Below are 72,089 nucleotides of genomic sequence, written 5' to 3' on the forward strand. Positions count from 1 at the left end.
ATTGATTTTTTAAAAAAAATTATTTTAGAAATATATTATAGTAAAATATTTTTTATTTTTGACATTAACATATTAAAATAATTTAATAATAAAAAATATAAAAAATATATTTTTTATTCAAAACTGCTTTTGAAACGGTAAAACAACCGGGCTCCTGGGATGAAAAGGAATCAAGATTTATTTCTCTTTTAAGCTAAATTGCTTACCCTAGTTATGAAAGGCTAAAAGAAGTGACAGTTAGACCTTCCTTTCGCAAACCCTGCTTTGAAGTCGATCTCTCTAATACATCTCAAGGAAACGCATACGCTGATACAAGCCCATCGTGGATCCATTTGATATGTAACTTGAATCTATGCTAAGCTAAGAAAATGATATAGATTAATACACAGTAAATTAATTTTGTAGGGACATTGAACATATACATATTATATATATCAAGAACCAGACTAGCAAGATTTGATGTCGATTTCAAAGGTGGGGGGCTGTCTTTTCAAACCGAGTAAAAAGTCTCAGACAGAGTAAACGGAAAGATCTTAACGCTGTTTCCTTCAGCTTTCTGTCAGTTTCTTCTAGATATAGTGGACACAACTATGCTGAACATTGCCTCCCTGCAGAATCGATGACTTTAATTGCATATGATAGAATGAACCATGGATGGTGAAAGAAAAAAAAAGAGAGAATACCATGGTTTCCATTTTTTCTTCTGGTATAGACTGCCAAAAATCTAAAAGAATCAAGTCCAACGAGAAAAGGATACCTTCCCTAGCTGACAAATTTTCCAGCCGAAATTTATTACTCTCAAAGTTTAGAAGAAAACAGGCCCGAGAAAGAAGTTCAGAAATATGTGTAGAATGCGATTGGTTGTAGTTGTCCGCATTGTCACGGGAATGGACAACGTAAATGTGCTGCCTATATATCCTCGAGGGAGTTGTTTACTACGATTGTTATGGTCCTGTTTTTAGTCATAGAGAATGACATATTATCAGTGCTGAAAATAGGAAGTCGAGAAATGAAAGCAATTCTTACAATTATATGGTTATAATTTAATGATTTAATTAGACAGATACGATGCAGCATGGTAGATTTTTAGTGCTTAAAAGTCCAAAAGTCCTCGGCACAACAGCAAATCACGATACTAATTCGTAGAATTCTCTCTTCACTATCAAATTTCCAAGTCATTGTAGTCAACAAATCAATCCAACTAGCGTTTACCTCAACAGTAGGACATTGCTCTCCAGTCAAACCAATTGCGATCTTAAATATGCAGCTTGTTGCAACTAGGCCAGCCACTTTAAGATTAGGAAGTGAGCTGCAGAAAAATAATGAGAGTACCAATGTATTACATTCCCATACTTCTCTTTTGCTCCTCTTTATTGCTGATTATACAAACAGCCACAGCTATTGACACCATAAACACAACTCAGTCCATTAGAGATGGCGATACCATAACTTCATCTGGTGGAAACTATGTGTTAGGGTTTTTCAGCCCGGGAAATTCCAAAAACCGGTTCTTGGGGATATGGTATGGCAAAATATCTGTCCTGACAGCTGTTTGGGTTGCCAACACAGAGGCTCCACTTAACGATTCATCGGGTGTTTTACGGCTCACAGACGAAGGAATTCTTGTCCTTCTCAATCGTAGAGGGAGTGTAATTTGGTCTTCAAAAACGTCAACACCAGCAAGGAACGCAGTTGCACAGCTTTTGGATTCAGGAAACCTTGTTGTGAAAGAGAAGGGTGATCATAACCCAGAAAATCTCTCATGGCAGAGTTTTGAACATCTCAGTGATACATTGTTGCCAGAAATGAAGCTAGGACGGAATAGAATAACGGGCATGGACTGGTACATTACTTCATGGAAGTCAACGGATGATCCTTCGAGAGGTAACGTCTCAGAAATCCTTGTTCCTTATGGATATCCGGAGATACTTGTGATGGAGAATTCAATTGTGAGGCATCGGTCAGGACCGTGGAACGGCCTGCGATTCAGTGGTACGCCTCAATTGAAACCAAATCCCATGTACACATTTGAATTTGTTTATAATGAGAAGGAGATATTCTACCGATATCATGTTCTTAATAGCTCAATGCTTACAAGGCTCGTGGTAACTCAAAATGGCGATATCCAGCGCTTTGCCTAGATTTCTCGGACACAAAGCTGGATAATTTATCTTACAGTGAATACTGATAATTGTGAACGTTATGCCCTATGTGGTGCAAATGGTATCTGTAGTATTGACAGCTCACCAGTGTGCACTTGTTTGAACGGATTTGTACCGAATGCTCAAAGCGAATGGGAGATGATGGACTGGTCAAGCGGTTGCCTTAGAAGGACTCCACTAAATTGTTCTGGAGATGGGTTTCGACAGCTCTCAGGTGTGAAGTTGCCTGAGACTAAAACATCATGGTTTAACAAGAGTATGAACCTCGAGGAATGCAGGAACACATGCTTGAAGAACTGCAGTTGTACAGCATTTTCAAATTTAGACATCAGGAATGGAGGAAGTGGGTGTTTGCTCTGGTTTGGTGACCTGATTGATATCAGAATTTTCGTTGACAATAAGCCAGACATTTATGTAAGGATGGCAGCTTCAGAACTAGGTATGTAAATCTAACAAAGATAGGAGATAAAATGCTAGAGAACGAGAATTTAAACTTCATTTTCAGCGTCACCATAAGCTGGTGAAAGTTTGCTGCCTGTAATAATGGCATTTCCTATTTTTTCTTTTAACTTACTTTTACTCTGCCTTGGTATAGATAATGGTGGCGCTGTGAAGATTAATGCTAAATCCAATGTGAAGAAGAGGATCATAGTAAGCACTGCGTTGTCTACAGGGATTCTATTCCTTTTCCTAGCCTTGTTCTGGTATATTTGGAAAAAGAAGCAGCAGAAAAAGGGTAAGTCCTTAAGATCATGAAATTTTCAGCACGTCGGATAGGTAGTTTAGTGTATTCCAATTTGACTTTAGTAATGTAAGGTACAGCCACGAATTGTTAAAGATCTCATTTAATTTGGTGTCTCAGAAATTTGTGTTACAAGAAAATAAAGATTCACTGTTTCCTATTTAATCATAGCAGTTCTGCTTGCAGGACAAGTCACAGGTATTGTTAAGAGAAGTTCAATTAACAATCCAGGAGAAGATCTTGATTTACCGTTGTTCTATTTGGATACCTTGACTCTTGCTACCAATAACTTTTCAGTTGACAACAAGCTTGGAGAAGGGGGTTTCGGACCAGTTTATAAGGTACTAATCATTAAACATTCAAGCAATTTCATGATACAACTCCTGGAACCATGTAGCTAAAACAATGACCATTACAAAGTGTTCTTTCACTGGGCAATGATCTATTTGCTTTTGGTATTGAGTGGTTATTTACAGGGGACTTTGAAAGATGGACAAGAAATAGCTGTGAAGAGGCTCTCTAAGAATTCAAGACAAGGACTTGATGAGTTCAAAAATGAAGTCAAATACATTGTGAAACTTCAGCACCGGAATCTGGTGAAGCTTCTAGGTTGCTGCATTGAAGGCGATGAGTATATGTTGATCTACGAGTTCCTGCCTAACAAAAGCTTGAATTTCTTTATTTTCGGTTAGGATCTCTCTAAAAAAACGCAGAAATTTACAAAACGTTAATTATCATTACCTTTATTCTTGTTCTTTCATAAACTTCATGTATCTGATGAGAACCAGAAAGAGCTGACTTGGGCAAAAAATTGGGCAGATGAAACACACAGCTTGAAACTAGATTGGCCTGAGCGCTACAACATCATCAACGGGATTGCTCGTGGACTCCTTTATCTTCACCAAGATTCAAGACTAAGAGTAATTCATAGAGATCTAAAAGCAAGCAATGTTTTATTGGATTACGAAATGAACCCAAAAATCTCAGACTTTGGCCTGGCTAGAAGTCTTGGAGGAAATGAAACCGAAGCCAATACAAATAAAGTGGTTGGAACATAGTAAGTGTTTCCAGATACTTATTTTGTTCACTCCAACTGACAGCAACATCGACCTAACATCTTAATTATGGATACTTCCAGTGGCTATATATCCCCTGAATATGCAATTGATGGACTCTACTCGCCAAAATCCGACGTCTTCAGCTTTGGAGTGCTGGTGCTAGAGATATTGAGTGGGAACAGGAATCGAGGATTCTGTCATCCTGACCACAACCTCAACCTTCTGGGGCACGTAAGTGAAAAAACTGCATCATTTCATAATCTTAAATACCGATCTCATTCTAACAACATGGTTTCATTGTATCAGGCTTGGAAGCTGTTTACTGAAGGCAGGCCTTTGGAACTGGTTTTGGAATCAATAGTTGAAACTTGCAATTTATCTGAAGCGCTCCGTTTGATTCACGTGGGTTTATTATGCGTGCAAGAAAATCCAGAAGACAGGCCAACCATGTCATATGTGGTTTTGATGTTGGGTAATGAAGATGCCTTGCCTCGGCCTAAACAACCTGGTTTTTACACTGAAAGGGATTTGATTGAAGCAGCTTATACATCAAATTCAAGCCAGAGCAAACCATATTCGTCTAATGAATGCTCGATTTCGATGATAGAGGCAAGATAAATTGCTTTTGGTGCTGCTGTTTTGTGTGGTCATGAAGGTCTTGATCCGTTATTTCTAGAAGCTATAGCGACTTCCAAGTCCTCAGTATGTTTGTCGTAGTACCGTTATAAATCTATTTCAGGGAATGACAGTCTGATAATCTTGTCATGGTAAGCGTACTCAGTTGCGCATTTCCAGGAATGTCTTCCACTACACTAAGCTTTGTGTAGTTTAAGGAGACGAGGTAAGAAACACTACTACTAGGTATAGGCATGATAGTAGAAGTAAGTTGACAAAAGGCTTCTGTATTTTAGTATGTTTTTCCCAATAATAAAAGGAACACATGGTATGTGAAGAAGCGAAGGGCACCATGTTGGGCATATATAGTAGCCATGCCTTTTGTTGCCTGCCTTGTTCCCATGAGGAGAGAAGCATAATGATCTCCTGGTATTCACTTGTTGAGGACCTTTGTCGCACAGTTGCAGACAGAATAGGGATGTGTGTGTGTGTGTGTGTGTCTGTGTGGCGAAGAAAATGGCCCAAGTGAAACAACCATTTAACAACTGGAGCCCGAGTGCTTGGTGAACTGGATCTCGTAATTTTCTCCGAAAGATTCCCAAATGAACCGAGCCTACTACGGCCACTGCAATTGGGACAGTGCTAAATGGCTCCCAACAGCATAAACATAGTTCCAATCGTCGTGTATAGACTGAAAAATGGAGAAAAAGCCTGCTTAAGCATGGTGACCGTCCCGCGCACAGGTTCCTTGTTCAACGAAGACAAACCGACCAGCTATTTGCACTGAATAAATCTTTGGGCAAGTCTCAATTTGCATTAATTAGGTTTAGGTATTTTCTCCCTTCCAAATCTTTCTATTTCAGTAAACTTGATTTCATAATTAAAAAAAAAAAACTAAGGCTCAGTGCTTTACTCTAAGCCAAGACTCTGGATTTCTATAATGTAATTACTTTTTTTTTCCTCCATGTAAAAAAAGTGTAAATTTATGGGTTTTTTTAGTTCATTCATCATTTTTAAATTAATCAAGGTTAAATAATTTTTTTCACTTTTTAGTAAAGTAAAAAAATCAATGACTCTTAAAAAGTTAAAAAAAATATATATATAATTAGCCCAGTATATAAGAACTTCTTGGTCTTTTCATATTTTCCAAAATAATTAAACAACTAAATTAATTTTAAAAATAAAAATTATTAAACTTACTTTCAAGTGCCTTTTTTATCTTTTCACTATAATTATTTTGTTATAAATATTATTAAAATAAATAGTTGATGCTTGCGTTAGCATATAAGTTGTTATTGTCCCTTTTAGATAGCACAGACAACATCACCAAGTAGCTAAACACTGGCTTTCAGGATGATGTTGAAATCTTCTTAATATCCTCTACATGATTAGGTGGTGCATGTAGTCGATATACCATTAATTTTGTATTGGTAGCCTTTTTTTCCTTTTCTTTTTTCTTTTTGATTTTCATCTCAAACCCTTTAATTTTTCAAAGTAATCTCTCAAATTATTTTTTTTCAGATTTAATTCATTTTTTTATTATTTATTTTATTTGAAAATATTTATAAAATTAAAATTATTTTTCAATTTTATCCTTTAATTTTTTTCATTTACAATATCTGGTCTTTATTCTTTTGATCGTTATTTCTTATATTATTTTCTTGATTTATTTTATTTTTCAATTATATATCTTTTATTTTATTTCAATGAATTTTTATAATAGAATTGATCCTTATTCCATTGATTGCTATTTTTTTAATCATTTTATTGATTTATTTTGTTTTTCAATTTCATCACTTATTGTTTTATATCATTTAATTTTTATACTAAATTTGGTTTTTTTTTTATTGTTATTTATTTTGTTTTTAAATTTTGGATGATTGAGAACTTTTTTTTGGTTTTTTTTAGATTTTTCTTTTATAGTGTTACTCAATTTCATAGTCTTGATAACAAATTCTGAAGATTAACCTAGTTTTACTTTTTTCTTTTTTTTTTCTTTTTCAAATTGATTTTTTTTAGTCAAATTCATCATTTGACATTAGATTATTAGGCCTTCAACTCAGTGAGTTTTGTCACTTTTATTTATATATGGTTATCCTAATCTCATATCCCAAGTCATGGGTTAGTCGAGTTGATTTTTTTTTTACTTTTTTTATTGATTTTTTTCAAATTTTCCTTTTATTATTTTATTTGGTTGAGAGTTGACTTCTATTTTTTTATTCAATATATTTTGTATCAGGTTATCATGTCCTCACAAGCGAGCCATGAATTGCATGCTAATTAGAGTTAGGTTTTTTTTGTCTGTTTTTAATTTTTTTCAATTCATCATTCAACATTTGATCTACTATCTTATAATTGAGCTTTATTTTTTTTTTTATCTGATTATCACATTCTTATTAAATATTTACTTTATTATCAAATAAGATCATTGATACTTTTTAAGAATATTTAAAAAATATTTTTTTTGTAAAATTGATAAGCATTATACAATTTCTAATCGAATTATCATAGAAATATAACATTTTTTTATATAATGTGAACAATGAAATTAATTTTTCAAATTTGTATTTGTAAATTAAAGCAATATATGAAAATAAAAAACAACTCATTGAATCATCATACATGTGTTCATATTATATTACCTCAATTTTTCTTTTCATTGTATTATAATATAAAACTAGAGGCTAAAATGTTGAACTATATTTACAATATAGTAAAATGGATGATGTCATTCTATGCCACTTATTAAGTATTATTCTAAAAGATGGGGATTTTTTATTATGCAAGGCACTACACTTTATATTCCTTTTATATATTATTGAATGAGTTGTGTAAAATTTTATATTTTTTCAATTTGATTCTTAAATATTTTTGGGTGATTTAATCCTGATTAAAGACCTATTGATTTAGATTTTTTATGAAAAAGATGAAATTAAAAAAAGAATAATCAAAATAAAAAAAGGTGTCAAACATACATGGCATTCCATAAATGGCTCAAAAGACATACTTTGGTTATTGAACTTTAAAAATCACACAAAGTATACAATTTCAGTACCTTAACATTCTTCTAGTTCAATTTTAATATAAAAGTTTATTTTTATTATTTTTAGTTCATAGTTGAGAGAGGAAATACAGAGGTCATCAGATTCCTACAATAGAGAAAAAAACATATCATTAACATCATTTTAGGCCACTGAAACGAATGATATTTATGTCATATTATTCCATTTGATAAAGGGAGTTCATATTAGATAATTTTTTTTACCTTTAAAGTTAATGAAAAAACAAATCTAAACTTAGGTTGATTTTTGAATTCTAATTGATTTTAGTTTTTAAGGTGGTTTTTTTAGGCCATGAATAGATTTATCAATGTTATACAATGTTTGATAGGTGTTATGAGTAAACAAGAGGTTCAAAAATAGATTTTTGAGTAACAAAACATAAACCCTAATTTTTTGGGCACCACAGTGCCCAAAATCATGGTAAATCAGACAACACGTCATCTTAATTGTTTTCTTCAAAACAAATTGGGTGGATGACTCATTAGCTTCAGCTAAAAAAAAAACTCACTCACGTGGGCCTGCCCGTGCACGGGCCTTGACAAAAAAAGGCGGGCAGACAAGCTCGCCTGGATTGACAGGCCTATCTACGCCTAATCTACGCTTCTTTAAAAAAAAAATTATTTTTTTATTTTTTATTTATATTTAAATTAGTACCCCTTCTCTTTTTTATTTTGTTTGGAAAGTCTCTTTTAAATTATGATTATTTTTTAAAGTTATACAATTAAATTTGAAGAGTTTTAATGATTCATATATAATTTATTTTTATCTTTTATATGGATGAAGTTTATTTTTTATAATAAAAAAATTATTTTCAGATAATACTTCTAATATATGTAGCCTAGTATGATGTTTTTTTTTTCCTTTTATTTGTTCAATTAATTTAATTTGTATCTCTATTTCTATTATTATTTTCTTAAATAAAAATTATTTTAATAAAAAATTTAACACACAAAACCAAGTAAATATCTCGTATTTCAAGATTATTTATTGATTTATATTTGTCTCTTAATTTTTCAAATTTTATTTTAAGTATCATTAATGACTTTTATTTATTCGCATGTATAGTTTTTTATTTACTTGATTATATGTTTACATAAAATTTTTTATTTGAAATTAAATTTTTTAAACTATAAAAATACATTGAAAAAACTTGCATATGTAATAGTTTTATAAAAAGTAAAAATATTTAAGTTATAATAGAGTACAATGCAAGTCACATTTTTTTTTTGATTTACGTGGGATATCCGGGCCAGCTTGCGCGTACCACGACTAATCCCCACGATCTATTGAATACCTTGCAAACCCAGTAGACATGTAAGACACTGCGAGGATAACAGACGTACATGTCATGACTTGAATCTAAATGCAGTGGGAGTGCATGACAAGTCTTTTTCACCGTTAGGCATGAAGTTGAAATATATATATATAGTTGAAGTTCTCAAATCATTACATTCATCGGCAAGGTTATCAAAGTTTGAATGACGATAGCATTGCATGGCTGGCCAATAACAAAGAACAAGATTCTAATCGTAGTTAACTCCCAGTCTAATAGAGTTAATTAAAATGAAAATGATAAAATATCATTTAATCTGTACCAATGGATGTAGAGAAGAAACTACAAAAAGTAAACAGTGGGACGTAACAAGTTCTTAGTTTTTAGGCAGTATGGAATTCTGAAGATGATTAGACTTCTTGCCCGGAATCCAGGCAAATCTAACCTTTTCTTTTCTTTTCTTTTCATTTTATAAAAAAACTAAGGGTTCAACCCGTCGTGCTTGCTAAGGTAGCCCGTGCATGGACCCGGACAAAACACGTTAAACCAGTAGCATTTCGTTTTTTTTTTAATTATTATTATTGTTATTATTTTAAATTAATGATTTTTTTATTATTTGTTCTCTAAATTTTTTAAATTTATATTTAAATTAGTATCTTTTATTTTATTTTTTTACCAGAATCTGAGCAAATTTTATTTTTTAAACAATTTCACAGAGTATGGAATTCTGAAGATGATTAGACTTCTTGCCCGGAATCCAGGCAAATCTAACCTTTTCTTTTCTTTTCTTTTTTTTTTTTTTTAAAAAAAACTAAGAGTTCAACCCGTCGTGCATGGACCCGGACAAAACACGTTAAACCAGTAGCATTTCGTTTTTTTTTAATTATTATTATTGTTATTATTTTTAATTAATGATTTTTTTATGATTTTTTCTTTAAACTTTTTTAATTTATATTTAAATTAGTATCCTTTATTTTATTTTTTAACCAGAATCTGAGCAAATTTTGTTTTTTAAACAATTTCGAATGGATAACACAGTTACAAACAAAAAAATAAAAATATAGATCCTGGACAAAATAAATCAGGCCCGCATAAATTATGACAAAATATTTTTTGAATTTTATTTTTAAATATAATTTTTATTTATTTTTTTATTTACAGACATAGTTTTTAATTTATTTAATTGTAATATACATAATTTTTTTTATTTAAACTTAGATTTTCTAAATTATAGAAATACATTGAAAAACATAATATATATAATTTTTTTTATAAAAAATTGAAATATATATCCTGCTAGAACGCAAATTACATAACTAGTTATAATTAAAAGTTGTATTGAAATGAACATATATATATATATATATAAGATTGTGTGTTATATAATTAATATAATAAAATCTTACTAAATTATCATTAGATAGTTTTGAAATGTCATTTAAAAAAAATAGTTTTTCATATTTAAAGAAAGATGTATAATTTTCTGCAGTGAAAGAAAACAAATACATGAACCACTCACATAACAGCTGAAAATGACTAGTTATTATTAAAAGTTAAAAGTGTTTTTTTTTTTTTACAATTAAAAGTTAAAAGTTGATATAACATACTTGAAGACAAAGATTTTTTAAAACAATTATTTAACAGTTTACTTGCTACGGGTCATGCAAGTCGTAGAATTTTCCTGGCTGAGAATGGAAAGAGAGGTTGTGAGATTCTGGTGGAGTGGAAAGAAAAATTGTTGAAATTAATTTATATTATTGAAATAAATAATATTTATTTTAAATGATTTTATTCAGAGTTTATATTAAAAGTTTTTTATTTTTAAATTTCATTTGAATACGACACTAAGTTTGGATTGATTTTAATTTTGGAGTCGGGTCTTTAAATTTTTTAAAATTATATATAGATTTATCATAATTTTTATTATGTTTTATAGGTATTTTGAATTAAAATAGATTAAGAAACAATTATTTAGTTAACCATATATGAACCTCAATTTTTTAATCACTATAATAAGTGGGATTTAAGTAAATTTAATTTTTTTTAAAAAAAACTAAGAGCCCAATTAAATGTGCCTACAAGGATATGCATAGATATGCATTAGCCATGAAAAAATGAGCAAGGCAAGCTAGTCTAACTTGTTAAGTTAAACAATTCTTGATTGTTTTTTAAATAATTATTATTTTATGGTTTTTTTTTTATTTTTTAAATTTAAATTTAAATTAATTTTTCTTCTTTCTTTTTTCTTTTATTTTTATACCAAAATATAGACAAATTTGTTTTTTAAAATATGAGGCGGAGGATAATATTATCCATCTTAATTGCAAATAAAAAAAATTTAAAGGCTCAATTTGGAGACCAACGCATAGACCATGACAAAATGAGCCAGGCTCGTTTTGATAAAATATTTTTTTATTTTTTAAATTTTATTTTAAATTATCATTTATTTATTTATTTACATAGTTTTTTAAATTTAATTATATATATGTATAAATTTTTTTATTTAAAATTAGATTTTCTAAACTATAGAAATACATTGAAAAACCCTATATATACAATCTTTTTTATAAAAAATAAAAATATATGTCACATGTCTAGTTATATATATATATATATATTTAAAAGATTGTGTGATATACAATTAATATAATAAAATCTTACTAAATTATCATTACAATAGTTTTGAAATATAATTTAATTTGACTTCCTTCGTTCTTTACCAATAGAAGCAGAGAAGAAACTACGAAAAGTAAACAGAGGGACGAGGCAAGTTCTTAGTTTTTAGGCAGCGTGGAATGGTGAAGATGGTTAGACTATTCAACGGTGCACGGCAATGTGTTTCCATATTGGTTCTTGACAACAATAAAGCTGTGGTCAGGATTCGAGTCCACTACTGGACTGTAGCATTAAACCAGTTGTGCTAAGAAAATTGAGAATGAGAAGCCGCTGCCCACTAACGATAGAATACGTTAATTATTATTTTTTAACATCAAAACAATATAAAAATATAAAAATATTTTTTAAATATTTTAAAAATACTAAAATATTCCTCTCAATCACCTGTCAAATTGAAAATTCATGTGAAATTTTTTTAATTTTTTAAAAGTTTAATTCAACTAATTAAATTTTAAATTTACAAATTACCAGTTTAAATTTTATAAATTTCAGAGTAACTAAAAACTTATATATTTATTAATTTTAAAATTTATAAAATTAATTAAGATGTATGTAAATTCATCTAAACGTACAATAATGAAAAAAATAAAATTTCGGTGGAAGTTTACATAAATGTTATTTCAATACTTTTAAAATGTTGTTTCAAAACTTTTGACTTTGAAACTATCACCCTCATTTTTTTCAAGCTTATGATTTAGGGTCTCTTTGGTATTGGAATATTTATGGTAGTTTAAAATGTATTTTTATTTAAAAATATATTAAAATAATATTTTTTTTATTTTTAAAAAATTATTTTTAATATCTATATTTAAAAAAATTAAAAATATCTTTTAAAATTTAAAATTATAAAAAAAACACATGTCAACCATATTTCTAACACCATGCCACATTTCCAAATAATCACTTAATATTTCAACTCTGTTATTCATCATTCAATGGATGGAGGTCAGTTTTGATGACAGTGAGAGAAAAGTGATGAAAATTCACAAGAGAAAAGTGAAATTCACAGTAATTTCTATTTATTAAAGGTGAAATAATTATTTATTATTAAAAATTAAAGTAATTATTTTTTTATATGTTGTCAACTGTACAGAAATAGAATAAAATAAATATATTACTGCCCCTCTTGCAGGCTGATTGTGTTGTGTTAAATACCGAATACTTTCACATCTAAGCAAGCTGTTAAGAGAGCTACAGAAAAATCACGAGTTCAGCTATTTAAAAATATCTTTTAAAATTTAAAATTATAAAAAAAACACATGTCAACCATATTTCTAACACCATGCCACATTTCCAAATAATCACTTAATATTTCAACTCTGTTATTCATCATTCAATGGATGGAGGTCAGTTTTGATGACAGTGAGAGAAAAGTGATGAAAATTCACAAGAGAAAAGTGAAATTCACAGTAATTTCTATTTATTAAAGGTGAAATAATTATTTATTATTAAAAATTAAAGTAATTATTTTTTTATATGTTGTCAACTGTACAGAAATAGAATAAAATAAATATATTACTGCCCCTCTTGCAGGCTGATTGTGTTGCCGAATACTTTCACATCTAAGGAAGCTGTTAAGTGAGCTACAGAAAAATCACGAGTTCAGCTATGGCTTACATACCTATACTTCTTTTTGGCTCCTCAATATTGCTTGTTCTAGAAACAGCCACAGGTATTGACACCATAAACACCGCTCAGTACATTAGAGATGGAGATACCATAACTTCTGCTGAAGGAACCTATGTATTAGGATTTTTCAGCCCAGGAAAATCAAGAAACCGATACTTGGGGATATGGTACGGAAAAATATCTGTGCAGACAGTAGTTTGGGTTGCCAACACAGAGATTCCACTCAATGATTTATCAGGAGTTCTACGGCTTACGGACGAAGGAATTCTTGTCCTTCTCAATCGGAGCGGGAGTGTAGTCTGGTCTTCCAGTACATCAACACCTGTCAGGAATCCTGTTGCACGGCTTTTGGACTCGGGAAACCTTGTTCTCAAAGAGAAAGGCGATAACAACCTGGAGAACACGTTGTGGCAAAGTTTTCAACATCCAGGTAATACACTATTGCCAGAAATGAAGCTAGGTCGGAATAAAGTAACAGGCATGGACTGGTACCTGACAGCATGGAAGTCACCTGATGATCCTTCTAAAGGTAATGTTACATGTAAACTTGTTCCTTATGGATACACAGAGATACTAGTGATGGAAAAGTCTAAAGTGCTGTACCGGTCTGGGCCGTGGAATGGTCTGCGGTTCAGTGGCATGCCTTCTTTAAAACCGAATCCCATATACAAATTTGAATTTGTTTCCAATGAGGAGGAGGTATATTATAGAGAGCATCTAACTAATAATTCAACACATTGGAGGGTCGTGCAAAGTCAAAATGGTGATATCCACAACTTCAAGTGGATTGAGAAGAAACAAAGTTGGTTATTATACGGGGCACCAAAGACAGATTATTGTGATCGTTATGCACTGTGTGGTTTAAATGGTATCTGTAATATTAACAACTCTCCAATCTGTGATTGCTTGAATGGATTTATACCTAATGTTTCAAGAGACTGGAACATGATGGATTGGTCAAAAGGTTGTGTTAGAAAGACACCACTAAATTGTTCAGGTGATGGGTTTAGAAAGCTCTCCGCAGTGAGGTTGCCCGAGACAAAAACATCATGGTTTAACACGAGCATGAACCTGGAGGACTGCAAAAACACTTGCTTAACGAACTGCAGCTGTTCAGCATATTCAAATTTGGACATCAGGGATGGAGGAAGTGGGTGCTTGCTTTGGTTCGGTGACCTGATTGATATCAGAATACTTCATGAAAACGATATAGATGTTTATATACGGATGGCTGAATCAGAACTAGGTATGAATTTATCCTCAGTCTATAAAAGTTGATAGCAATTGCACTCTAGCAAGATCTAAGATGGGAAATCAAATGAATTAAAAGCAAATCTTCATCATATACATCATAGTTTTACAGAACATCTTGTCAGATGATGCTATGAAACTTCCTTTGTATGCATTTAAGCATGTGCTAATCTATGTATATAGCATGATAACTTGGCAAGCACAGATCAAAATATCATTTGGATCAAAATATCATTTGGCTTAGAAGAGCTTTCAGCATAATAAAATCATTGAGATGATACATCATAGATTGATTTGCTCTGCTTAGAGTAGAATTATCCTGGTATGTAATGAAACATTTCCAGTCATACTAAAATAGTAAGTACATACGATAGGCATTGTCCTCTAACTCCTTTTTTTTTTTGTTTTTCTCTTCCATGGTGTAGATTATGGTGATGGTGCGAAGATGAATACTAAATCCAAAGTGAAGAGAAGGATCATAGTAAGCACAGTGTTGTCCGCAACAATTCTGTTCCTCGGCCTAGCCTTGATCTTGTATGTTTGGAAGAAAAAAAACAGTACGTTATTCACCATGAGCTTCTAATTAATCATGGCTCAATCTGCTAATTTTAGGATGGGAAGTTTAGTTTATTTCCGATTTTAGGACCTCCTTGTATAGATGTCTAAAAGAAATTTTAGGATAACAGAGAATAGATCAGATCCCCTGCTTCTTGTTATTCACAAGATTTTTGCTTGCCTGACAAATGGCAGGTGCTTTGGAAAGAAGTTCACGTAAGAAGCACATGAAAGAGGATCTGGACTTACCGTTGTTTGATTTGGATATAGTGGCTTGTGCAACAAATAACTTTTCTGCTGACAATAAACTCGGAGAAGGGGGTTTCGGACCTGTTTACAAGGTAATAGCTGACCTATAAACAATAAGCAATTTGTTGGCTTCCAATGGACAGATACTTTCTAAGCATACATAATGACTGTTTGGAAAGTGTTCCGACATTAGATTTTCCGACAGATGCAAGTAGTATGCGGCATTGTACGCACCGTGTATTACAGGTTTCACAAGACAAACTTTTGCTTATGATTATGAGAGAATATTTGCAGGGAGCATTGAAAGATGGGCGAGAAATAGCTGTGAAGAGACTCTCCAAGAATTCAAGACAAGGACTTGACGAGTTCAAAAATGAAGTCAAGCATATCGTGAAACTTCAGCATCGGAATCTAGTGAAGCTTCTAGGATGCAGCATTGAAGAAGATGAGATGATTTTGATCTACGAGTTTTGTCCTAACAAAAGCTTGGACTTCTTCATTTTTGGTATGAATATCTCAAAACCCTATGCCAGTTCTGTAAATAACATGAAAATTTTAGCAGAGAAGGGAAGTGAAAAGGCTAGTTTGATATGCATTTTCCTTCAACCTCACAGAACTCATTTTGCAAGATATGTATAGGCAGAAAATGTTGATAATAGGTATATAAAAAACTGAAAGTTGATGATAATCTAAAGAAAAAAAAAACAGAGAACTTGCAGCATAGAACAAAGAGTAGAATATTTTTTATAGGTTACCACCAACCCTTAGCTTTTACTTATAGATGAAATCAAACACAATAAAATTAAGAAACATAACTAATATAAACTCTTTTGAGCTATATAATTTATCCTAAATAAAGTTTAAATCTAAAAAAGTAAAAACTAACTAAACTTCAAGAAGATAATGATGTTAGTAATAAATAGATATTAATAAAAGATAATCTATCTAGCTGATACATTAATTTCAGCTTTGGTGCCATAACTTCAATATAAAAAATATTATTTGTAGAGCATTCTTGAAAGAAAATACCTATATATATTTAATACAAGCAGATTCTTTGCTTATTTATTCTTTCTTTTATTGGGATATACTAACAGTTGCTTAACTGTTTCTAAAAGCTAAAGATTAGCCTATATTACTTATTATTTTCTGTTATATTTTTTCCTTTTTCTTAGCTTGTAAAGTTTACTTATATAATAGGTAATTCTCAATGAAAAATACATACAATTGTATTCACGAGACTCTAAACCCTAAACTGTCAATTCTATCTAGAAAGCTTTCACCTAAAAAGCTTAAAGCTTGTAACACATCCCTTAACTTGAGGGACGTCACTGACATTTCTGCTGATATGACCTCTGCAGATTTGCTTCTGCAATAATTCTGCCGAAAATCAGTAGACTTCTATAGTTATTAGATATAACCAGTCATAAACTACAGATTATGGAACACCCTAGAAATTCTTTCCAATTGTTGCACTTTTGTGCTGTCAGTGTACAAGCACTGAAACCAACTCCTAGTAAATGATGCTATGAGCTCTATGGCTAAAAATAAGTTCTGTAGATCAATCACAAGTAACCCGAAGTAACAGGAAACCATAGGCGCACCGAATATAACAACCATTTGCTGTGCTTCCTTCACAACCATTGGGAAACCAGCCTGGAGGGAAGTGTTTCTCCACTTCCATAGTCACGCATGCTGGCTTTTCTATCAGTAATTTTAATTGAAACTTCATCAAGTATTAAGTTTGCATTACCATTTCTTCAAGTTTTTCATATGCATTTAGGAATCTGATAAGAGCTACAATAAATAGATTTGGGCGAAATTTTGGCAGATGAAAAACACAGATTGCTTCTAGATTGGCCTATGCGCTACAACATTATCAACGGGATTGCTCGAGGACTCCTTTATCTTCACCAAGATTCAAGACTAAGAGTAATTCATAGAGATCTTAAAGCCGACAATATTTTATTGGATTATGAACTGAACCCGAAAATTTCAGACTTTGGCCTGGCTAGAAGTTTGGGAGGAAATGAAATTGAAGCCAATACAAATAAAGTGGTCGGAACTTAGTAAGTTTGTCATCCATCATATGATTTTATCTTCCGTTCTCACAAATACAACTTAACATTCTACAACCGAATATGAGCAGTGGCTACATTTCCCCTGAGTATGCAAATTTTGGGCTCTACTCACTAAAATCAGATGTCTTTGGCTTTGGTGTATTGATGCTTGAGATAGTGAGTGGGAACAGGAACAGAGGATTCCGTCATCCAGACCACCACATGAACCTTCTTGGGCATGTAAGTGTTAAAATCATGGTACTTAGACTCTTCATTTCACTTAACTTTTGTGTGCCAACGTTAGGTTCACTTAGACACTTGCAATGCATGAAAAAATTGTAGATAGTTTGAAAATTCATCCAGCCTGACAACGGCACGCAATATCATTTGGATCCTCGAGTTTCTAGAGACCAAATTTTTAAATATTTTTTAATGAAATTGTATTGAATATCTCGGTTTGTTTACCAGGCTTGGAGACTGTTTATGGAAGGCAGGCCTTTGGAACTGGCAGCAGAATCTATAGCTATAACATGCTATTCATATGAAGTGCTGCGTTCGATTCACGTAGCTCTACTTTGCGTGCAAGACAAACCAGAAGATAGGCCAAACATGTCATGTGCAGTTTTGATGTTAGGTAATAATGATGCACTGCCTCAGCCTAAACATCCAGGTTTTTTCACGGAACGGGATCTTTTTGAAGCAAGTTATTCTTCCAGCATGAGCAAACCGTCTTCAGCTAACGAATGTTCAATTTCAGTCTTAGAGGCAAGATAGATTACCCATTGTGAGGTCCTGACATGCTGCTGGGTGATCGTGTTTTAGAAAGCTATATATACTTCTCAGTCCTTTTTATGTTTGTTAACAAGCATGTATGCTCTTTATTGCCTAGCTAAAATAGCTAAAAACCATTTTAACTAGCTATCTAAAAAATATTACCACATTCATACTCTCTAAAATAAAGAGTCAATAATATTTTTTGAATTAACTAAAAACCAAAATCTTCCAAACTAGTTATCAGTTTTTCATACATGTAAGAACCCAAGAAAGCATGGCCACCAATTTTGTAGCCAAAGTTGCATCCAATACAGGTTACGATTTTTTACGATTGCTACATTGCCATTGCCAATGCTCTCAATGCCCTTATTAAGGAGAAAAACAACACCATCTTCCTCTTCTTGAAGAACAAGGAATTATTCATTCACCCTTGATGAGACAGGCAAAGGAATGTTGTACCTAAAATGCCTTCCACAGTCCTAATGTTATCTGCTGAAGTGATAATAACAATTGTTTAGATGAGCCAGCATAGTTACTGTAATGTTTTGAAAAATTAAAAAAAAAATAGGAAAAGGCAACAAAGCCCTTGAAGGCTTAAAAGTGAGTAAAATGAATAAGAGGTATTGTGGTAATTGAATAATAGTTGATAAATATAAATAGGAAGAAAAAAAAACAAAAGAACAAAAAGAGGGAGCTGTGTTTTTGAGAGAAAACCGTAAAAGAGAAGGAAGAAGGAAGAAGAAGAAGAGAAAAGAGGGGGAAAGAAAGGAAAGGGAAGAGATTGAGAAGAAATAACTTTAAAGATAAGATTTAGACTGTTAAATGTATAAATGTGTTGTTTGAAATTTAAATTTATGTTTTGATAAATATTAGGGTTTTGAAAATTTGTTATTTGGGTTAATTGATGAATTAATTTGAATGTTATAAAGTTGATTGTTGTGGGTAATTGATTAATTAGTTGATTTTGAGAGATTGTTAGTAAAGATGATGATGTTGAGTTATGATTTGTGTAAATTATGAATTTTGAGTTGGAAGTCTGGAAAGAACAATGGGTAATCTGTGAACAATTCTGGGTTTGAGGTTGAAGATGATGAAAATTCAATTTGGTCCCTCAATTTGTGAAAATTACAGTTTAGTCCCTAAACTTTGGGAAAATTATAATTTGACCCCTAATGGTATTTTGAGATTCTGGACAGTGTTATTATGAGGTTAAGGATGATAAATCTCAGTTTGATAATTGATTTGGAATATTTTCAGTTTGGTCCCTAAATTTAGGAATTTACATTTTAGTCCCTAATCTTTATAAAAATTACTGTTAGGTCCCTGGTTCATTCTGGACAGAATTAAGGATGGTTTATGGATGAAATTTCAGTATGGTTATATATTTACAGTTTGGTCCAATTTTGGTAAAATTATATTTTGGTCCCTATTTGGATAATTGTCATTTTAGTCCCTAAACCTAGGAGAGTAAACTTAGTTTTATTTTATGCATTGGGATATTTTGTTTGAGTTGTTTTTTAGTATATTTCATATATTGTTGTAGGTTCTCCTAACGATCCTCAATAGAATTTTCGAGTTTTTCGTCTGACGTTTCTTTAGTTCTATATTTTCTGGGTGAGTGAGATAATTTTTAATATGCATATAATATAAATAAATATGTATGTTTATTATATGATGAGTACGATTAGTTAATCTTTTGAATATTTATATATTTTGCATTATTTTCCGAGTACTCATCTATTCTTGAAATTTGCACTCGCATTTTGTCGAGCTAAATTCTATCTGATATGATATATGTTTAATTGATGATTCTGTGAATATCTATTATGCCTTGATATAGGACTTGTTAGTAACTCCATGCTAACGAAGAGTAGTTAGCCTATGTGCACATAGTATTCTGTATACCTAGCTGGTGAGAGAGGCATCAGCCTGTGGTGACTGATCATCCCACAGTGGTCACTTTCGGGTGTCATCTGGTCACTTTTGTGTGTTATCTGGTCACTTTCGGGTGTCATCAGATCTCTGATATGTATTCCACTATGTTATGATAATATGTTTAGTATGTATATGTATATGTATATGTATATCAAGATAAATCATCTGATAAACTATTAATATGAAAAAATATCTAAAATATATATTAAATATTATTCCCTCACTGAGTTGGTTAAACTCATCCCTCATTCTTAATATTATTTCAGGTTCTTAGTTTCTGATAGCAGTTGGACTTTGTTGAGTGTTCCTGCTTCTTCAGTTTTGGGTCGGTATGCCTTGCTTATTGTTTAAGGTTGTTTTGATTCGATGTCTTAGACGCTCCACTATTACTTTGTTTTAATTAAGTTTGGATTTTGACAATGTAATGAGTATTATGAATTATTATTTTTGTTTTAATTACTGATGAAGAGTTTTGAACTATCCTTTGATTTCATCAGCTTTGAGTAATATAATATTTCTAAAGATTATGAAATGCTGCGTATTTTTGAATATCTTGTTCTTTTGATATGTCTGTTTTGAGGCTTAGCGTAGTTGGGGTGTCCTTTCGACACTACTCCTGCGTTGCCGATTATGGACCTGGGATTCAGGTCGTGACAGTTACAGCCTGGAAGAGGGCATGCACAGGGTGAAAAGACAGTGTTCCATTACACCCATATTCTTTGTTTTGGCATATTGTTGTAACAAATTCTATGTTCCCGCACACTACATTATTGCTCATCACAAGGTTCGGGATATTTGGCTGCTGAAACAAATCAACAAAGTTAAATCATCATAAAAGGTATAAAATATACTCAGAACCAAATCAAAAACCATCGAGCTTAATCATTTTGTAATGAGGACAATTCCCTTTAAACCATCAAGCCAAGCAAAAGAGAGAGTTCAAAGGAAAAAGAGAGAGAGATACTTGTGCTCTTCACAAGCTATATCAGAGTAAATTATTTCTTGGCCATTAGAAAATTTCCTCTATTTTAGCTGAGATCACAAATTATAGGCAATTTAGAAAATCTTTTTCTATCATTTGATCTCTATAACAATGTTACAAATACTGTCAAAATATAAGTTCTCCAATGAGCAAACAGTATTCACAGGTCAAATATCATGGTTCCCACATAAATGGATTTTTAAATCCATTGAGAATGGGCACGTAAAGAATCAGTTAAAATCAGAATGCAAAACAAAGAAACCTAGAAATGGTTATCCAAATTGTTTGGATATGACTTCGTGATCGAGTTTCGAGTATGAAAGGAAAACCTAGTAATTGACACACTCTCTAGCCAGGAGGACACCACAAAAAAAGATACGCTATGGACTATCTCTATTCCAATTATTAACTGGATTGATATGAAATTCAAGCTATCATACAACAACTAAACTAGAAAACCATAGGCTCCTTGAAATACCATTTTGAGGGATACTATACTACAAACAGAGAATCTATATAAATCAATTCAGCCCTATAAAAACAACCATCCTAAACTATATACATGATTGTCCATCATCGGGACACATGAGCTTTGAGAGAACACTAAAAAGGACAAAGACAGATTTCTTTTGGGTAAGAATGAAATCAGATATACAAACCTATATCAAACATTATGAGGTCTGCTAGAGAGCAAAAGGAGAAAACACAAAACCCTCAGAACTCTTATAGCCTTTACTTATACCCACTAGACCATGGTCATCCATATCTATGGATTTTATAGAAGGGCTACCAAAATCTAATCAATACTCAGTAATTATGGTAGTTGTGGATAAGTTTACCAAATATGCCTATTTTATCCCTGTGTCCCACCCTTATAACACGACAAAAATTGCCATTTTGTTCTCACAAAATGTAATGAGACTGCATGGACTACCAGACAACATAGTATCAGACAGGGATCTTACCATTACTAGCAATTTTTGGGGAGAGTTATTCCAAATTCAAGGGGTTAAGTTGTTGATGTCAACAACCTACCACCCCCAAACCAACGGTCAGACAGACGCAACTTACAAAATATTGGAAGGGTATTTGAGATTCTATATAGGAGATAACCCAAAGGGTTGGTCTAATTGGTTGACCATGGCCGAATATTGTTACTATACTAGCTACCACACATCCCTCAAATTTACCCTATTTAAAGCAATTTATAGTTACCCACCTCCAAGCCTCATAGATTATATTCCTGGTTCAACAAAAAATCATACAGCAGAGGAACAATTACAACACAGGACAACAAATTGCAGAAATTAAATACAACTTAGCTTGAGCTCAAGAGAGACAAAAGAAACAAGCAGATAAAGGTATAAAAGAGACCCAGTTCAAAGAAAAGGAATGGGTTTACCTCCAGCTCCAGCCATTTAGACAGTCTAGCGTGCCAAAAAATAAAAATAGAAAGTTAGCATATAAATACTTCGGGCCATTCAAAATCTTAAAAAAAGTGGGAGAAGTGACTTACCAGTTAGATCTTCTCAAGGAGGCCCGAATCCACAACACATTCTATGTCTTGCTGCTAAAGAAATGGGTGGGAAAGGAACCATTCCTGAACTGAAGCTACCAATTCTCAAACCTAAGAGGAATTCTTAACTAGAACCAGCAGAGATACTTGACCGAAGAAGCCAAGTCTCAAGGAGGAAGACAAAGGAAGAAGTATTGTTAAAATGGGAAATACAACCTAAAAAAGATGTTGTTTGGATTGATGAAGAGTGGTTAAAAGGTTCCTACCCTCACCTTGAGGGTAAGGTTTTTTAAGGGGGAGAGAGTTGTAACAGTCCGGCAACATCTAAAGGAGCAAGATCAAGCTAAGGTCGGGGGAAAAAATGAAGGAGGCGTATTGGAAAAGATTTACCTATAGTAAAGAGATAAAGTAAGCACATGTATGGTCAAGATGGGACAAGAAGCAATTATATGGAGGGCTGAGATGAAGAAGCTCCTGCGGCTAATAGCTGGCTAGGGAGTAAGTTCAAAGGCAAACAATACTGTTTAGGAGAAGAAGTAAAAAGAATCCAAATACAACACTGATAAATAAAACAACTGTATATTCTATCTATTATCCTTAATTCTCAACTAATCAAGAGTTACAATAAAAAGAGAAGAATAAAAAGAGAAGGGAAGGGCAGCAAATAGGCAAGAAAATTGCTTTGAAGCAAATTTCATTCATCCAGGAGGCTCGGGCTACCTTCAAGCTGTCCAGAAATCTAGATTATAGTTTATCAATTTTACATTGTTCTTTCTATTCAGTTTCTTTAAGATATTTATCTTTGAACTTGTTATTTCAATATTTCCACTTAATTGTAAGCTCAGTTAAAGAAAAGCTATAATAAAAATTCCAGTAAATTTTCTATAGAAATTACCAATACAATTACAAGGTGTTTTTGTCAACATTCTCATGGATACATCTTAAACATTTTGAACGTAAAAACCCATTCAGGATTAGTTCGGTATGCTTCGTTGGTTTTGCAAATTGTAAGTAATGCATGGGTTTTCTTATCAGGATTGGAGATTGTTTGTATATTCTTGATCTGTCCTTGAAAATTAATCATGTATTTTAACTAATTATATACTAACCAAAGTTATTTTCCTTGATTTGGAAATGATACAATCTATATGCTAAATTAGTCTGCATCAAGTTTTGCCAAGCATGGGACTTAGGCTGTGAAAGATGTTCTAAGCCAGTGTTTTAAGCCAACGACATTACCCCACTGCAGGAAGGCATTGAACAATACATTTTTCTCTCATACCACCTCTCCAAGTTAAAGGACACATAGTACAGATTTGTTTTCTTGTCTTTAAAGATAGTTATGTCTATTTTCATTGCGAGTTGACTAATATTTATAAGGAATTTAAGAGTGATAGTAATATGTTAAAAAAATATGTTAAAATAATTTTTAATATTAATACATTAAAAAAATTTTAAAATATAAAAAATTTAAAGTTTTAAAGAACACAATTTTAACGAATTCCCAGGATTAACCAAATCACTAGTATGCTGCATGTTTCTATATTTGTGCCTCTAGGTTCTAAAACTTGAGATAGTTTCGTGAGATTTAACATTCTTCTCCTTATCAAAGATCTTAGGATTGAAAATTCTTCTCCTTATCCTAAGATTCAATGCCATGCAGATCATATGGTAAAAACATTAACCTACCTTGTATAGCTCATCACTTTTCTTTTTGAGTTAATTTCAATCTATTCTCTTAATTTCTCTTTCTGATATTTTAATTGTTTCAATGTCACACTTGACATTTTAATATTTCCCTTCTTTATTCAAAGTAAGAGGAAAAAAAAAAGTTTTGTAAGTCACTAAACTGATTTAATGAGATCAAATATTTTATTCAAATTATAAGATTAGAATGATACCACATAAATCGTTTTTATTTAAAAGTATAGAATACAAAAAATTATTTTATTTAAATATAGTTTATATTGAAAACAAAAAAAAATTAAAATAATTGAATTAGAAAAACCACAAAAAAAATAGAACCTTAAAATTAGAACCGATTAATCTATAAAATTCAAACATTATATACGCTTGACTTATAAAAAAATTGTTTGTTTATTTATTTTATAATGAGCTCCGTAATTTATACTATCTTTTTACTGTGAATGTTTAATTTTATGATTAATATATTTATACTTTTAAATATAAATAATGTAAGTGACATCACTTAAAATTAAAAGTAGAATTTATCAAATTATTTTTTAAAAGTTATATTCAACTAAATTTGAAAATATTTAGGAATTGAAAAATTAATAATTCTTATCCATCGATTTGATATTAAAATTTCAATGAGTACATGGAACTTCTAACAAAAAAATAAAAAGTCTTCCAACCTTAATTATAAATTGAAATTCACTTCTTCTTTTTTACAACATATAATCTGTTTTCTTTTTTTAGAAGTAATTTAATTTTTTTGCTTGTTAATATTAAAAGTAAACTTATAAAAATAAAACATATTATTTTAATATATTTTATATAAAAATACTTTATAAAAAATAGCTGATACGATGCTAAAAGTTCTCGTAGCCTATCACTACCTTAAATTAATAGTCAAACGAGCCACGTTAAAAAAAAAAAAAGTCAAACGAACCACGTTAAACGTCCCCACAAATCATAGATGACGATGTTGTGTCTGAAAGCCGCAAGCCTACTCTCTACGAAACCATTTTACCTCCACTTTCCCGTCGCCAAACACCAGCTCAACCCCTTCTTCTCGTCCTTCAAGCCCAAGAAGCCTTACTCTGCTGCAGCATCCCGATCCCAAATCAGAATGTCGTCCTCATCCACTCCGCCCCAAACAATTGAACACATAGTCCTCTTCAAAGTCAAAGAAAACACCGACCCCACTCAAATCAACACCATGATTCATTCCCTCAACCGTCTTATATCACTCGACTCCGTACTCCACTTAACCGCCGGTGCTCTCTACCGCACCAAGTCCTCACCTATTCCCTTCACTCACATGCTCCACAGCCGTTACTCCTCTAAAGAAAACCTCTCCGCTTATGCCCTTCACCCGACCCACGTTCAAGTCGTTAAAGAATCGGTTCTACCAATCTGCGATGACATCATGGCTGTCGATTGGGTCACTGGTGATCTTAACTGCGGTGATTCATTGGTCCCACCTTCTGGGTCCGCGATTAGATTAACATTCTTGAAGTTAAAAGAGGGATTAGGGGATGAAGTGAAAGATGAGATACTGGGAGTAATTCAGGGGATTAAAGATACATTTGGAGGAATTGATCACATCAGTTGCGGAGAGAACTTCTCCCCTGCTAGAGCCAAGGGTTATTCGATTGCGTCACTAGCTGTTTTTCGTGGATTGAGTGAATTGGAGGCGGTGGATTCGGAGAAAGAGTTGGCGAATTTGGAGAAAGCTAAGGTTAGAGATTATCTGGAAAGTGTTATGGTTCTTGATTATGTTGTGTCCTCTTCCAGTGTATGATTGATGTTGTCTTTTAGGCTTTGAGATCTTCTGTTGTTCTTGGATGGATTGAGGTTCCATAAAAATTAATAATTTAATGCCAACGAATTTGGAATTTTTCTTTTGTTTGTGCTTTGCTGCTGGTTGTGTGGCATCAAGGTCAGTGTTCGTCTCTTGGTTCCGGCTCGTCTCGTGTCCTCTATTCCAGTTAGCTTCTTTTCTTTTGTCTGAAACAGCGTTACCTTACTTCATTCATCTAGTTTACTGTTAATTTCATTGACGTTGCGGATGTAACAAAGCTCAATCGTTGTAGTATTTATCTGCAAAACTTGATTAATCGGGCAAGGCTAACAAAATGCCAACCTGTTTCCGTTAATGAGAAGAAAAGAACGTAAATCTATTCGGCCATTTTGGACTTCCTTTACCAAATAAAACTAAAAAGCCGAATGAATGATCGACTCTCTGAATTAAAAATTAAAATTAAAATTAAAGAAGGCCTGGCTCGCTTCTATCTGCCGTCAAGTACCGTGATTGTTACTTCATTGGTGGAACTCAGGTCTTTCTTGTTTTCTTCGATCACTTTTCTTTCTGTGAAAAAACCTGGCTCGTTAGGTTGAGGCAATAACCCATTTCCCTCCAACATAAGAACCACTGTAGACATGCTTGGCCTGTGTTCTGGAGAGTGTTGCACACATAATAGCCCCACATGGATTGACCTTAACACTTCAGGCACATAGCAGGATTCTACATTTAATTCATCAATCAACTCCAAAGATCTGCCTTCCTTGTATAGCTTCCATACCTGAAATTTGAAATCATTGTTTTCAATGAAAATGATTCTTAAACCATTGTGCCAATGCTATTTTGAAAAAACAAGAAGGAAAAAAATTCCTTACATGCCCAAGAAGGTTGAGTTCGTGTTCTGGATGTGTAAATCCCCAGTTTCTTTTCCCACTGACAGTCTCTAACACCAAAACACCAAAGCTAAACACATCGGATTTTATCGAGAAGAAACCATCAATGGCATACTCTGGTGACATATAACCACTTCATGATATAATTAAACAAGTTAGTGAGATTCTTCTACTAAGATGGTAGGCATTTCTAATACATTTTTCTTTGCTAACTGAGAGAAGGGGAATGAAGAAGTACTCTTACTATGTCCCAACTACTCTTCTTGTATTCGCTTCTGTTTCATTCCCTCCGAAACTTCTAGCCATACCAAAGTCTGAGATTTTTGGATTCATATCATTATCTAGTAAAATGTTGCTCAGCTTAAGATCTCTATGAATAATTCGTAGTCTAGAGTCATGATGGAGATAAAGCAGTCCCCTTGATACCCCATTGATGATGTGGAACCTTTTAGGCCAATCCAGCAACTTGCTTCGAATTTGATCTGCCCATTATATAAAAAATCTGCAGGTTAATTCATATGGCTGCTGATTTTACTTATAAGTGCGATTTTAACTAACAGTGAATATTATTTAGTAACAGGATAGTAAAAAAGAAAATCCTTGTAAACCAAGTTCTCATGGGAGTACTCAAATATGTTAGAGGTAGTAAATTCTTGAATCTGTGTGAACTGATAAATGTTTTGCAGCTAGTCTTTGATCAGTAGGATTAGAGATGAAACAGAAGTTGTAATACCTACTTTCTCTCACATATGTAAGAAGCAACTCAAATGAAATTATCTTGAAAAAACATTTGATGAATATCAAGATTCAGCGATCCTAACCAAATATGTAGATGTCTAGACTTTTGTTGGGCAGGTATTCATAGATCAAAATCTTCTCTTCATGTTCTATGCAATATCCCAGAAGCTTTACAAGGTTTCGATGTTGAAGTTTTGCAATGCATTTTACTTCATTCATGAATTGATCAAGCCCTTGTCTGGATTCCTTCGAAAGCCTCTTCACAGCTATGTCTTGTCCACCTTTAAACGCACCCTGTAAAAACAAGACAAGTACCAGATTTTTGTCAGCAGGCAAGTCTTAAGGGGGATATCCAACAATCTGGTTTTTCCTTTTTCCTTTTTTTTTTTTTTATTAATTGTCTACCCCTTTGTTTTTATTTTCTTGTTCACATTCTTCCTGTGCCACTGAATTTTAGAACGTAGTTTTTCTATCTTGACACAATAAAAGGCATGTGGTTAGGTATCATCACCTACTGTCAAAAAAGCTGAGCATAGTATCATCGCATTGTGTTTTACCTTGTAGACAGGTCCAAAGCCACCTTGTCCTAGCAAATTGTTGAATGAGAAATTGCTGGTAGCATTAGCTATTGCAGTAAGGTCAAAATGTGGTAAATCTAGACTCTCATCCTGGCTCGTCATAGACCATTGTTCCTTTGTATTGTTTTCCTTATTCTCTGTGACACAGCAAGTAAAGAAGGAATGGCAACAAAAATTTCTTATAGTGATGGAAAAAAGTTAATGAACATCCATGACTTTGCTCTACAGAATGTTTTTATTGCAAGGTAACTTGTCCTACCAAGAGTATTATGTCTACTATGCTTCTTCTTCTTCTGGAGGAACAAGCACAGACCAAGGCCTAGGAGAAGAAATGCTGATAACACAACGCTTACAATGATGCCCACTTTTTTTTTCTTGGGAGAGCCCTCTAGAGTGTGAGCTACTACAAGCAGGGAGATAGCAATGTATCAGTGATAGAATATTTCCCATCTGTTACGTTTCAAAGCATTAGCCATGGATTTTTGGTATTATGCAATGCAATAAATATATTATATTATATTATATTCAGCATGTAAGAATGTGCTCATATTTACCTATTTCAGGAGAAGCCATTCTAATATAAAGATCTTGGCCATCTTCTGTGTATTGTCTGATGTCCACCAGGTCACCAAACCAGAGAATGCATCCGCTTCCGTTTCCCCTTATATCCGAATTTGTATAAGCCATGCAAGAACAATTATTCAAGCATTTCACCCTGCATTCCTCCGTTGTCATGCTTTTATTCATCGCCCGAATCTTTGAGTCTGGCAATTTAATGTTATAATACTTTATAAATCCATCTCCATTCTGGCAGTTCAGCGGTGTCCTCCGAACGCACCCGCTAGACCAGTCTGCCCTTACCCATTCACTTTGGTTTTTTGGCACGAATCTGTTCAAACACCCACATGCTGGGGAGTTTCCGATGGTGCACCTGCCATAAGCACCGCATAGTGCATAGTTATCGCAGTTATCTCCTGGTGCACTTGAGTACACTATCCAATTATTAAGTCGGTCAATCCAGGCAAGCCGCTCCAGGACACCGCCTTGATCAAAAACCAAGGTCAAAGCAATAGAGCTGTTAATATCATAAGTTAAGTATGCCACTTTGTCATTAAAAACAAAAGCATAGCTTAAAAGGGGGTCTGGTTTCAAAAGAGGCAAACCACTAAAGCCAACACCATTCCACGGCCCTGATCGAGACTTCAGAACTGAATTCTGTCTGACAACTAGCTCTAAACCCTTCCCATCAATCTCAAAGGTATAAGGGCCTTGAGAAGGATCATCATTGCTCTTCCATGATGATATAATCACATCCAATCCAGAAGCTAGTCTTCCAACCTTCATTCCAGGTAGAAATGTATTTCCAGGATGTTCAAAACTTTGCCAGACGAAATTTTCTGTGCGACGATCATTTTCATTCCTGACCACAAGATTTCCTGAATCCAAAAGCTGAGCAACCGGGTTCTGCGCGTGCCTTGATGTATTGGAAGACCAAATGACACTACCATTCTGAATGACAAGGATGAGAGCTCCCCTCTCATCGAACTTTAAGACTCCTGACTTATCAGTTATTGGGATTGCTCTATTGGCAACCCACACCACTTTCCCTTTAGATATCTTGTTGTACCATATTCCCAAATACCGCCCTGTGGAATTACCAGGGCTGAAAAACCCCAGTTCAAATCTCTCGCCACTCGAAACTATGGTCTCTCCATCGCCGATAGTGTGATTTGCAGAGATGGTGTCTGCTGCTAGGGATGTAACGAAGAAAGAAGTAAAACAAAAGCAAAGTATGGTAATGTTATTCATTGATGTTTTTTTTGGTAATTCGTGCTTTAGCTGAAAGACTGGTCCTAACCAATGGAGATGGTATTAAAATAGTAGGAGTTTAAGGGCTGCAGCTGACAGAAGTCAGACTGTCATTCCCCATGAATTCAATTAAGTACAAATATCCTCGTAAATGGAAAGAAAGTGCAATTGCGAGGGAGACTTGGATAAGCCCAACATTCCTGAGTCATCTAAACTCGTTTTCAGTTCTTGTGATTGAACTAATAGAAATCCACGTGGTGGACCAAACCAATTGAAATTGAATGCGTATTTATTAGGGACCACTTTGAATGGCCCCATTGCCATCGCCGCTACCCTGGAATTTTTGAATTTTGAGTAATTTTCTTGACAGAAAAGGTCAGAGCGCCGTGTGACTGTGGGGGGTAGCGGTAAAGTGTATAGGACAAATAATTCGACACGGCATGGCCTTCTATATTTGACTTTGAAAGTTTGTTGACGATGGCTGCGAAGTAATTTAAATTATTCACTATCAAAACCAAGAAAACACAAGATATCCCATGTTTACTATTCACCATAACAATGCAAGCATGGAATCTCAAGCATGCTAGTATCTTTCGCTCTTAATAATGTTGGAGACTTTGCATCAATTTAATATATATATATATATATATATATATCACGAGAGGAGTATTGGAGACTTTGCATCAATTTAATATATATATATATATATATATATATGTCAAGAGTAGAATATGTTTAATAAATAACAAAAAGAATTTGAAAACCGTCTTAACATTTATCAATCTTATTGTCTTTTCTGTTGAAACTAAAAACCTTTTAAGGAAATGTAGTGAAATGTTATTTTTTTCTTTTTCTTTTTTTCAGCGGGATGTGCACATAATGAAGGATAAATTCAGATGTACTCGAAATGGGCTGAAACTAAGACTAATAATAAATTGACCAGAAACTAAGGCTAACTCGAAACTCGAAAAGCTATAGGTTCTTTGGATTTGGAACCCCCTGAGGCCCTTTTCAACTAGAAACAAGTTCTTGTTTACGTCTCCTTGAATCATGGGTTTCATGCCCAATTGCATGTATTCATGGTTTATAAAATTAAAATACTTGTACAATGATCCTTAGGCCTTTTATATTATTTTTGTTTTTGAAATGCAGGCAAGAAAAACTGAATGTTAAAAAAAAAAGGTTTAGATCTCAAAAACATATATGATATTATCATTAAACTTCAATTTTAAATTGTTCACGCCCAATTCCTTACATAACCCAAATTTATATTAAGTTATATGAGAGTTATTTGATATGATTCATTTAATTTGATGTATCTAAAGATAATCTAAATAACGGTTAAAAAATCATGGTTTAACTTTAAAAAATTCAAAATGATATTTTTTAAATATTGAGATGGTGGCATATTAGATTAATCTAAATTTCATGATTTAACTTGTTAAATCCACAACTAGGATCATAGACTTCACTAGAATTAACAACTTTATTTATTTATTTACTAAATTACATGACATAAAAAATAGATGCTCCCAAAATTTAAGCATCAATTAAATGTTGAGATGCTTTTTTGATATTGTAATAACCTCTTGGAAAGTAAATAAAAAAATTATAAAGATCAATTTAAAATCAACCAAATATTAAAAGATAAAATCAAAAAACATAAACAAAAAAAAATCAATCAAAAAAATTAAAAAAAAATTATTTAGCATTGTTATCAAACCTGACTTAGTGAATTAACTTTGAAACTTTCTTACCCAACTCCTTATTCAACTCCTTATAAATTTAAATAACATTAAAGTTGCTTCTATATAACACAGCTGACCTGATGGGTCCAAAGCTAACCTGGACAACCAATAACAAAAGTAATATGAGTTTTTTAAAAATAAATTTCAAGATGATATATATAATGGAATGACCCGGGATTCATGATTTAACTTGTTAAACTTGCAATTTGAATCATAAACTTTACTAAGTTTAAAAACTTTGTAATTTTAAACTAATTTTTTATTTAATGATATGATAAAAAAATAAATGCTTACAAAATTAAGTATCAATAAATATTAAAATATTTATTTGAGACCATAATAAGCTCATAGAAAATAAATCAAAATAAATTACGATGATCAATTTAAAATTAATAAAATATTAAGGGATAAAATTGATAGAAAGAAACTAGAAAGCATTTAATGAGAACAAAATGCATAGAAAAAAAAATGGAAGCTAATTTTTTTTAAAAGAAAGAAAGAAAGAAAAAAGGTTCACCTCCTTTGCTGTTCCTATGAACAGTGAAGAAGGTGAGGGAACCGAATTTTTCTAGTGTAGTAGTTAATTAGAGAATTTTCAAACATAGCTTGCCATTGTTTGCATTACGAACCATCATACTGCCACTGCTCATTTTTAAAAGCAATTAATAACAAACCATTTATGTAATTCCTACAAGCATTTAGCGGGCTCGGACTAAACCTTGTTCTTATTTTATCTTTAATATCAAGAAAAAGAAAGGATCCATGTTTTTCAATTTGTAATAAGATGGGATATCTTGGTATTACTTTGATGTTAATAAAAAAATAGGTCTCCTCCTTAAATAATCTTAAAAGCATATAATTAATATTGATGGGGATTTATTTAATAAATTTATTGTACATTATTCCAAGTTTTGAAATCATTTGATTTTCACAACAAGAACCATCCATGGTATGCAAACTCAGTGGATTTATGACACTTGCTGACCTAGAGCAGGATGTCATAAAGAACATGGTACATATTTAATTTTAGGGGACGCAGTCGAAACGTTTTCGATCCAAAACTTCAAACGGCTCCCTGTTCATTAATTTTAAATTTATGAGATATAGTTGGTGCTTCCTGTGCTATATAATAATAGAAATATTTGATTTTTCTAGCAGAGAAAATGAAAATTTTAGTTGGGGTAGGTACAAGATATGGCCGCAGAAGTGGAAGAGGACGACCTGGTGATCATGGACGAAAGAGATGAAATATTTTCGAAATTAAAAGAAAAAAACGAAAATCTTGAATGAAACTTAGTCCCAATCAAATGATCTTTCAAGCTTTCATGTCAAGTTCCAGTGTCCCACAGAATTTGGGTCCTGTCTTCCTCAAATGAGCACAACAGGCGAGCTTTGACAACGAAGACCCGTCTTTTAGCTACACAGAGAAGGCAACTTATCAGCAACACGAGTTTGGCTTGGAAGGCAGTTTTGAGAGTTTATTGCCCGAGAAGGCGGCAAAGCAAACAATGGTCGAAACCTTGGTTATTCTCCTCATTTATAATTATTAAAAAATAAAAAGAGAAAGAGAAAAAAAATATTAGATAAAGATACTATTCTGAGTTTAATGTTTTTTTTCCTTGTGCTTGTTTCATTTTCTCAAAGTGGATCCAAGAAAGAAAGTAACTAACAAAATTATACTATATTTCTTATGTATCATAAAAAAATTTAATATAAAATCACATCATAAATATATAGAAGTATCACTGATGCCAAATGAAAAATGAGGACAAAGACAGCATAGATATTGTTGTCCTGATAGATTGTCTATAACTCCTATAATCATTGATAAATAAAACCAATCACACTTGATGCATTCAGTTGTTTTTTAAACGGTAAGGATTGGATTCTGAGGAAATTTTGTAAAAAAATAAAATTAATGGATACTTTGAAGATATCCTTATTATTATATACAAAAAAGTTATCTTAATTTAAAAAATTAATTTATTAAGTGAGACGTAAAAAAGAATTTTTATATTACTCTTCAACAATTTTCACTAAAAATAAACAATGAATGTACAAAAGTTTTTGCAAAAACAAAGAATTTTTCTTTTATCTGGGAGGAGGGGAGTTATTAAGCGCTGATTGGAGAATTTAACGACATTTTCTTGTTGATGTTGCAAAAAGGGAAAAAAAATAAATAAATCACCGTACGTTGCCTTGATGTATAACATCGATAGAACACATTAGTGAAATTACTTGATAGACATTAGCTATACTCTAATTATTTTATTAAATATTCAGTTTAAAAACATTAAATTTTATTAATATTGTAGTTGTGAAGCGTGAGATTATTAAAATATTATATTTTTAAATAATGATATCTTTAAACTGTATTATTTTATCAATAATTTTGTATGATGCGTTATTTCAACATTTAATTATATTTTGGATTATAATTGCCTTGTTTATCCCTCTCATTTTCACCATTTGGTTTTTAATAGTTACGTGACCCACACTTTATCACAGGTCAAATATTTTTATTTTAAAAAAATTATATATACAGGTTTTTCTAATGTATTTTTGTAATTCAAAAAATTTAAGTGTAAATCAAAAAATGTATGCACATATGTAATCAAATAACCTGAGAACTATGCATGCTAATAAATAAATAAAAAATCATTAACAACACTTAAAAATAAAATTTGAAAAATCAAGAAATAGATGTAAATCAAGATATTTAATCTTGTAACACAAAACATTTATCCGGTCATGTTAGCTAATTTTTGTTTATTAAAACATTTTTTATTTAATTAAATAATAATAGAAATAGACAAACATATTAAATTGATTGAATAAAATAAATAATAATAATATGCAAAGCTACACCTATTAGAAATATCATATGAAAATAAATAATTCCTATTTTAAAAAAATATAGTTCATCTATACAAAAGATAAAAAAAAAAAATCATAGATGAATCAGAAAAACCTCTTTGAAAATTAAACGAAACCAAAAAATCATCATCATTTAAAGGAGACTCTCTAAATAAAATAAAAAAGAAAATGGGTAAATGTAAATATAATTAAGTTTTTTTTTTTTTAAAAAGAAGCTTTAATTAAAATAGAAAAAATTAGGAGAAAAACAAGATCAAGCGCTGCTAGGCCTCACAAGTCAGGCCAGCCCTATTAGCCTATTTTATCAAGGCCTACGTGCGAGCTCTTTTTTCTTAACTGCACCTAGAACGGATAACATGTCATCTACCCTAATTTTTTTCATAAAAAAATAGATAACGCATTGTCTGTTTTCCTCAAATTATGACCATTGTAGTGGCTGAAAAATTAGGGTTTATGCTCTTTTGATCTAAAACATCTTAGAAATCATGATAAACCTATCCATGGCCTAAAAAAAACCTAAAAAACACCCAAAAAAACCGAACTCAATTCAAAATCAAAAATCAACTCAAGCTCAAATCTACTTTTTCACGAACTTTTAAGGTACAAAAATATCTAATATGAACTCCTCTCATTAAATGGAAAAATTTGGCATAAACATAGTTTATTTTGGTGGTCTAAATCAATGTCAAGATGTGTTTCTCTCTACCACCAGAATCTGGAGATATCTCTCTCTCCTCCCTCAACTAGAGACCAAAAAATAACAAAAATAAAATTTTATATCAAAATAGAATTGAAAAAATTTTGAGGGGCTAAAATTGCATAATTTGTGTGATTTTTTATGTTGGAGGACTAAAGTATAGTCACCCATGTTTGTCGCGTTTTACATTTCGGTCTCTCTTCTTTCAATCCTACCTTTTTATAAGAATTTAAAATTAATTGCTCTTTAATTAGAACTAAATCGTCCAAAAAGTGAAGGATCAAATTTAAAAAAAAATTGCACAATTTAAAATATGATAGGATACACCTTGAAAATCCCACCCCATTTAGATTATAGACTAATTATATAACCCACGCGATGCCGTGAGTTAATTTTTTTATATATAAAAAAAACTAAAATCTAAAAGTATTAGATCTTTAAGTGAGATTATATCCAAGAGTCTTTAGTTTGACTGGAATATTTTATTCAACAGTAATATTAATAATATTAATAATAATATTAAACTTGCATGATCTAAGTTTAAGTGAGTTTGACTGCAATACCAGATCCAATAGCCTTGGATATGGATTTAACTAAAAAATTTGAATTAACTGGGTTAACATTTCAAAGGTTAACCCATTAAACTTGTAATTCGCGTCATAAAAGTTTGATAACTAAATAGAAAAAAAATTGACAAGTTAACTAGGTTAAATCATCAAACCAGGTTAACCTGTTAAGCTCGAGATACATATTATGAAAGTCTGATAATTAAATAGAAAAAAATTTAACATTAACAAATCAAACTAAAAGAATAATTAAAAAGAAAAAAGCTAAAAAAAATTTCGGGTTAACCCGTTAAAAAAAGTTTAACATTAACAAACTAAATTAAAAGAAAAATTATTAAAAGAAAAAACACCAAAAAAAAGAAAAAAAATACTATAAAGGCATAAAAACCAAAAAAATAAAAAAATAAAAACGAAAAAGAATAGAGTGTTTTAGTATATGTTATTATTATATTATTATAATTATAATTATAATATATAAATAAAGGCGTGGAAAGGTAAGTGTTTTTCACACGTCTTTTAGAATATTAATTAATAATAATTTAATAATAATGGAGGGTAGGACTGGAATCTCAATAAGTTTGCCGTTCTACCTTTCATATTGTTACAGCAATCTACATTAATCCTGTTGTCAACGCCTGTCACTTTAAATATGAAAGAAAAGAATTTGGTAGGTTTTTAAGGATTTTCGTACAGGTCGCTGAATGACTAGGACGTGTTTTTTTTTTTTTGGTCACATCTTTATTAGGTATACTCTCTCTGTTTAGAAATTTACGATGCATAGATGTTTTTTAAATTACGGGTTTGAGCTTTTTTATTATACGTATCGAATCAAATCAAATCAATATTTAAAAAATAAAAATTTGGACCGAAAACTAGTTGAGATTAAATTGTCTAATTTATTTTTCATCGGAATTTGTTATTTTGATGAACCAGTAGAGAAATTGTGCTCTTTCTCAGATTTTTCTTAAGCGCTTTCTTTCAGTCCTTCCAAATTTTTCTATCGATCCTAGCTGATTAATAAAAATTTTGGCTTCGTCAAGTATCCTCATCAAAAACATGAAATGAAATGAAGTAGCAATCCACAAGCAAGAAAAGACAGGACAAGCACTAAACAAAATACGACATAAAAATATTAAGACTTAATGTTGCAATGGCATTAATCCAAAACAATCTCCAATACAAGGGATGAAAAACACGCATATCTTAGCTTGTTGAAGTGGTAATTACATAAGCAATACCAATCCTGTACATGCTCGGGTATTGAAGCAAAACGCAAAACCATGTATGTGTTTTACCTCAACTATCATTGCATCAAGTTAGAAAGCATATAAGGCATGTCCTAACTAAAAATTATACATGGATTTTCACAGTTAGAATTTTTAGATTTACCAATGAAATTTTTTATCAATATTTATACGCATAGTTTGTTGGCATGAATTTTCCTGATGGACTCACAAATAAAAATAATTCATCATAAAAACTCTCGTCAGTGATTTGTGGTTTGTTGATGAGTTCGTCAATAATAATTTTACTGATAAATTAACCAACAAAAAAAGCACAGTATAAGAAAATGTACCCGCTTCACTACGTCGGTATTTCCATCAATGAATATAATATATCACCAACATAAAAATCATATGTCATTCTATCGATGATTGTTTTTGTCTAGTGGTATTTTCTTTGATGAATTTGACATATAACCATGAAAAGACTAGCTATTATTCCATAGGTGAGTAAACAGTGGCGATGATATTTGCAGTAATTCTTTTTCAACTCTCTGAAATATATCGATGGACTTATGTCGTTGGTAACCCCGTCAGTAATAATATATAATGTTTTTTTTTAAATCTATTAAACAAAAATAGAAAATCAATGACATTTGCAGTAATTCTTTTTTAACTCTTTGGAATATGTTCGTCGGTAACCCCATCAATAATAATTTAAAAATATATATTTTTTAAAAAATCTATTAAAAATAGAAAATAATTAAAATAAATTAAATTAATATAAAAATAAAAGATTTATTATAAATTTAAATATTTATAAGTTCAAATACAATTAATCTAGAATAGAGACGCTAAGGAGAAGGAGGATGCAAGTCTTTGCTGAGACCATGGGGCAAATAAGAGGGGGTACATGTACCACTCATCTAAGATCTTATCTCCATTACCAATTAATAAAGTTCAACCATTTTAGCATTAAGTCGTTCTTAATCAGCAACAAGATGGGTTGTTCGAGCTTTAACTCATTGGTTTAAAATTACCTCAAACTCCAGAGCTTTAGTGCTTAAAACCAATATAAACATGCAACGGTTAAAACACTATAGGTCGTCCATAAATCCTTAACCATAGTGTTAGAGAGACCACACACTCAATTTATATCAAGTCCACCAAATATTCATGCCTCCAATCACAAATCTAGATCGAGATCTGGATGGATCGAAGAATCATTACCATATTTCTCCTTCAACTAGGTGTTATACATATCCTGGAACAAACAATTAGCAAATTCAAAAACATAATAACTTGAGAAAAAAATGGTTGAAAACCAACATCGCATAAAGTGCTGAGCTTAGTTATCCATGAACTGTTGCACCTTTTTTTTGCTATCATAAATCCATACATGTGTTTCCATAAAAAGCTTCATCGAGCTTGGCTTGTGTCCAAAAATCATAGCTTTCAAGAGAAAATTATTGTTAATTAAATATATTTATAAAAAACAACAAATAAAAAAATAGATGTAATTGAAAAAGAATCGTACCATCCACTTAGCATGCGATACAGATGGAATGGACCTGTCGGTGTGTGGTAGCGGAACTGTGAACATGTTGGTTCCGATTCTCTGCACTAAAGTGTGATCGTCATAAAAAATATTCAGAAGTCACGTGCTTAATAAATTCCACCCATACAGCCTCTAAGATATACGACAGTCTGAAATCCTTCTAAGCTACCACCTTTTTCCTGTCTGGAAGCTCTCTTTATTTCATATATTTTTTAGCTTTCTTTTGCATCTCGTACCAAAAATCACGCAACCTATATGGTACAAATGAGTTATCTATTAGTAAATGAAAAGTAAAATTGAATAAAAGGATTAAAAGTTTTTATCTTGATTTCAATCTTACCTAGTTGCAGTGTGATTCTCTCAAACCCTTATTCTAGTAGCGTTGTCAGCTCACCCATTCAAAATTTTCCTTACAATTAAAATTCATAAAGATAAATTTCATTAATATTAATAAACTAACTGAATTAACATAGAAAAATATTTAAGTTAATACTAACCTTGAACCTTTCAAATCATGTATCAATCATAGGTTTCTATTCAAGATATTTGGAAACATGACTCAATCAAAATAATGGAATTTTCATCGCCGATGTTATGGTTTTAACAACCTCAATGTTTGTAAACCTAAAATTGCATTTGTCAATTGAAATTAATTTTAAAAAATTATTAACTTGTCGTTGCGAAGAGAAAACAAACTTGCATGGAAAGGTTGTTCATCCACCAATCATGATACTTTCGGGTAAATGGGTCTTATTGTCAAGGGACCCCCCTTGATGTGGATGCATCATACTCATCAAGCCTGCGTAGAGTGTGGCTACCTGTGTCTCAGGTGCTTGCTCTTGGTCAATACTTAACGACTCATGGTTGTGAGAAGCAATACTAGAAGAACTAGTAATGATCATGTTTGTACGATGCACTATTTACTTTCCCCTAAGCATCTATACAAATTAAATGATTAAGATACCATATACTATTCCTATTTAGAAAAAAAATGGTAATACTTTCCCTATATAAAAGATTACCTAAAATTTTATTCAATTTGTTTCCTTGTCATTAGGTGAAGAGTTCACTCAACTTGTACTCAATATAATTTTTGAATTTTTTTTATTAAACATATATAACCAAATGAAGATAAAATAATCACTACTAAAATTTTGAAATAGGATTATTATGCAATGACCCTATTTAGTAAAATTTTAAGTTGCTTATGCCTGTTATCTTTCTTATGTTGTTTTCATTTGCATTAGTTGGTATTAGTGCCCAACAATTCTTGGTGTTTAGTTGTTGTGTGCTATTAAATAACCATGGTTAGAAAAGATGATAAAACAAAACATTCTCATGCCTCGGTGATGAGGTTCCTCCTTGGGAAATAGACATTCAACAATTGATGATAGAATACATGTAAAGATAGATTGTAGAATTAATTCGCCAGTTAATAAATGTGAGAACCCTAAAAGATCATATGGAAAGTGATCATGAATTCATTGGTAGCTTTGAAAAACTATTTCAAATGTAAAAGTAAGTGAGGCAACCTCTTGACTAAGATGAGTATCATAAAGATTTTGGTGATCCATTTATGATAAGATAAATATGGATTGATATTTTTCACCAATTTATAAAGTTTATTTTGATGATGATTATGTTAATAATAATACAATAAACAATGATAGTAATGGTTATGATGATATCATCAATAATATCCTAATTGATAAGTTAGAATTGATTGCAAAGATGACATTAAAGGCACTCGACAATGTTTTTTGTCGATTTAGGATATTTTGATCATTTTGATTACAAGATTACTATCATCATGAAAATAGGTTTGTTCAAAGGTTATATCGATTTAACACATGTTAAAGAAGCAAGTTTGAGGTTTGCAATTCATTGCTTTAGAAGTAAATAAAAGAGATATAAATTTCTAATTATTGTTTCTTATATAAATTTTAAAATGAAAGGACTCAAGTTGATATTTAAAATTGTTATACACTTCAAGCAAAGAAACAAAAGGGGTTAGAGAGTTTTGAATGAACATCTTTAAGATCAAGATTTGAATTCGAGTACTAGTTCTCTCCAATTTATGAGGGAAAATTATTTATTTCCTAGTTATTTTTATTTTTATTTTGTTTAGGAAAATATTTTTCTTTATAATGATTTTTTTTCTTATTTAGTTTAGAAAATCAAACATTATGCTTGCTATTTTTATTTTTTCTACTTTGTTTAGGAATTCTTAGAATAACTCTATATTATTTACTAAGAACTTTTTTCTCTCCAGGATAAACCTAGAACTAGTATAAATAAAGTTGTTTAACTTATATTTCAAGAGAATACTTGAAAAGAAAATATTCAATAATAAAATCTTGAAATACAATTTTATGATGATGATCATATTCAACAGAATTAAGTGTTTCTTATGTTTGTTATCTTTTTTGTATTATTTATGGTTGCATCATTTGTTAGCAGAGCATACTATTTATTATTATAGAAAAGGTGGAAATGAAAAATGTTAGGTAACAATTAAAATCTTAAATGGAGTTGTTGTCATGCAAACTTTAAAGACAAGAATGAGAATTAAACAAATAAAAAAAATTGGTGTAAATATGTTTTCTTAGAGAGGCAAATGCATGAATATTATGAAAATTTTGAAAACTTAAAAGAAAAAAATTAAAAGATTTTAAACCTTTAGAGGTACCATCGTCCCCATAAAGCGCTCAGCCCTAATATTATGAGTCTAGCAAGTTGTTAGACCTACCAACTTCAAGCTCAGCCAAATATTAAACCCATGCTCTTTTTATCTCCAAAGAATATTAGGCTCTATAATTACCATGATAAGTCAAAGATATTTTACTCTGATAAGGTAGAGTTATTTTATTTTTTTCACTACATATTTATTTTTAGTCTCTCCTTAAAATATCATTGCATTTTTCTATCAAAAAACTACTTACTGAAGCATCAGAAAGTCCTTAAATTCACCAATAGGTACTTTTTATAAGTACCAGAAACTATCCACCTTAGCTACAAAGAATGGATTAGATTGCCAGAATAAAAAAGTTAATTGATTATCCAAGATATAAGACATGCCCCAAAGCTACTTGGATTTTTTAGGACTATATCAATTGCGTCATCTATGGAAAATTGATAAAAAAAAAAAATCATTGTGTGTTCTATCAAGAGCCAAGTTATGGATGTCTTTAATCACCATCAAAGGTAGACTATCAAAGCTCTATCACAATGAGATGTTTTACAAACTTTTCTATAATTATTGGCACACCTTCATCGTCCATGCATCAATAATTCTTCATTATAGGTCTAGCGAGCTACTAGACGTATCATTTTCAAGCTTAGCTAAGCATTGAGCCCATGCTATTTTTAACTTCAAAATATCTTAGGCTCCATAATTACTGTGACAAGTCAAAGATATTTTACTCTGATAAGTCAAAGTTATTTTATCCTAACGAGTTAGAGATTTGTTCCTTATATTTTAGCTCTTCCTCCTTATAAAGAGTCTAATGGACTATAAATACATTAGAAATCCTTTAAACATGAGGTGTTGAATTTGGATTTTCCATGCACATTTATTTTCAATCTCTCACTAAAATATCATTGTATTTTTCTTTAAAAAAGGTGTTTACTAAAGCATTTGAGAGTCCTCAAATTCAACAACAAGGATGTTTTGCAGGTATTACACACTAACCATAGTGGCTAGAAAGAGTGGATCAAATTGCAAGAATTAAAATGTTAACCGATTATTCAAAACATAAGCTTTGCCCCCAAGCTTCTTGGATTTTTTATGACTGTATCAGTGGCGTCATCTATGGAAAATTGATAAAAAAAACTATTATGAGTTTTATCAAGAGCCGAGTTATGGACATCCTTAATCACTATCTAAGGTAAACTATCAAAGCACTATCGCAACAAGATGTTTTATGGACATTTCTATAATTGTTAGCACACATGTTTCATCCATGCATCAATAATTCTTCATTATATTGGAAAATGTTTATAGTAATTTGATCACTCCAAGTTAAAGTAGGATTTCTTTCTACTTGCTTCTGGGCTTAGTAAGGCAAGAAGATATTATTCATATATATGTCAAATCCACAAATGTAGTTGGAGCCTCGAGATTTTGGAAAGCTTTCAATAATACAAGTGAATTATTTGTTCAAACCATATAATTTGAAGGGTTTATTTGACCACTTTCTAGAGGACATTTACTGGAGAAATCTTGTTATCTCCTCTTTTCAAACTAAGACTATGATCTTAGTAAAAATATCATAAAATTGATTACACCTCAATAAAGGGATAGAAATGTATTATGGTCACTGACTAAGCATGTAAGTTTCTTATATATGAATTAAATTGTTCAAAGTGACAGTGCTTTTTGTTCTTCAAGTGTTCCCCAGGGCATAAGCACCTCAACTTTCCAAAGATAGGATAGACTTATTCTTTCTAGTGTGATTGCACAAATTACATTGGAAGGAGTCAACATCTACTTAGTGGCATTAGTATTTACTTTTGAAGGGATCAACATGGTTTGCCTAGTGCAATCACATATCTCTTCAAGAATAAGATGAACATTACCTCAACAACAGGGATGGATATAGTCTTTTAAAGGCATAACCCCCTCAACCTTCTAATGATGGAATGGATTCTCTTTTTAGTGCAATCTCACAAATTACTTTGAAAGGAATTAATCTCTACCTAGTGTTATAACACAATTTACCTTGGAAATGATTAGCATAGCCTTCCTAGTGTAATCACAAATTTCTTCAAGGATAAGATAAGCACTGCTTTAACAATAAGAATGGATATGGTCTCTCCATGACATAAGTCCTTTGGCCTTTCAATGATGGGATGAATTCTCTCTTTCTAATGCAATTGCATGAATTACTTTGGAAGGAATCAATGCCTCCCTAGTGCTACAACACAATTTACTTTGGAAATGATTGACATGGTCTCCCTAGTGCAATCACACATCTCTCAAAGAATGAGATGGAAGTCGCCACAACAGTAAGAAAGAATTTTGTTCACCTGATACATTTACTCTCTTCAAAGAAAAGACAAACAAGGTTTCTTAATAATCCACTACTGATACATCCGGACTGACAAAAGGACACCTACGAGAAAGACCTCTTCTAAGTCTCAGGAAAGAGGCAGAACCCTTTTAAACCTTGTTAAGGTTGGACAATCCAAAGCTTAAAAATGAGAAATATTCAACTAAGTATGGGAATTAGACTAAAAAATTAATTAAATATAGGCATTAGACTAAAAACTATTCAAATAAGTGTGAACATTAGACCCATATAAAATCTTTACACAAGGGCTCTATATCTATGCAAACTAACACTGAGATAATTGAACTCTATAAAAGAGAACTTATCCCCACAAGACCGAGGAAAAAAGAAACATATACACACAAAAAAAGGCTTAATAATATAGCCTAGGTTCCTCAGCTAGGCACTTGCCACACTGGGCAACAATGACCCTGACTGGGAACACCTCTGTAAAGTTAGGAATTGGGACATGATGGAAGGTTGCACTAAAATCCATTTGTACTCCCCTCAAGAGATTAAAGAAATATAGGTTGGATATGATAATAAATATCTTGTCTCCCACTATCTTAGTCAAAGCTACCGACCTTCTAAAACACTATTGGAGGTCTCTAGATGAGTCTCTTAAAGCTTTCGACTTAGCATGGGAACGCTGGGCTTCTTTCTTGGCAACAACAAGCTCAGCCCATAAACTATCTTAGGAGGTCCTCGCTTTAAGAAGCTCTTGTCTTAGAGGGACCACTTGGTTATAGGCGGCTTGAAGTGATTTTTCATTGTAGCCCAGCTCAAAGGCAATGCCTTGTATTTTGTCCTTCAGCGTGGAATAAGCCATCTTAAAGCTCTACAGATCAGCCTCTACAACAGTTTTTCTTTTTTGAAGCCATTTAAATACAACTTGATTTGCCCTATTCGTGGCCACAATTTCCCTTACATGCCCCTTTTCGTCCATCTAGTATCTCCTAAAGTGGGTTCACATCATGAAGGTTTGCCAATGGTTAATGTTAAAAATGGTAATCATAAAAACAAATAAAAAAAGAAATACGAGATGATAAGGATCCTCTCTAGCGCTTTTACCACCTCGAGGCCAACCTTTCTAAGACCTGACATCTCACCAATAATAGATTTAATGAACTGCCTCTTATCATCTGTCATGATTGAAATATTGAAAGGCATACCAAAATCCAAATCGACAAAAACATCCTTAAACTCCTTAGTGCTAACCCCAATAGAAGTCTCAGTTGTTGTTTCCTCAACTAACAAAACAGGAAGCCAAGGCAGAGGAAATACCACTGTAGAAGCCTCTATCGGTGAGGCTGAAGCATAAGTTTACATTAGGGTTGAGACTCTCCTCCTTTTAAAATGGGTGGCAACACTCACAATCACTATAGAGGGAGTCAGGTTTACTTTTTTTCATGGTTGGGGGAAGATCACTACCCCTAACTTCTACAAGGGTTATGACCCCCACCATTTTCCTCTTAAAGATGGAACCTTTAGAAATGGGGAGCTCACTAAAAATTTTGAGGGATTCCTCCATCACCTTTCCACCTCTGTCTTCGCTAATTGTTGGAGACAAACACACCCATGGTAAACTCTCTTCAATAAGCCTTATTAAAGCTTCTCCTTCTCTTTTAGCCATCAATCAAGTAAAGACAAAAATAAAACAAAATGTTAGAATCAGGGCAATAGAAAAAAGGCCAGAAGCAAGGCAGAGAAGCAACATACTTTGAAAAATGGTCTGGTAGTATTGTTTGGCCATCCTATTAACTTCATATTCAGTTGAAGTCGAGGCCAGCACAATATAATTTTTCTCGTCATTGAAGCTCAAATGAGGCTTGTTGTTTACTTTATGGGGGATCCTTTAGTCATGGGAAAACCCCTAAATTAGTTGCAATCCTTCTTTAGGATTAACTATCCCAATGAATCTTATAACCAACCATATTCCTCTCAATTTCTTAACATACATCATCTTTTTAGCCAACATGTTTTTCATGACGCCATTATTTATGTTGGCAAAGTTGAAGAACCATTGTATGTCATTGCTACCATTGATGTTAGTAACCAATTGATAGCATCTTATAAAAACATTAACTATAGGTTCAAGCCCAACAATCTAACAAAAATTTTCAAAAAAGGAAAAAATTGTCCATCCATTGGGATACAGCTGGCCTGGACCTGATTGGTAGTAACCAGACACCTCCCTCACAAACCCTTAAAAAGGGAAGGAATACCACATTGTGTATATACAAATGGGGTAGTGATTTCAAAATAACCCTAGGTGGAGCCTAGGGTCTACTTGTTGATATGCAATACAAGGTCGGGCATCTAAGACATCTACTCTTCAAGTTAGTGATGAGCCACAAACTTTACATCCCCGGTACTTACATTGCTAAGTACGTTATCTATAGGAGTTTGGAGCAACCTCCATTTATCCTAAGTATCTCTCACAAGAGTAGGAGAAGAACTCCTATAAGACCTTCTTTCCCAAGTATATCTAACATGGGTAGGAGAAGGACTCTTGCGAGAAGGTTTTCACACCTCTTTGCCAGAGGAGGATACCAATATAGCACCCCCTCTCTTGTCCCAGGACCTAGTCTAATGGACTCTTGTCCCTTTCTGTTTCTTTCAGGCTCGAGTTGAAACTTGAATTCCTTATTAGGGACAAGAGCACCTCTCTTTTTAGAAACAAACCTAATGTTTCTAGAGTCTATTTATTCTGTTTAAAAAAAGATAGAGAAACAAATTATGATAAAAGAAATGTCTGAAGTAGGTTTTTCTTCTCTTGGATTAGAGTAAAGATGATTTAGGGTCTTGCTGTGGGAGTAGAAATCACATAAAGTAAAAGTAAAAGAAAAGTAACAAGCAAGATTGGCATGGTTATAAAAAAAAATCTTCTAGTTCCCATTACGAGATGAAATACCTTTAATATCATCATAGATGTAAAAAAATCCACTCAATTACCCCATTCAAAGTCAGCCACCATTTTATTTGTCAATGGACACTTTCTCCAAGTAAAGGCAAACCACCTGGACTTGAAGTTCTTGGCAATTCTACGTGAGACATGTAAAATCTTATGGGAAAGGTAAAAAGGGTTTCCTTTACTATTGATAAAGACTTTCAAAATCTTTGCATATAATATATAAAGATTTGGGGGCTATTGATAGATTAATATTTTTTTGCTTTTATCTGGATCTTTTTAAAACAAAATTAAAAATAAAATAATAATCTAATACTTTTGTGCTAAGCTAAATACTAAGCCCTAAATATATATGATTCTGACAAATTATCAGCCGTATCTGGTCGATAAGTTTGCTCTAACCTCATTGTCTTAAGTTTCAAATATGGACAATAATTTGAATCATGGGTTTTAAATCAGGTGACGACTTGGAAAGGCTTCAAATTGGTACAACAAGCTCGGAAGTAGTGTTTATCCATTGCCCCAAGATAAATATTTCTTGTTCTCCATCACATGTAGTCAAAGAGTTCTAGACCCCTGGCCCACCTTTCACACTAAAAATTCATCAATTCATTTCACATGTTAAGCTAGCTGACTAATGTGACAGAAATAATAGGCAAGAAAGTTAAAAGAGAATATAAAATTTGTTTTGAGAAGTTAATTTTGTCACTCTTACCTAATGAGACCATCTTTAAACCAGAGACAAAGCAGCTCATTAGTTAGGCAACCAAATTAAACATCCATGAAAGGTCTTACACTAGTTTCTTTATGCTCCATGTTCTTCATCTTCACAACCTCCGATGGTGCAGATACCATAGCGGTAAACCAGTCAATCATAGATGGAGAGACCATAGTTTCAGCTGGGAGCAACTTTGAGCTAGGATTTTTTAGCCCTCGAAGTACAAGTTTGCGTTATGTAGGAATATGGTACAAGTTCTCTAGTGAGACTCTGGTTTGGGTTGCTAACAGAGAAGCACCACTCAATGACACATCAGGTGTTTTGCAAGTGACCAGCAAGGGAATCCTTGTCCTTCATAATTCAACAAACGTTGTTTTATGGTCTACTAATACATCAAGAGTGCCGCAGAATCCAGTAGCTCAGCTTTTGAATTCAGGAAATCTTGTTATAAGAGAAGCAAATGATACAAACGAGGATGATTACTTGTGGGATAGTTTTGACTATCCTGGTAACACGTTTTTGCCAGGCCTCAAGTTTGGCAGAAACTTGATTACTGGCCTTGATCGGTACTTGGTGTCATGGAAAAGCACTAATGATCCTTCATTAGGTGATTCTACAACTATGCTTGATCCTGGTGGATATCCGCAGATATTTATCAGGGTTGGTGAGAACATAGTTTTCCGATCAGGACCATGGAATGGTCTTAAATTCAGTGGGATGCCTAATTTGAAACCGAACCTAATTTACACATACGAGTTTGTTTACAATGAGAAGGAGATTTATTACAGGTACGATCTGACAGACAGTTCAGTTGTGACGCGTATGTTGCTGACCAATGATGGGATTTTGCAGCGTTTCACTTGGACTAGTAGTACAAGAACATGGAATCTGTACTTGACAGCCCAGATGGATAATTGTGATAGGTATGCAGTATGTGGTGCATATGGAATTTGTAACATCGACAATTCCCCTGCTTGTGCATGCTTAGACGGATTTCAGCCAAAGTCTCGTCAAGATTGGGATTCTGGGGATTGGTCTGGAGGATGTGTTAGGAAGAATGAATCAATTTGCAGGGCAGGAGAGGGTTTTCAGAAGGTAACAAGTGTGAAATTGCCAGATACAAGGACATCCTCGTTTAATATGACAATGGACCTTGAAGAATGTCGAAGGGTATGCTTGATGAATTGTTCTTGCACAGCTTATTCGACTTTGAATATAACAGATGGAACTGGATGCTTGCTTTGGTTTGAGGATCTTCTTGATATCAGAGAGTATTCTGAAACTGGACAAGATTTTTACATTAGATTATCTGCCTCTGATTTAGGTATGAATTCTTTCATATTATTTTCTTGGTCTGTTAGATTATTTTCTTTCATTTCAGTCACATGTTAACACAAATTCCACTAGTGCTGCAGATGTTTTAGACCTATGGATACCTTTTGATTTCCAATATGAGAAGGCCAAAGAACATTATTGAATGCACACGGGATTTATTTTTTATTTCTTCTTTCTTGTTATTGATTGTTAAATGTTAGAGCCCACATGAAGTCTAATTCTTCTTTCATTTTCTTTTTTTATTGAGCATGGATTTTGGTAGTAGATACAAACGTCCTGAGCTAAAACTGAAAGGACCTATGTCGAATTTTATTAGCAAGAACTCAGTAATTCACACCTCAACTACTTAAAAATTATCTAAGATTTAGTAAAAATGGAAAGTTTCACAGGGAAGAATCCAAACTGATCAAACCTATGCATATTGAACAAGACTTATTTGTATAGTATATCGAGTCCATCTCGGGGTGGATCAATATAGAAAAATGCTACCATTTGTAGCTGTATTTTAATTTGCTTTGACGAAGAAAATTGTAAAGACTTTTTTGTCTCAGGTGAACTTCCAATTGGCAATTTTTAATTAAGGTAGTGGGAAATTGAATAACATTATGGTTGTTTAATTTTTTATGATTTCTAGTTGAAAACTTAGTAGTACTGGAAATTGAAACCAATACCAGTGCACAAAACACATTTCCTGTATTTATATTATTTAAGCTTTACTGATTTTAAAACTTGGTCATGTTGGCTATGCAGAGCCAACTAGAAGTCCTAAGAGGACGACGCGAGTGTGGATTATAGCCATCTGTTTGTTGGTTGCTGGAATTACCATCCTAGGCTTTTGCCTGCTGTTTCTGATGAGGAGGAGGAAGATGAAGACAGTAGGTAATTTCTATCAAACCCTCTAATTGACGTTGCTGGTTGTTGATTCAATGAGGAGGGAAAGGAATTACTGCATTGGATATTAATACAAAGCAGATTACTCTTTGGTATACTTGATGACTTCCATATCTGTTCTGGTTGTTTACAAAACCTGATGAACACCATGGTGGAAGAATTTCTATGCTTCTATTGTTTAATTAAGATTGGGGAAGAGTCTGAACTAGCATTTTAATTTTAAGATATATAAACTTGCTGACATACATGATGGCTAGTTTATTTCTGCAAAAAGTACGCAAAAGAAATTCAAAGAAAAACGTAGACCTGTTTGATTTATGCAATGCATTTCCCATTTTACAGCAAGGATGGTTTCGATGCAAGAAAGAGACTACTCAATTAATAGCACCGATAAAGATTTAGAGCTTCCAGTATTTGACTTCGCAACCATAGCTACTGCCACGAGCAATTTCTCAGGGGCCAATAAGCTTGGAGAGGGTGGATTCGGACCTGTCTACAAGGTAAAGCTTTGGATGAGATCATTTGCTGATAGTTCATTACACCAATGTATACGGTGCTAGTCAATTTGATACAGGGTTACAATGACTAGTTCAAATAATCTTTCAGGGCAAGCTAGAAGATGGACAAGAGATAGCTGTGAAAAGGCTTTCAAAGACTTCGACACAAGGACTTGATGAATTCAAGAACGAAGTTATATGCATTGCGAAACTTCAACACCGAAATCTTGTCAAGCTTCTTGGTTGCTGCATTGAATCCGAAGAAACAATGTTGGTCTATGAATATATGCCTAACAAAAGCTTGGATGCCTTCATCTTTGGTATGGCCATCTCAAGACTTCAATCTAATTAGTTGAGTTGTTACTAATAGCATATTGCAAACTGCAATGATGTTAGTCACTGCCAACAGTTTCACCAAAAAATTAAGTAATACAAAGTGTGGGAACTGCAATGATCTTAGTCACTGCCAACAGTTTCACCAAAAAATTAAGTAATACAAAGTGTGGGAACTGCAATGATCTTAGTCACTGCCAACAGTTTCACCAAAAAATTAAGTAATACAAAGTGTGGGAACTGCAATGATCTTAGTCACTGCCAACAGTTTCACCAAAAAATTAAGTAATACAAAGTGTGGGATATTGATATTATGGAAACATATTCTGTTGTTGTGCTCCATCACACAGTATCTTGTAATTAATTTTGTCATGATAAGATTCATACTCATGATCATTTGATCATCAATACTATCTCAATTTAAAAACTTTAATGTTTAGAAAATGCTTTAAAATATAATTTATATTATTTTTTAATATTATTAGCATCTATCAAAATACTTTCAGATCAAAAGCAGAGCAAGTTATTGGACTGGTCTATGAGGTACAACATTATCAATGGGGTAGCTCGAGGACTTCTTTACCTCCATCAAGACTCCCGGCTAAGAATCATTCATAGAGATCTAAAAGCCAGCAATATACTTGTGGACTATGATATGAACCCAAAAATCTCAGACTTTGGCATGGCCAGGAGTTTTGGTGGAAATGAAATTCAAGGAAACACAAAACGAGTAGTTGGAACATAGTAAGCATTTCAAACAGGCTGCATAGTTTCAAGTTTTCTCTACTTGCAACATTAAAAACTTTGTTAAACAATTTCTTGCAGTGGTTACATGTCTCCAGAATATGCAACTGACGGGATCTTTTCTATAAAATCCGATGTATTTAGTTTCGGTGTTTTGGTGCTAGAGATAGTAAATGGGAAGAGAAATAGAGGATTCATTCATCAAGACCATAAGCACAACCTTCTTGGTCATGTAAGTATCAATGTGAATACCCTTCTTCTTCTTCCTTTTTCTTCTGTCATATTAAACTTCTTCTGGTTTCTTTGTTGAACCTCAAATGAATTTGGTCTTGGAATTCAGGCATGGAAACTCTACAAGGAAGAAAGGTCATTCGAGCTAATCAACGATTCTTTAAAAGACACCTGCAACTTATCCGAAGTTTTGCGGGTGATCCATGTGGGTCTACTGTGTGTGCAACAAGCTCCAGAGGATAGGCCTACCATGTCAACTGTGGTGCTAATGTTAAGTAGTAACATTGCATTGCCTGACCCTAAAGAGCCTGGATTTTTCACAGAAAGGAAACTATTCGATCATGAGTCTTCATCTACCAAGGTTGATGCATGTTCCGCGAACGAAATTACTATCACATTGTTAACTGCTCGATGACAGATTATTTTTTTACAAACGTGTTTATAAATTGTATCAATAAGAAGTATATATTCTTATTTTTCTGTCAGTCCTTTCTTCTTCACTGAGGAAAAAGTTTGGGGCAAAAATGACGTGGGTACTTTCTTTATTATTCTAGACATAATTATTTATACTGTACAGCCTTTTAAATTATTAAATTTTCAGGTTTTGAGTAATTCTGAATGAATCCAAGGCGTAATTTGATAAAAACTAATTATCAGACTATTGAATAAAATTAAAATTTTATCAGATTGTACTAAAGCTCTATTTGCATAGGGGTTAACTTAGCTCTTTTTGTTTTCAAGCCTAAATTAGATTAGAAAGCTATTGTTTTGAAATTCTCGTTATTTTCCTTGTTATTTTTAGATTCTTTTTTATATTTAGATTAAAACTTTTGATTTTATTAGAAATCTACTAATTAATAAATTTTTTATTTTTAAATAGCATTGTAGGATTTTATTTTTTTTAGAGGAGAATTAATGACAAAAGACTTCAAAAAACTATCAAAGCTTTCAGATTTTTCTCCATGGTCAAGGGTTGTAACTCTGGGCTTGAAAATCTTAATTATTTTTTTTTCTATTTTTTTCTCTATCATTTGGGACTATAAAACTTTAAGCATTGAGAAACCCTATACACATCCACTCTATATGTTGAGTCAATTGGTAACAGAACAAGTTCGACATATTTGATGAATAAAGGTATTGTCTACAACTTTCCATTCCATAATACAAGAGTGGAGGCTGTACCAGGCATTATAAAGGCTTAGGAGGCAACATAAAAAACCTATTTGTAGATATTAGATCAAGTTGAATATTCATTAGAAAAAATTACTAAACGTTTAAACCATCTGACACTATGAGAGAAAGGTATAAACATAAATTGTGATGAAAATGGAATGTACTTAGAGACTTATCTTAGAACGAACCAAACTCTAGATTAACTCTTGCTAACCCATATAGGCATCAAATCTATGAAAGGTGGTATATACAATAAATGGTGCATTGAAAACTCAATTAGCAGTCAAGTTTTTCATAGAGGCATTCATAAATTCAAAGAGAATCCTTTCTTGGATGGAAATTTTTTGAAGAAAGACTTTATTAGATAGTTATTAAAGCTAAAAGTTTAATTTTATTTCAACAAATTGTTTGTTATCAGAAAGTAGAATTTTCCATACACAAACTTACCTACGATGCTAAAAAATGATGGTTTGAAATTCTAGAATATAAAAGTTATAATAGCAATACTTTAATTTTACTATTAACAAACATTGAGAAAATTATTAATTTTAGAGTTCATATAAAATAATAAAATGAATATGTTGAAATTTTATATTGAAAATTTAAACAATCATGTAATTATTATTTGACTTGTGTTCAACAGTCTTTTAGAGCAAGGAGGAGAAACCTATATGAGATATCATTTCTTAGACGTAGAAAGTTTCAACATCACAATAATGACGATAAGTATGCTATAATTATGATTACTTGTGGATATTTTTTCTATCAATAGTGAAGGAGAAATAAAGGGTGTTCCTAAATTAGTATCTTATGTTGATTTTCAAAGTCTCGAAAAACTAAAAACAAATAAGGATATTTTAGGTTAAACAATCCTCGAAGAAAAACCAGAGTATAATGGAAAACCAACAGCATTACTTTCCATGAAAAAGAATGATGTAAAAGGATCATAAGACTAAAACCATGATCCAAAACATTGAAAAGCACGTGAAAAAAATTGGAATTAGAAATAGTGGTGAATCCATAAAATTCTTCCTCACCAAAGACTACTATTAAAGTTAATATACAAGGTGATGGATTTGAGAAAGCACAAAGAAAAGAATTAGATTCAAAATTGTCTAGTTCTTGAAATTTCCAAGTTAGGCCATTGTGCTAAGGATGGCATGATCAAGGAAGGAGTTAACATGATGTTAAAGGAAGATGGTGGCAAATTGTGATTACTTTTTTTCTTTCTCTTTTTTTATTTTTTTGTCATGGATGAAAATCTAGTGAACAACGACATGGAGGGAGATGGTAACCTTTGACAAGTTATCTAGAGATATTATGAAAAATTATTTTAGAGTTTCTTTACGTGCAAAAGTTAAAGTACTAGGAGTCATAAATGATGAAAATAAGTTTGACGTAAAATAATATATTAATGAACAGTGAGAAGACTTTATAATAACACACATATAACATTAAATATGATTTTTTATTTTTAGCTTACACATATTATATATTAAATTTTAAAGTTCATAAGTCAAAGTTATACTATCTTAAATAAACCAGGTACAATACTATATTTGAAGACATATTATATATTAACTCGAGGACAAATGTTTTTATTTTATTTTCTATTTAGGTTAATACCTTTAATTCAATTCAAATTTTACTAATTAGGATGTTTTATTTTTAATTTAAATAGCCTTATAAGCTCTTTTTTTTTTCAAGGATAATTAATGAAAAAGGGACTTTTTAGAAACTATCAAAGTTTTTTGTATAGTTACGAGATATAATATTAGGTTTATTTTTATTTTATTTTATTTTACAGTTTGGAATTGTAAAATTTAGGAATGAAGTAATTCTATCCAAATTATACATTGTGTGAACATTAATGATAAGAAATTCATGCTCCTACAAGGGTGAAAAGGACGAGACCCGGCAATAGACTTTACCAACTTAAATTATACTTTGATGGCATGAAAGAAGTATATTTTTTATATATATATGGTCAAGAATTCAATTCTTAGCCAAGTCGGTTGTTCAAATATAGCTTTCTTTAAAAAAAAAATATAGCTTTCAAATTATCAAATTTGAAAGCTAACCCACCAACATGATCTTGAGAAGAGCACGAGATGTGCACATGCAGGGCTACAATATTATTATTATTGGAGATAGTATTTAATATCCTTATTGATGACACATTATATGATGTTATTATAATCAAATAAGTCAAGAAAGATTATTATTTCAAGAAGGATAAAAAAAAGATTTGTAGCATATTATTAGAGTATCAATTGCGTATGTTTTCAACTTAATGTTAGATTTGACGACTTTGTGAATAAAAAAATGTCCCAATTAGATGTAGAAACTATAGAGTATCAAGGCTTACGGGAAGGAATGTTAACAAAACCTATGACGGATATAAAAAATAGTAAAAAACAGACTCAAAACATCATAACATAAAAAATTGTATATATCAAAACTGAAAAATTGTATATATCAAAACTGAAAACCAACAAGTTGAACTATACAAGCAAGTTGGAATATACAGGCATGTACAACAAAGGAACAGACTCCCTTGAACCCAAAAAAAAAAAAAAAAAAAGCATGCTCCCTGAACAAATATAACCAAACCATCAATCTAAACAAGACACCAAGCACCAAAAAGCCATTAACTCAAGTCTAGCATTCCAACAAAGCATGCAACAGCAATCCAATTGGCCAGCTCACAGCTAAAGCTGTAAGAAGCCTACCCCAGGTAACCACAGCAGCTAAGACCAGCCCCAAGGGGCCTTCCACTAACAGAATCACAATCTGCAGTAGACCTGCAGAGATGGACAAACCAACTGCAAATCTCTAACATACCAACGCTGCATAAGGCAGCAACCATTCAGCAACTAACCAGCACATCAGCCAAAACCAGGACTGCAGTAAGCAAAGAACACCAGCAAGCCAACATTCCACAGCAAACCTGCAGAGCAGGGCAGGAACAGACAAGCACGGAGGCATTAAACACCAGCATAGGAAGCATGACGAAACCAGCAGCCAGCATCCAAGAAGCTTAGCTAGCTAATCAGCAATGAGCAGCAGCACAAAGCCCGAGAGGCCAAGGCACCACTAGACAAGCTCCATTGAGCACCCCTCCACTGAAATGCAATCAGCATCAAGGAAAACCGATACCTGCAACACAGCAGATGACCAACAGCAGGGAACATTGCAGCCCAGCCAGCCTCTGGACACATGAACCCGAACTGAGTAGCCTTCCTCAAACAGCTAAGCAATATAGCTGAAGATACCCAACAAAGCATAAGCCAACTTGCAGAATGGACCAACCTAGTAGTGATCCACAAAGCCGGCCCCAAAACCACAAGATAGCAGTCAAGTCAAGCACATTGCAGGATGAAGAACTCATCCCTGACGCCACAGCAAGCAGCAACATCAAGCAATCAGACAGCTTGTGATTGAAAGCCTCATGTTAATGCAAAGGGTATGAAGCCTCTATCAAACCAAGACCATTCCAGCAATAAGATGAAGTAGTAAGCATACAAATTGAAGGAGCTGTAACCTGCACATCCAAGGGAGAATGCAAAAAGGGAAAGACTCCTAAATAATAGGTACATCAATCACCAAACCAAGGAGCAGCCTCAATTCACCAACAGCCAAGTCAACATATAGCAGGAAGGAGATATCAAACCAGAACTCAACAGAAGACCCAGAAACCATTCACAAAGGCAAAACAACTGCACTAGTACAGCAACAGGCAACCTAAAATCTAAGGATGTAGCAACTAGAGGGCTACAGCCTGCACATCCAGCAACAGGAGGGGAACCAAGCATTTGGGGAGAGAGCCTCACCCAAGAGGATCCCTTAACCAAGCAACACTAGAGTAGTGAGCCATCTGCGCATCATCTCCAGCAGACCAAACCAGCTCCGCAGCATTGACCAGGTCACTACTAGGACAGACTCCATCCAGCACCCTCCGCTTAGAAGTGAGCAGAATGAGGAATGACCCCCCAATTTCCTCCAAACTAAACAGCAGAGCAGCGACAGAGAACACTACAGCAGCTGCCCAAGCAAACTGTTGGGATCCATTGCAGCTACCTAGAGAGAAGCAGAGTGAGCACGGTAGCCCACAAACAGCCTCCACGAGAATCCAATGGAGGACAAACCCAAAGACAGCTGAGACAGACCTGCAGGATAACCAAGAGGGAACGAGAGGCCCTACAGCCTGTACATCCAGTAATAGGAGGGAGACCGAGCATTTGGGGAAAGAATCTCACCCAGACAGATCCCCACAACAGGCAAAGAAGTTCTTCACCTACCAAGACTCCTCAAAAGTCCCAAAGCACATCCACAGCTGAACCAGCTTGACAAGCACACACAAACCATAAGCAGAGGAGCTGTAGCTTCTAGAGGACCTATAGCCTGTACACCTATAACAGGGGGAGACCGAGCATTTGAAGAGAGATCCTCACCCAAACAGATCCCCGCAACAGGCAGAGGAATCGTTCACCAAGCAAGACTCCACAAATTTCCAAATCGCACCCACAGCTGAACCATCTGCATGGGCACACAAAAACCAGCAAAACAGCAGCACTAACCGCAGACCACCCTAAAACAGAAGCAGAGCAGCCATAACAATAAACCAGCCTAATCCAGCAACACATGTTGTGAACAAAACCAACCAGATGGCCACCAACAAGCAGTCAAAACAGAGACGGCAGGCAAAGCGAACTCCACCAAATCAGCTAAGCATATCCTTTATCTCCGGAAGACCAACATCATTGACAGCAAGCAGGGTATCAATCACAAACAGCAGCAGGCAGACTGGGAACATAACAACAAACACAATAGCTAGGTTCACACCACCGAAAGACAGCTGATCAACTAAGCATATCCTTTATCTCCGGAAGACCAACATCATTGACAGCAAGCAGGGTATCAATCACAAACAGCAGCAGGCAGACTGGGAACATAACAACAAACACAATAGCCAGCTTCAAGGAGCTGAGCAAACAATATAGCACAACAGGCGGAAAGACCAGCAGACAGCTTCAACTAGCATAGCAAAGCAAAGCTGCAGAGTGCAGCACCCAATGTCTACAATAAAAACAGAAACCAACACCCCATGGCAGACAACCAGACCATCAGCTCTAGTAGACCAACACTGCAAGCAGTATCAGTAGACAAGAACCAACTCACAGGCCAGCACAACCAAAGCAAATCACAACCAAACAAATCCCAGCAACAACCAACCAACACAGGGAGATAACCTCCACCAAACCAAAAAGCAACACAAACCCATCACAACCAGAAGCTCAACACAACACAACACGGCCAACATACAGAAGGCAAACATAGCAACGAAATACGTTGAAGCCTCTAGGAGACCCACATTACAGGCAGCAAAAGAAAAAACAATAACAGAGAACAGACCAATCGTGAGGGAAACCGCCTCATGATGCTTCAGGGCACTGTTAGCCCTTCAAATAAACAACGCCAAAATACAAAAGAGAAGGGTAGGAGGGCTCCTCCCTCTTCCAGATTTGGAAACCCAGTACCTCCATATCTCGACAGCAGATTCAACGTTGACAGAGATGAACGAGGCACTATCAACAAGTGAACAAGAAATCCCGTTGATACAAGCAGTGGTGGGAGCCTTGGCAAGGGCAGGGGTCTTGAACGGGCCACAGTCAAAGGCGTCCCCTAGGGTGGACGGAGCATCATCCAAATGGCCGCCATCTGAACAATCTGCCATCAGAACACACTTTTTAGGGTAAGAGACACACACAACCCTAAACCAATCAGACTCTTCCTCATCATACTGCTTGAGGGTTCGGGGATCTGAGACAGAGAGAGCTTGAGATGCCAAAGACATCGTCAGAATGTACAGAGACTCCTCGTGGCTTCGTTTCTATTGACTCGAAGAGAAGAGAGACGCTGATTTCTTTCTATTGGTGGCCCCGCAAGCGGCCAATGAAGAAAGAGGTTTCAAACGAATACTCAGGAGCCGCAGGTCACCATCGGGAGGAGAAAACTACAAAAAGAAGGAGAGCATCTCTCTCTAGATTCTCTCTCTAGCTGCAGCTAACTAACTGAGAGCTCTAAACCTCATTATTACTTATATGTTCTGTCACATCCTCTTTCTCTAGCTTGCAGCATGGCAGCTAACCAGCCTCGCTGTTCCATCTCATCCTCTCTCTGCAGCTTGTTGCTTTGCAATTAAGAGCCCCATTATTTTCGGTGTGTAGCTTTTCTAGCCTTCATGGAATCCTTATTATTAATAGTATGTTCCATCCCATCATCTTCATGCAACTTACTCCTTTATCTTTGTTTCATCTCATCATCTCTCTACAACTTTATAGTTAATAAGCCTCATTATATTCGGTGTGTAGCTTTTCTGGCCCTAATAAATCCTTAATATATATCTTCCATCCCACCCTCTCTCTGCAGCTCGCAGCTTGGCAATTAATAGCTCTCATAAATTCTTATTATTAATTATATGTTCCATCCAATCCTCATGAAGGAGTACAAATAAAATGCTGTTGTACTTGAGCTGTTAGGTTAGTTGAGAGCGACTTGTTTTATTTTTTTATTTGAATTTGAATTTTACTGTATATATTTATTATTTCTAATATTTTATATATTAATTAGGTTTGTAAGATGTTTAATAAGTTATGGAATTAATTATGATACATTTAAACTGATCTAAACATTTACATAAATTTAAAAACAAAAAAAATAATATTAATTAAGAATAAATTTACTTGTGAAATGAATTTGTTCTATGATAACAAAGTAACAGTTCTGATTTTTTATTATCAACTCAAATATAATTAAATAAAATATATTGAACTTCATTATGCAAAAATTATTTAAATATATATTTTTTTAATTGAAACTTAATTACTCTTAGGGTTATAATAATTCTTTGGTCAATAAATCATGCTATACATAAAAAACAAATTCATGTTTTGTCAAAAACAAAAAAAGAGGCGTACATAAGGTAAGGTAAGGAAAAATTAATTAAAGAAATTTGGGAAAATATAAGAAAATTATAAAATATTTTTTATTGATTTCAGTTCAATGTATTTTTTTTTTTTAATTTGGCTAGTGGCAACTCTGGAGTCAATATATTACAATTATGTACTCGTCATTTAGTCTACGCTTTGCCGTGAATTGAGTAAAAGTTTTTTTAATTCCAAAACAAAATAAAAATAAACGTGAAAGCTTTTTCAATGAGTCTTTTTCTTACACGAAGAAAAAAGCATAATCATAAATTAAAAGGTTGATGTATATATTTAATTAAAAAAATAAAAAATAATTAAAGACTAAATATAAAAAAATAAAAGTTATTAATAATAATTAAAGACTAAAAAATTAAAAATAATTAAAAATTAAAATATTTAATTTTGTAATACATGAATCTAGTTGTATTTAATAAATTTAATTTTTTTAATTTAAATAATAAAGAAATAGTCACGTGTATTAAAGCAATTGTATAAAATTTTATGTGATAATATTAGAAAAAAATGTTATAGTTTTATGTTAAAATCAAACTAATGATATTACCGTGGAAAATTGCCTACTAATATTAGTCTGATGTTAGAAAAGGAAGTATTATAATTTTAAATGAAAATCAAGTAAAAACTAAATGATATTATAATAAAAGATTGCCTGCTAATATTAGAATGACTTTTAATATTAAAAAAATATTATAATTTTATGTGAAAATCAAATAAAAATTAAATGATATAATAACAAAAAAATTACCTACTAATATTAAAATGTCTCTTAATATTAGAAAAAATATATTATAATCTTATATGAAAACCAAGTACAAACTAAATGATATTTAACTAAAAAATAAATTATAAAATTATAAAATAAATATGAATCTAGATATTTAATCTTGAAATACAAGTTATAGATCTCATTGTATTTAATAATTTTATTTTTTAAGTTTTTTTATTTAATAAAATAGTAACAAAAAAGGATATACATAGAAAAACAATTAAATAAAATTAAGAAGAAAAAACTTATTGTAGGGCTGCAAAGATTGAACGTTTACTAAAAATTTACTAATATCGTAAAAACATGATATTGCAATGTTATTCTTAAACTAAATAAAAATTAAAAGGTATTCTATTAAAAACATTATAAAATTATATTATATTAATTTATTTTTAATAATTCCAATTAAAATGAATATCTAGTAGGTCAAGCATCTCACATATTCACTTAATTAATTTATATTTAAATAAAAAATTTAAAAATTCAAAAGGGCTAGTCACGTAGGCCTGAGTGGCCTATCATGCTTAGCCCATTGATTAAAAAAAAATCATGTGTGCATATTAGCAGTATAATGTTTTTTATTTTTGGAATGTGGTAAACAAACAATTTTTTTTTTGCAATAATTTAACTACTTGTTCTTTTGCAATAAAATGAATTGTTGATCTAAAAATAAGATTTCTAAAACTATATGGATTGAAAAAGAAAATAGACTAAAAAGTACCTTTTCTTATAAATTTGAGATTGATCACTAATGGTTTTATTATTATTATTATTTTACATTTTTTTTGTGGAATTTTTCTTTCCTTAATTTTTTTTTATAAATTAGTCATTAATTTAGTTCTATAATAAGTTGAAAAAAAAACTTTTATCATTATGAATTGTTACAATTTACTTAATCGTTTCAATATATTTTATAATTTAGCCTTCAAACACAATTAAAAGGCTTGGTAATAGTGCAAAGTTTTTTTTTTCCCCGACATTCCAGGTCCTTTAACCTTAGGCCCCGTTTGTTTGCAGGAAAGTTGTTTTTTTTTGGAAAGTAAATTCCGGAGAAATTGAATTCCGGGAAAGTGAATTCCGAGAAAAATGAATTCCTTAAAAATAAAGTATTTTCCGATGTTTGGCAGTGTTATGGAAAATAAACTGGAAAACACTTTTCAGTGTTTGGTTATGTTATGGAAAATGAACTGGAAAATAATTTATTAATATTTTATTTTTCTCAAGTTTATTAAAATAATAAGGAATAAATCTTACAAATTAAAAAATTGAATAATAATAAAATTGAAAAAAACATAATTTCATAAATTATCTCAAATAAAATAAATAATAATCAAAACAATAAAAATCAAATCTTAAAAAAAAAGATGAAGAAATTAAAATAATAATAATTAACATTTCATAAAGTATTTCAAATAAAATAAATAACAATCAAAAGAATGAAGACCAAATTTGATAGAAAAAAATTTCTATAAAAAAATAATAGGAGAAAAGCAAATAACAATTATAAAAATAAGGACCAAAGTAAATATAAAAATTAAATTTTAAGAAATGAAATTGAAAAATAAATATTTAAAACAAAATATATATAGCAATCAAAAGTTTGAGGATCAAATTTGATATAATCAGCAAATAATGACATTTCTAAATTTTTCACAACTTCTAGAAAGTGTTTTCCTCCCAAATTTTTCAGGAAAACACTTTCCTGAAAATCAAGCCAAATTTTCCTTTGACTGGAAAGTGTTTTCCGTTTACCAACTTTCCTAACAGCAAACAAACACAAGAAAGTTTGGAAAGTGATTTCCCATAAACCACTTTCTGAAAAACAAACACAAGAAAGTTTGGAAAGTGTTTTCCCGGAAACCACTTTCCGGAAAACAAACACAGCTAAAAGGAAAACACTTTCCTGAAAATCAAGCCAATTTGTTTTTTACTAAAAAATATTTTCGTTGACCAGAAAGTGTTTTTTGTTGACTGGAAAGTGTTTTCCATTGACCGGAAAATGTTTTCTATTGACTGGAAAGTGTTTTTTGTTGACTGGAAAATGTTTTCCGTTGACCAACTTTCTTAATAACAAACAAATACAAAAAAGTTTGAAAAATAATTTTCCAAAAACTATTTTTCAAAAAATAAACATGCCTTGGTGTCCTCATTCAATTTGGATAAAGTAATGCTCATTTGACATGTTCAAACTTATTGGGAAAATAATTAGGAAAATAATGGGAAAAAAATAAATATTTTTCTAACTTCAAAGCCTTGTAGAACATTCTACTCCAACTTGAGCGTTGTCAAACAATGCATCTTTCAACATGATGCTCATTTGACACGTTCAAACCTAACTTCTTCTTGGCTTCACCTTGTCCATCCGGTTTATAAATTTATGTTTCATGTCAGCTGAGTAGGGCTGAGACAAATTTTTAGTTTTTGATATAATAAATAAAAACTATTTAAATTATAAGAAATTAATTCCGGAAGTTTTTTTTTATTTACTTTATTTATAATAGAACTAGAATGCATAATAAATTAATACTTTAATTATTAATAAAACATATTCATAGCACCATGATCCTCACAAGGTGGGGGCAATAAGTAGCATCATATCCAAAGCAGAGAGACAAATTTGATCCAAAGCGTATGATCCTACAAATGATCAGCAGTGGTTGGCTGGCAACTTGGCTGGCATTGTTAGCCCTGATTCTGCTTCCATAGACTCTGTACCGGAATGGTGGAATTTTCGAGAAACCAACTGTTTGATCAGAAATCTTTTTCCTTCTGCAGTTATGCAATGATAGGCTACCGGGGATCTAATGAGATCAAACTAACCTCGTCACCTGAATAAGTTACATGCTTGTTTGAGGAAGTGCTCTGTTCATGTGGATTCTCCCCCATAAAAAAACCAGGTTGTTTAGGCTGCGGCAATGGAATCTCACTTCCTAATATTAGAACCACAGCTGACATGTTTGGCCTATCTTCCGGGCGTTGTTGCACACATAATAAAGCCACATGAATGCATCTTAGCACTTCAGATAAATTGCACGACTCAATCAAACATTCATCAATCAGCTCAAATGGTGTCCCTTTAATCCAAAGCATCCACGCCTTAAGAAAAAAAACCAAGAACATGTATCAGTAGACTGGCTATTCTAACTTCTCTGTTACCATCCTAGTTTTGCCATAACATCAATGCTCGTATGATATTTCTGAAAGTCTCAATAACTAGGCAAATTTGTTTGTTTAATCTCATTGAAATGCCTCAGAGGGATATCAAGATTTAATATTCACCACCGTCTTCATCAAGGTTGTATGTATTAAAGTATTATTTAAAAGCTTACATGTCCAAGAAGGTTAAGGTTGGGGTCCAGGTGACGAAATCCCCTATTTTTCTTTCCGCTCACGATCTCGAGGACTAGAACACCGAAGCTAAAAGCGTCAGATTTCACTGAAAAGTATCCATTCGATGCATACTCGGGAGACATGTAGCCACTGAAAATGATACTAACAGGTTAAGTTCACAAAATAGTATTGAAAATCAGCAAGACAAGATTGGGTGTGTGTACTTACTATGTTCCAACTATCCTACTAGTTTTGGCCTCTGTTTGATCTCCACCGAACATTCTAGCAAGGCCAAAGTCAGAAATTTTTGGGTTTAGCTCATCATCCAGTAAAATGTTGCTGGCTTTGATATCTCTGTGGATGATTCTAAGTCTAGAGTCTTGATGCAGATAAAGAAGCCCTCGAGCAATTCCACCTATAATGTTGATACGCTGACTCCAATCAAGTAGTTTCCTTCCTGTTTGGTCTGAAGAATTTCTCAATTAGTCCAATTAACTAATTGATTTGTAAAAGTTAATAGAATTTATAGAACTTCAATCTTATTAATTCAGATGGGTTAGCACCAAAAATAAAGGAGTCCAAGCTTTTGTTGGGCATGTATTCGTAAATTAACATTCTTTCATCTTCATGAATGCAACAACCCAGAAGCTTTACAAGACTGCGGTGCTGAAGTTTAGCAATTAACATAACTTCATTTTTGAACTCATCCAATCCTTGGCCTGAACTCTTTGAAAGCCTTTTCACTGCTATTTGTTGCCCTCCTATGAGTATTCCCTGAGTGATTCACACAGTTCAGCAAGTATTTTTTAGAAAATGGATTGTCAGGTATCAGATTTTTTTTCATACCTTGTATACGGGTCCAAAACCACCTTCTCCAAGTTTCTTGCTGTTTGAAAAAGCATCGGTGGCATGTGCTATAGTACTCATTTCAAAGATTGGCAATTCCATATCTTGCTCCCTTTCTTCACAGTGATTTTTCTTTCTAAGATTCCACTTCCGCATGGAAATGATGAATCCTAACATTATCATGCCAATGCCTGATACTATAGCGCTGGATACTATTCCTGCTAGCTTCTTACTAAATGTCCTCTTTTTCGTAGGTACACCTGAGTGCACAGAAGAATGGTTAGAAGAACCTGATATATAAACCAGTTCAGGAGTTTATTGTTAAATATGGACAAAGCAGCAGAGCAAAGACCTTCTACTTTCCATTCTATATGAATTCAAGAGAAACAGAAATATTTTTTCCTCAGCACAAAGGTAAAATGAGACTGTATGAATAAATAGTTGCAATTTGAAATACTTGCCCAATTCTGAAGCATTCATCCTAACAAAAAGGTCTTGTCCATCCCCAGTTGACCTTCTTGTATCAATCAGGTCACCAAACCAGATCAGGCATCCACTTCCACCTTGCCTGATATCTAAATTTGCATAAGCAGTGCAGGAGCAGTTCTTCAAACATAATACCTCACATTCCTTGAGACTGATGCTCTTGTCGTACCAGGAAGACGATGTGTCGGGAAATTTCATCCCTGGATATTTACGAAAGCCAACTTTGTCGCTGCATTCTAGCGGAGTTCTCCGGATACACCCATCTGACCAATCTGAAAAGTTCCAATCTGCTGGAGACTTGGGAATGAATCCATCCAAGCATGCACATATAGGAGATCTACTCATCTCACAGCGAGTATTTGGACCACAAAAGGCATAATTTTCACACTGATCAAACTGGCCAACGTCAGTAATCACCCAATCTTTTGTTCGGTCATTCCATGTGAAGCTCTGTGGAAGGCCTGATGGACTGAGTGTGAGCCTTGAAAGGACTGATTTTTGGATTCCAAACTGGAAATAAACCTCTTTGCTGTTGAAAACAAATTCATTGGAAATAGGTATCGGTCTAGGATTTGATATGAATTTTATGCCATTCCAAGGCCCCGCTCTAAACAGAGTAATGTTTCCCCTCTTCAGAAGTAGCTGGGGATACCCATGAGTATCTATAATGAAAGAATATTCACCTCGAGCAGGATCTTCAGCACTCTTCCAAGATGATAAAAACTCGTCAATCTTTGTTACGAAATTGCTCCCCAATTTCATTCCTAATATTAAGGTATCACCTGGATGGCCAAAACTCTGCCACAGAAAGTTGTCGGGATTACTGTCATTCCCTTCTCTCACAACAAGATTACCTGTCTCCAAGAGCTCTGCAACTGAATCCTCTGCAGTTCTTGGTGAATTCGATGACCAAACAATATCATTTGTACTACTGTACAGGACAAGTATCCCTTTGCTGCTTAGATTCAGAGCCCCCTGAGTATTGGAAAGTGGAACTTCTCTGTTTGCTACCCATGTAACTGTACGAGGAGACTTCGTATACCATATTCCCAAGTAACGTTTTGTTGAATTTCCAGGGCTGAAAAATCCTAGTTCAAAGTTTCCCCCGGTTGAAAGGAGAGTTGCACTTGCACCATCTCTTATGGATTGGCTTGGGTAGATTATGTTTGATGTGGCGGAGTCGATTAAAATAGAGAATAAGAACGAGCATGCAAACAGCACTGAAAAAGCTCCCATTCAAGAGTTTTCATAAATGTTCTGGTTTGATCACGCAGAAAAATGTATTGTTGTTAGTACAAGCTGCTGGTCTAATGTGAAGACGGTTTCCAAAGATATTGACTCCATGTAGCTTCGGTAAACATTGGCTACCGTTCGTCAATAACCATAAGAACCATCTATCACGGCCGGAAAAGTCCTATTTCAAGAAGTTTCAATAATTTAGCCCCAAAAGACATCCGCGATGAGCATCACAAAGCGTCAGCTTTGTATTAGAGTGAGTTTAAACTGCAATGTGTGAATATTTTTTAAAGTATTTTTTATTTAAAAATATATTAAAATAATATTTTATTTATTTTTTAAAAATTATTTTTAACATTAATATATTAAAATATTAAAACAATATTAATTTAAAATAAAAAATAAAATTAATTTTTTTCAAAATCACTTTTGAAATACAAAAAAAAAATAATATTAGTAACTTTTGTGGTGATAGGAGCTTTTGGATTAAATTTTTTTGAAACATGAAAGTGATAATTGTTTTTAAACTATAAGCTCAAAATCTAATGTATAGATGTTTAATAAAATACTTTTAAAGATTATATACATAAATAAATGCCAAAAAGACTTTTAACACATAAAAAGAATAAGTCAAGAGAAAAACATAATTAAAGATATACCAATTCAAAAATGTTTCAAAAGAATAATCAAAACTCAATTTAATTAACAAAATCAAAATATTATATATTATATATTGGGATGAGAATATCTTAGACTAATGCAAGTTTATCCAAGTTAAACTATTAAAATTATGATCTAAATTATGAACTAAATTACTTTTAATAAAAAAGTTAAAATCTTTATTTTATTTTGATAACAAAAGTTGATGTTGTTAGACCGACAATGAATAAAAAGGATGACTAAGATAGATTGTATAAAAAATGTTTTTAATTTTTTTTTAAATGTGATCTTAATAAGAAAACACAATTAAAATTCAATAGTATTAATTTAATAAAATAATATATTAACTATATTTTAAATGGTTTAATTCTTAAAAATTACGCATAAATTCTTGGGGAGCAAAAAAAAACTGAACGCGCTGGCCTGAAAAATTCAATTTAGACAACATACAAACATTACACCATTATCAAACTAGTCTCTTCTTTAATGGTGGTTACCTTGTCTCGGCAAGGTGCAACACATGTCGATGAAAAGTTGCTAGTAGCGCTTTGAAGACATATTTTTCTTCCCTTCTCTTCCTTGTTTTCTACTCTTCATTTTCTCTTTTTTTTTTTTTTTTTTTCCCTTTTTTTCCCTAGGCCGGTTGTGCTTGTGTATCCTATCCTGTTATAAATATAATGAAAAAATTAGACTCGATCCTAATATACAGTAATATACAGGATCTGCCTGCCTTAGCCCCGAAAAAAATCAACCTCCTTATATATTTTTCTCTAATGCACGTCAAGTAGGGTAGGTAAAAAAAATCAAAAAACCAATTAAATTTAGAAAATAAAAAAAATAATTGAAAAAACCTTATTAAACCAATTAGAATTTTTTAAAAATTAATAGATTTGGTTTGATTTTGATTTTGATTTTGATTTTATAAACTGAAACTTAAAAATTTAAATCGGACTAAACTTAAATAAAAAAAAAATAAAAAAACTGAGTCAAATTAAATTAAACCAAAATTGATGATTTGAACTGATTTTTATCTAAAATAACTAAACTAAACTAAAATAAATATGTTTGAAATGGTTTTGGTTTAGTTATATATTTTAAAAAACACTAATTTAATTATTTTATTCTGAAAATTAAACCAACTGAAAATAATTACTTATAACAAGTGGACATGTCCTTTGTTGCGAAAAGATGGAGGGAAAAGTCTATAGTTCACACAGAGCGTAAATCTAAAAGAGCATCATTGACTTTCGTTACCCTCCATGTTTTGAAAAAATACTAATTAGTGAATGATGATAGGCTATTTTATCAATATACTTCTGACTTTATAAATGTAAAGAGATTACGGATCAAATTCTTTCCTTCCCAAGGACTTAACAAAAGGCTAAATATATACAATATTGTGCTTAATAAAGAAGAAGTGATCATTGACCCAAATAAAAATTATATCACAACTATTATTTTCAACCCTTCGATGCCCTTGGACGCCATGAATTCCCTCTCCTAAATGGCACAACGCCCATTTTGGGTCCACGGTACCTCTTTATCTTCCTTCCTTTCTTCTATTTATTTATTTATTCTTACCTTAATTAACTGCATTTCAGTGCTTTGACTTCTCTGACTTGTCTTCTCGGCTCCTATGGCTGTGTATGTAGGCTTAGACTTAGAGCCCACTGGACCACGTTGGCCCACGTTTCAAGGCAACACCCATGTTTCCAATGGGCTGGTTTTCATTTTTGCACATGCTGTCTCGACTCTCGACGATTGCATTTTTTACCGAAAGAGAGTTGCATAATAATCAGTCATCTTTATATTTGAAAATTAATACAGTTGTTGTATGGTTATATCTCAGCCTGAATATAGCTGGCTAATGAGTTATAGTTCAAGTGATACTAGTGCATTCTCTCTTTATAAATAAATAAATAAACATATAGTTTTGTGCACAAAAATACCTCCTAGTACCTTAAAATTGTAAGACGAGTATAGTACAGGAGAATCAAATGTATTTAAAACAAACTACTCCTTAATCCTAATGGTGTGCTTTAGAGGTGTCTGAGGGGAAGTTTTGATCCATGAGTCATGTAGCATTTACGAGCATAATTTCAATTAATTTATATACCACGTTATAAGAAATTAGCTTATTGAAGATCTAATTTAAATTTAATGATATAATAAAAAAGAAATGAATGTATAGATACATAGTGGAAATAGCTACTAAATTATAAGGGTAAATTAAACTATTTTAAATAATTTTTTCATTAACATAATTACTAAAGTAATTACACTGCGTTTTGGAGAAACTACATTGGATGGACCCTCGGATCTTTCGTTTTGTTCTTATATTTTAAACGTTTTATTTTATTTCAAATTTTGATTAGTTTATTTTTATCTCTTTAAGAAATAAGGGAACACTAATCCAATGTGACACGAGTCATCCAAACCGACCTTGGCAAAGTATTTTTTAGATTACTTTATTTATTCATTGAGATTTTTTTTTTTATCGTATAAACTTAACGTCTCATTTTTACATCACAGAGAAAGAAATTTCTCTTGCACACCCACCTCTCTAAATTTGCAAATTCCAGTGACTTGAATTTGACCTCCATGGAAGTACAAAAAGGCTCGCAAAATATTAGCATCTGACTAGACTTGAAAGACGCCATCCGTGCGAGTCAGACCACAAAAAAATAAAATAATAATAACAATAAAAAATAAAATAAAAGAATTCAATCTAAGCTAACCTAAATTATGTAACACTTTAATAATAAAAAAATAAAATAAAATAAATACAAAAATAATCCCATAAAAAAATAAGAAATCCAGATTATATAACATTTTAATAATAAAAAGTAAAAAATAAACTAGTTTAACTTACAAACTTTATAATAATAATAAAAATATTAGAATAATCTCATAAAAAACACAAAAAAATAAATACTAATTTTTCATAAATCAAATCAGAACATGATAACTCAAAAATAAATTAAAAACAAAAGATGGGAGCTCAATCTCTAAAAAATAAAATATTGAAAGATAAAAATTAAAAAAATATATATTTTAAAAAGGTAAAAAAATTAGATCCAAGCTCACCTAGGTCAAAAAAACATAATCTTTGACCTAGTCATGATAAGAGATGAGCGAATTCGAAATAAAATTTAATAATATCATAAAATTTAATTATTAAATAATTTAATGTTAAAGAAAAAAATAAAAATAAAAACAAAAATAATTTTAAAAATTAATGAAAAAAATATATGTCAACCCGTGTTAATTTGCAAACCTTTTGATCATGAAAATCATGAAATCTTTTAATTGACTTCAATTAAGAAACTTATTTTCCAATTAATTTAATTTTGAATGATGAAATCGTGAAGTAAAAAATATCAATTTAAAAAACTTGTTAAAGAAAAAAAGATAGAAATAACAAGAATGAGGAACACATTTAATATGAAAAAAAACTTATAAAGGATAAAATTGTATAAAAAATGATTGAGATAACCCAATAGAAAGAAAATGAAAAAAAGAAGTAAGAATAACAATTTCCAATAAATCAAGTGTTAAATGATGAAATGATAAAATTAAAATAATTTATTTTTAAAAAAAATCCAAAAAAGAAGAAGTAAATTCGAGTTAACATTTAAAATAAATGACTTTGGTCTTGAACCTGGGATTAACTTCGTAGCAATAAAAAACTTTAATTAACCTGATTTAATTCACAAACTCTATAATGATAGGCATAGAATTAGGATAACTCATTAAAAAAAAAACAAAAAAAAACAAGAAGTTTAATTCCAAATAAATTAAATATTAAATGATAAAATTAAAATAAATTAATTTTAAAAAGGGATAAAAAAATAAAAGTTAATTCACGTTAACATTTGAAATCAGAGACTCCAGTTATGAACAAAAAAATAATTTTATAGAAGATAAATTATAAAAAATAATAAAGCAAATCTACAAAAAATGGGTAAAAAATAAAATAAGAAAACAAATAGCTTCTAAAAAGAAGAAAAAAAACTAAGACAACTTGGGCAAATCTCTTACACACAATCTAATATCTGAAACTCATAACCTGTGAAATTCTTGAACCAAGTTCAATTTTAAAATTTAATTTTTAACTAATTTAATTCTAAAGGATAAAATCGCGAGAAATAATCAATTTAAAAACTTGATGAAAAACTTGATGAAGAATAAAAAATAACAATAAAAAAATAGGTATCAAATTTGAAAGAAAAAAAACCATGAAGGATAAATTGCAAAAAAAAAATACAACTTAAAAAATAATCTCAAATAAAACAAATAAAAATTAAAAGAATGAAATTCAAATTTGAAAGATAAAAAAAATAAAAAAAATGAAATTGAAGAATAATTGTTAGTTTACATCTTATTAAAAAAATAGTAATCTGACTAAAAATTAAAAAGTGAATAAATTAAAAAAGTATTTTTCTTTTCATAATTTATTAAAAAAATAATTAAAAAAAATAATTTTTTTAATATTGTTTGTTTTTTAAAAAATAATAGGCCATTTGAAAAATGTAATTTTGCTTTTTAAAAATTATTTTTATATTCTCAAAAAATAAAAAAATTAATTAAAACTTTTTTATTTTAAATTTTAACCAAAACCAAACAGTGGCTAAGTTCTCGTGTTAAGCCTGGGTAGTTAGCTTAGAAAGGGTAAGTTTAAAGCCCAGTAGGAATTAAAACATCAGACAAGTCCAAAAAAAAAAAAAAGGAAAGAAACCAAACAGTGTTTTGGAAGATATTTTGATAGTGTGAACCTAAATAAACTACTGTATCTTTGCTTCATTGCCGACGGAGTTCGTATTCATTGTGATGTGTTATTTTAGCAGTAGGATTAGGACCTTTGACTGACCGCACACCACAATCCATAGCCACCCACTTGGAGTCTGAAATATGAAAGCCTTTATGGCCTGTCCCGGCTCCAGCTTACCGGCAACGCTTATTCAAGTGGGACATGATCGACTCTCTCCCTCCCTCCAATATATATCGGTTAAATCGGCAATAAAAATAAAATAATAAAATTATCCGTCTAGCTTTATATAATTTATGAAAAAGTAAAATTGGGTTTCGTTCTTTCTGTCATTGTTTGCAGGAGGAAATTTGTGGAATACAAAGTTCAAAGAGAGATGAACTGTGTAAAAAG

The 72,089-nt window shown here is 32.3% G+C and overlaps 5 protein-coding genes, 1 long non-coding RNA gene and 1 pseudogene across 10 annotated transcripts; 5 read left to right on the plus strand and 2 right to left on the minus strand.

Moving 5' to 3' along the window:
* The first annotated feature begins 1,263 nt into the window (after positions 1–1,263).
* LOC105130220 (G-type lectin S-receptor-like serine/threonine-protein kinase At4g27290) lies at positions 1,264–4,939 on the plus strand (annotated as a pseudogene).
* Positions 4,940–13,196: 8,257 nt separating this feature from the next.
* LOC105130251 (G-type lectin S-receptor-like serine/threonine-protein kinase At4g27290) lies at positions 13,197–18,289 on the plus strand. Its single transcript, XM_011032655.1, has 7 exons — positions 13,197–14,208; positions 14,335–14,463; positions 15,219–15,364; positions 15,567–15,777; positions 17,104–17,341; positions 17,422–17,572; positions 17,801–18,289. The coding sequence occupies exons 1-7, from the start codon at positions 13,197–13,199 to the stop codon at positions 18,104–18,106; spliced, it is 2,193 nt and encodes a 730-aa protein (XP_011030957.1). The 3' UTR covers positions 18,107–18,289.
* A 1,384-nt stretch (positions 18,290–19,673) lies between these two features.
* On the plus strand, positions 19,674–20,502 carry LOC105130219 (uncharacterized). The gene is made up of 2 exons (XR_843202.1): positions 19,674–19,720; positions 20,308–20,502. It is a non-coding gene; the product is annotated as an uncharacterized LOC105130219 (long non-coding RNA).
* A 4,664-nt stretch (positions 20,503–25,166) lies between these two features.
* On the plus strand, positions 25,167–26,233 carry LOC105130225 (Stress responsive alpha-beta barrel domain protein). The gene has a single exon (XM_011032627.1). It carries the CDS (start codon positions 25,199–25,201, stop codon positions 26,024–26,026), a length of 828 nt encoding a protein of 275 aa, XP_011030929.1. The 5' UTR covers positions 25,167–25,198; the 3' UTR covers positions 26,027–26,233.
* Positions 26,234–26,351: 118 nt separating this feature from the next.
* Positions 26,352–30,206, minus strand: LOC105130226 (G-type lectin S-receptor-like serine/threonine-protein kinase At4g27290). 4 transcript variants are annotated; one of them, XM_011032629.1, is made up of 7 exons: positions 28,790–30,206; positions 28,486–28,635; positions 28,215–28,372; positions 27,741–27,951; positions 27,164–27,401; positions 26,902–27,052; positions 26,352–26,807 (listed from the first exon to the last, which is right to left on the minus strand). In XM_011032629.1, exons 1-7 carry the CDS (start codon positions 30,042–30,044, stop codon positions 26,514–26,516), a joined length of 2,457 nt encoding a protein of 818 aa, XP_011030931.1. In that variant the 5' UTR covers positions 30,045–30,206; the 3' UTR covers positions 26,352–26,513. The 4 variants fall into 4 exon arrangements, with proteins under 4 accessions (XP_011030931.1, XP_011030932.1, XP_011030930.1 ...); XM_011032630.1 differs by having other exon boundaries at positions 28,495–28,638; XM_011032628.1 differs by having other exon boundaries at positions 28,486–28,638.
* Positions 30,207–47,383: 17,177 nt separating this feature from the next.
* Positions 47,384–52,023, plus strand: LOC105130228 (G-type lectin S-receptor-like serine/threonine-protein kinase At4g27290). Its single transcript, XM_011032632.1, has 7 exons — positions 47,384–48,717; positions 49,479–49,607; positions 49,962–50,119; positions 50,226–50,436; positions 50,956–51,193; positions 51,275–51,425; positions 51,534–52,023. Exons 1-7 carry the CDS (start codon positions 47,457–47,459, stop codon positions 51,837–51,839), a joined length of 2,454 nt encoding a protein of 817 aa, XP_011030934.1. The 5' UTR covers positions 47,384–47,456; the 3' UTR covers positions 51,840–52,023.
* Positions 52,024–62,881: 10,858 nt separating this feature from the next.
* Positions 62,882–66,446, minus strand: LOC105130229 (G-type lectin S-receptor-like serine/threonine-protein kinase At4g27290). 2 transcript variants are annotated; one of them, XM_011032634.1, is made up of 6 exons: positions 65,008–66,446; positions 64,547–64,806; positions 64,264–64,474; positions 63,929–64,157; positions 63,700–63,850; positions 62,882–63,466 (listed from the first exon to the last, which is right to left on the minus strand). In XM_011032634.1, exons 1-6 carry the CDS (start codon positions 66,266–66,268, stop codon positions 63,161–63,163), a joined length of 2,418 nt encoding a protein of 805 aa, XP_011030936.1. In that variant the 5' UTR covers positions 66,269–66,446; the 3' UTR covers positions 62,882–63,160. The 2 variants fall into 2 exon arrangements, with proteins under 2 accessions (XP_011030936.1, XP_011030935.1); XM_011032633.1 differs by having other exon boundaries at positions 63,929–64,166; positions 65,008–66,445.
* Positions 66,447–72,089: the final 5,643 nt, after the last annotated feature.

Source organism: Populus euphratica, unplaced genomic scaffold (assembly GCF_000495115.2).
Source record: "Populus euphratica unplaced genomic scaffold, PopEup_1.0 scaffold95.1, whole genome shotgun sequence".
Classification (NCBI taxonomy): domain Eukaryota; kingdom Viridiplantae; phylum Streptophyta; class Magnoliopsida; order Malpighiales; family Salicaceae; genus Populus; species Populus euphratica.

What these genes read in the sequence shown, in the direction of transcription:
- LOC105130251 (XM_011032655.1), top strand. Translation starts at nt 13,197, where the DNA reads ATGGCTTACATACCTATACTTCTTTTTGGCTCCTCAATATTGCTTGTT. An exon ending in GATGGCTGAATCAGAACTAG is followed by an intron (nt 14,464 to 15,218) that starts GTATGAATTTAT and finishes GACAAATGGCAG; the next exon opens with GTGCTTTGGAAAGAAGTTCA. An exon ending in AATAAAGTGGTCGGAACTTA is followed by an intron (nt 17,342 to 17,421) that starts GTAAGTTTGTCA and finishes GAATATGAGCAG; the next exon opens with TGGCTACATTTCCCCTGAGT.
- LOC105130225 (XM_011032627.1), top strand. Translation starts at nt 25,199, where the DNA reads ATGACGATGTTGTGTCTGAAAGCCGCAAGCCTACTCTCTACGAAACCA.
- LOC105130226 (XM_011032628.1), bottom strand. Translation starts at nt 30,044, where the DNA reads ATGAATAACATTACCATACTTTGCTTTTGTTTTACTTCTTTCTTCGTT. An exon ending in AATGGCTTCTCCTGAAATAG is followed by an intron (nt 28,639 to 28,789) that starts GTAAATATGAGC and finishes CCCTGCTTGTAG; the next exon opens with TAGCTCACACTCTAGAGGGC. An exon ending in TCTAGACATCTACATATTTG is followed by an intron (nt 27,402 to 27,740) that starts GTTAGGATCGCT and finishes TATAATGGGCAG; the next exon opens with ATCAAATTCGAAGCAAGTTG.
- LOC105130228 (XM_011032632.1), top strand. Translation starts at nt 47,457, where the DNA reads ATGAAAGGTCTTACACTAGTTTCTTTATGCTCCATGTTCTTCATCTTC. An exon ending in GAGGAAGATGAAGACAGTAG is followed by an intron (nt 49,608 to 49,961) that starts GTAATTTCTATC and finishes CCCATTTTACAG; the next exon opens with CAAGGATGGTTTCGATGCAA. An exon ending in CTTGGATGCCTTCATCTTTG is followed by an intron (nt 50,437 to 50,955) that starts GTATGGCCATCT and finishes AAATACTTTCAG; the next exon opens with ATCAAAAGCAGAGCAAGTTA.
- LOC105130229 (XM_011032633.1), bottom strand. Translation starts at nt 66,268, where the DNA reads ATGGGAGCTTTTTCAGTGCTGTTTGCATGCTCGTTCTTATTCTCTATT. An exon ending in GTTTTGGACCCGTATACAAG is followed by an intron (nt 64,475 to 64,546) that starts GTATGAAAAAAA and finishes TGAATCACTCAG; the next exon opens with GGAATACTCATAGGAGGGCA. An exon ending in ACCTTAACCTTCTTGGACAT is followed by an intron (nt 63,467 to 63,699) that starts GTAAGCTTTTAA and finishes TTTTTTCTTAAG; the next exon opens with GCGTGGATGCTTTGGATTAA.